The sequence below is a fragment of the Gopherus evgoodei genome, chromosome 12 (assembly GCF_007399415.2).
Source record: "Gopherus evgoodei ecotype Sinaloan lineage chromosome 12, rGopEvg1_v1.p, whole genome shotgun sequence".
Lineage (NCBI taxonomy): Eukaryota > Metazoa > Chordata > Testudines > Testudinidae > Gopherus > Gopherus evgoodei.
In genome coordinates this window covers 2,941,428-3,002,044 of record NC_044333.1, presented here as the reverse complement: position 1 = coordinate 3,002,044, position 60,617 = coordinate 2,941,428, and the positions used below count along the sequence as shown (strand labels likewise).

General features: G+C 47.4%; 1 protein-coding gene across 3 annotated transcripts; it reads left to right on the top strand.

Moving 5' to 3' along the window:
- Positions 1 to 26,832: 26,832 nt before the first annotated feature.
- On the top strand, positions 26,833 to 56,184 carry GOT2 (glutamic-oxaloacetic transaminase 2). Of its 3 annotated transcripts, none has more exons than XM_030581709.1 (10): positions 26,833 to 26,994; positions 43,456 to 43,612; positions 45,776 to 45,904; positions 46,662 to 46,721; positions 46,869 to 47,030; positions 47,800 to 47,904; positions 48,862 to 49,012; positions 49,375 to 49,540; positions 51,895 to 52,045; positions 54,824 to 56,184. In XM_030581709.1, the coding sequence occupies exons 1-10, from the start codon at positions 26,909 to 26,911 to the stop codon at positions 54,944 to 54,946; spliced, it is 1,290 nt and encodes a 429-aa protein (XP_030437569.1). In that variant the 5' UTR covers positions 26,833 to 26,908; the 3' UTR covers positions 54,947 to 56,184. The 3 variants fall into 3 exon arrangements, with proteins under 3 accessions (XP_030437569.1, XP_030437571.1, XP_030437570.1); XM_030581711.1 differs by lacking the exon at positions 26,833 to 26,994 and adding an exon at positions 27,529 to 27,774; XM_030581710.1 differs by lacking the exon at positions 26,833 to 26,994 and adding an exon at positions 30,772 to 30,854.
- Positions 56,185 to 60,617: the final 4,433 nt, after the last annotated feature.

Sequence of the window (60,617 nt, the reverse complement as noted above, 5' to 3'; positions counted from 1 at the left end):
TCTGTGGTACATAACTCCATTGACATCAGTGGAGTTTTACCCATTTACACCAAGGGAGAGTGTGGCCACGAATACTTTGGGACCCTCCTGGATCAAAGACGCTCTAGAAATGAGATCATCATTAGATGGTTTCCTTAGATTGGAATCCCACCTGCTAACACATCTGGTCATTGAACAGGCAACAAACCACTGGATCCCACAGCTCTTTCTACCTTGCCTCTGTGCTAGCGATTTTGCACATGGCCAGGGGCTTTGTGAAATAGTCTGCCTGAGAACTCTCCTCCCACTCCCATTGGCTGCTCCTACAGCCCTATGAGGGACAAAAGATGGATACTGCGATCCACGCTAAACACCCAGTGCTGACAGAATGGCTCTGCATCCTGCATAATGGTGCCAACTGGAGTGACTCATTGGCTCAACGTTGCTTGTTAAGTACCCACAGTGTCCTTGGCACTTCAGAAGGCCACGGGGAGGGTAGCCCTGGCTCCAGAGTGCTTTCAGTCTAGGGGCCAGAAGTAAATGGAAATTGTCCTCCTGCATTAGACCCTGCCCAGCTGGGACTGCAGAGGCAGCAGCTTAGCTTTACTGTTCCATCTCTCCCCATATAGGGTATGTCTACACTGCAGCAGCAAGTCTCAGAGTCCAGGTCTACAGACAGGTTTGCAGAGCTCATGCTACAGTTCTGGAGCCCAGGCTCTGAAAACTACCCCCTCCCCCGCTTCAGACCCTGAGCTCCAGCCTGAGCAGGAACCACTACACGGCTAGTCTTAGGGCCGTAAAGCAAGTCCAGGTCGGTAGACCCAAGTTCAGACTCACTGACATGGGGGGTCTTTTGCTCTGTACATGTACCCACGGAGACTACATCCAATGCAAACTGGCCCTATGTCTGTACTAGTCCCCAGTAACATCCTGGGAATAACTCCTTAGCCTCTTGTCCTGGACTTTGGGCTGACAAAAGAAGAGCCCTTCCCTGAAGGACTGAGTCAGAGAATCATAGAATATCAGGGTTGGAAGGGACCTCAGGAGGTATCTAGTCCAACCCCCTGCTCAAAGCAGGACCAATCCCAACTAAATCATCCCAGCCAGGGCTTTGTCAAGCCAGGCCTTAAAAACCTCTAAGGAAGGAGATTCCACCATCTCCCTAGTTAACCCATTCCAGTGCTTCACCACCCTCCTAGTGAAAAAGTTTTTCCTAATATCCAAGCTAAACCTTCCCCACTGCAACTTGAGACCATTACTCCTTGTTCTGTCATCTGCCACCACTGAGAACAGTCTAGATTCATCCTCTTTGGAACCCCCTTTCAGGTAGTTGAAAGCACCTATCAAATCCCCCTTCATTCTTCTCTTCTGCAGACTAAACAATCCGAGTTCCCTCAGCCTCTCCTCATAAGTCATGTGCTCCAGCCCCCTAATCATTTTTTTTGCCCTCCGCTGGACTCTTTCCAATTTTTCCACATCCTTCTTGTAGTGTGGAGCCCAAAACTGAACATAATACTCCAGATGAGGCCTCACCAATGTCGAATAGAGGAGAATGATCACGTCCCTCAATCTGCTGGCAATGCCCCTACTTATACAGCCCAAAATGCCATTAGCCTTCTTGGCAACAAGGGCACACTGTTGACTCATATCCAGCTTCTCATTCACTGTAACCCCTAGATCCTTTTCTGCAGAACTGCTGCCTAGCCACTCAGTCCCTAGTCTGTAGCAGTGCATGGGATTCTTCTGTCCTAAGTGCAGGACTCTGCACTTGTCCTTGTTGAACCTCAGCAGGTTTATTTTGGCCCAGTCCTCTAATTTGTCTAGGTCCCTCTGTATCCTATCCCTACCCTCCAGTGTATCTACCACTCCTCCAAGTTTAGTGTCATCTGCAAACTTGCTAAGAGTGCAGTCCACACCATCCTCCAGATCATTAATGAAGATATTGAACAAAACCGGCCCCAGAACCGACCCTTGGGGCACTCCGCTTGAAACCGGCTGCCAGCTAGACATGGAGTCCAGGTTTTATACTGAACCAATTTTGTGTGGCCCAAGTGCTGCAGATGCTTAGGCTCATGCTTCAGTGTTTGCAGGGCTAGTGCCTTAGTCAACACCATGTGGCTGGCCCTGCAGTGCCAAAGTGATCGATAAAGCTCAGAATCATGGGTTTCACTGGCTGATTTAACTGACTCTTCAGAAACGAGACATGTAGCATTCCCTAAGACCACTTGCCCGCAATCTGGAAACATGGAGCACTACAAAGAGAGAGGGGGCAATTTAGGCCCACTCTTTGCAGATAGATAGGTGCAGGGACACGTGCAGGAGCTGAAATGTCACTGTGTTTGGAGGGGCACCTGCTGTGCCCCCACCACCCTGTGCCCCCCTTTGTGCATGCTCCTGGCTAGGTTAGTCCTTTGAATCTGAAGATTGGTGACTGGGATTTCTTCCATGTAGATTTAGCCACTGGAAGAAGTTACCTGCAGTAGGCTGAGAGAAGGCGCCTGTCACCCCTTCAGATTCCCTGGGGAGGGTGCAATGCAAGCTTCAACTGCTGGAAGTTGACACGAGACAAATTCAGACTGAAAATAAAGGTGTAAATCAGGGGTCTCAAACTCCTGGCCCGGGGCCACCTGCGGCCCCAAGAACAGCCCCACTGTGGCCCGGGGAGGAGAGACTCAGGCAGACAAGCTGCCGGCAATGTCTGCTGCAGGCACCGCCTCCCATAGCTCCCATTGGCTGAGGGAGAGGGACAGAGATACCATTACTAGTTGCCGGGCAGAGTCAGCCATGGAGGCAGCATCACTTATTTCCCACAACAACTGGAAACAAGTCAAAATACCAAACACAACTATCCGGTGCACACCTTGCTGCAGTCCTGAAGGTTCAACTGCTCAGTCACGGAGGCCAAACATCAGCAAACTGACAGAATGGAAGCATTGCCAGGTGTCTGGCAAACACTAACAACTCTCTGGCAGGTGAAGAACCATATAAAGTTGTATGACAGTTTTATTATTTCTAAGAAATTTGAAATAATACAATATAAACATTTTCTTTTCTGAACAACATCTTCAGTGACATTGTGGGCCCACTGAGAGGAGTTGAGGACTGGCACTGGCCCTAAGGCAAATTGAGTTTGAGATCCCTGGTGTAAATTTTAACAGTGAGGGCACTTAAGCACTGGAACAATTTACCGGGTTGGATTCTCCATCACCAACAATGTTTAAAATCAAGATTGGGTGTTTTCTAAAAGATCTGCTGTAGTTCAAACCAGAATTAATACAGGGGTAGTGTCTGGTCTGTGTTATACAGGAGGCCACAGTGGTCCCTTCTGGACCTGGAATCTCTGAATGGCCTGAGATGTAAAGATGAAAAGCAGCAGAAGGTGACAATGCTGCAATGGGAGCAGAGAGAGCAGCTGTCTGGCACGGTGAGAAGCTGAAATGTTCCCCTATGTTTGGGGTCTTGACAAACCAAATGGCAAAACATGTCGATTCCATGCCATGGACTGGGAGCAACGTGGTCCTTGTTGTGTACATATGGCCACCTGCAGCAGGTAGAAACTACCTCCTGCATTCCACTGCTTTAAACAGTATGTAGAAGAGTGACTCACCAGCCAGCACGCCCCTCTCATGGCCATGTATGTCACATTCATATCCAGATGTCCCTTGACTAGAGGCCCCAATTCTGGTTTCAGAGGGCAAAGGGCAATCAGGAGGCCTTCATTGACCTTCCAGGCTTTTAGAAGGTTCACATGATGTGTTTTGCTGCCTGGGCAACCAGATTACATAATCCACGGGCCCTGCCTGCCATGCCACTTCAAAGGGACCCTACCACTTAGCTAGTAGTTCAGACTCCATGGAGGGTAACCAGAGTAAGACCTGGTCTTCATGCTCAAAGTTACATATCTCATCCCCTCTGTTGTACTGACACTCTTGTGTACATTGCATCTGAAGTTGGTTCTCCTGAGTGACGGTCTCACATGTTCGGAGCCGTTCGTGCGGTTGTAATACGTAAGTGGTCTGACCCCCATAACCTGGGTTTCTTGTTGCTCCTAGTTCTCCCTTAGGAGGTCAAGGCTGCCCCTGGGCTACCTCCCGTTGAGGAACTTGAAGGGGAAGAAGCCTGTGGATGCTTGGGGGACTTCCCACACTGCTAACAACACGGCTGGTAACAGTGTGCCCTAGTGTCACGGGTCGTCCCCCATGACTTTGCATAACATTGCCTTCAGGGTCCTGTTGAACTCTCAACCAGCCCATCCATCTGGGCATGGTACACCGAGGTTCTGAGGGCCAGAATATTCAATAGGCAACATAACTCAGCCATTAGCCACAATGACACATTGGTGCACTAGTCTGTCACTATTTCCCATGGTATTCCAACCCTGGCAAAGATCTTCATGACCAATGAGGCGATGTGGCTGGATGTAAGGAGACGACTTCAGGATACTGAACCACAGAGTTGACAACCATGAGGATGTCCTGCCCTGCTTTTCTCCAGTGGTCCCACGAGGTCTGTGCCATTGCATTCAAAGGGCACTCTGACCATGGGGAACAGGATTAGGGGTGTCTTTGGTATTCCGTTTGGGCCGGCTCATTGGCACTCAGGGTAGGAGGCACAGTACTCCTTTACTTTGTGGTGTATACTCAGCCAAAAGAACCTTCATGCCAGCTGCTGAAGGGTCTTCAAGTGGGCTAGATGCAAGTGTTCCTGCAACCACCTCTGTGGGACTAGCAACTGTCTGAACTCTTCCTAGGTCTGTGGGTCTTTAATTACTTGGTAGATGTGGTCATTCCGGATCTCCCAGCTTGGCGGGGGTCCCATTTGGTCTGTCTGCCTTAGTTGTCTGGGCCTTCTGGCTACAGAGTTGCAGCTCCGACCCTTTGTCAGCCAACTAATCCTCTATCAGCATGACGGCCTTGGCAAGAGTCACTGGCTAGTGTCGCTGCATCTATTTCTTCCCTCTACTGGGGAGGATCTGGATAAACTGTTCTTGGGTCTCCATCTCAGCCACTTGGACTCTGGTCTGCTTCTCCGGTTCCAGCCATCACCAACAGTAGTCCCAGAGACTCTGGGCTACTGCCCTCGATCTGGACCGGAGTGGGTATCAGTCTCAGCAGAAGCATCAGCACTATGTCTCTGGACTGATGCCAGTCTGGTCTAAGATGGCTGTCTTCACTTTCCCATAATCCAAGGCCTCCTGGTGGTCTAGGTTCCAGTAAGAAGACCAGACAAGCTCCACCAGAAGTGTAGCCCAGTGCTCCAACAACCACCAGGTGGTGGTGATGGGCGACCCACTCGAATGTCACAGACTGTCATCAATGGGCCCCATCTTCATAAGCCCCACTGGGCGGCCAGTCAAGGTGTTCCTGGCCTCTAACCCCGCTGGAGTGGGAAAGGGTGATCCTCCCAGCCGCTGTAGTGCCACCATCTGCTGGATCAAGTACTCCTGCTGTGTCTGGTGTTGGGCGCCCAGCTCTCGCATCACCTGCTGCTGCTGTGACATCACCTGCTGTGGCAGCTGGTCTGGTGCTGGTGTGTTCTTGCATCATTTGCTGTTGCTGACTCTCCAAGAGCCACTTTAGAACCTTGTCCATCTCCATCCTAGCCCAGCTCGACGGACCAATGCAAGAAAAAGAGGTGTCCTGCTGTCGGTCTTCCCTCCTTCGGGCATTTTAGCAGGTCCCAGTCATTGTCCACATTCTCCATCAGTTGTCATGGGACAGGTACACCCCATCACCCCAGGGTGGGGGGAGTTGTGGCCTTGAGGCCAAGTCCAACAGATCACACCTCCTCTCAGGGCAATATAGCCTAATAGTCAGAGTCAGGGGCACTGTCCTTAGATTCAGGACAGCCCACACAAAAGGGAAGAGAAAAGAACAGCAATGAGAGAAAATGCAGCTTCTATCTCAGGTGCTGACTCTCACTTGTAATTTAACTGCTGGAAAAAAACAGGTCCAGCCAGCGCAAGGTCTGATTAGCCACTCTGAGACCTGGCAAACTCGTACCAGTATCAGGCTGTTTGAAGCAGTTCTTTGAGCTGCCTTCTGGTCACAGGCTTATAGTAGTGTTGCCAAAGATAGAGTTTTGGCCAGCCAAGCCAGACTCTTACTAAACTCTTCTGCAAAAGGAGAGGGACGGGGGAAAAATAAAATAAATGAAGCGGGGAAGCAACAAGGTACACTGAGGCGAGGTACATCAGGTGGGGTGAAGGGGTGTGTGGACAGCATAGTCTCATATCCCAGCTGCTGGTAGGGATTTCACCAGAGCCGGTGGAGATGGCGATGTTTCCTGGGTCCCTCTCTCTGGCCCGGTCTGCTCAGGACATCTCTTGATGTCACGGTGGATCTGGGGGACTAGCCTACAGAGGCAGCCAGGATGGTGAAATTCCCTCTTTTGCTGTTCTTTCCCTCAATCAGCCAGCACCTGCCTTTGCCAATTTTCCTCCTCAAGTCTCTTTCCTTAAGGATCCCAAAGGGAAGTGGAAGGTGGAATAGTCCATCCCATCATTGTTTTGTCCACCAAGAGGCCTAATTTCCAACACCTCAATTTTGGTTCATCAGTTCCTGGACCCGTACTGCTCTTGTTTACAAGGCACGAGTGTAACACCGGCCTTGAGTTATATCAGGAGGCCTTTTCGTTTGGACTAATTCAGTCGGGCCCCCTCTTGCATCTTTTCCCCCCAACATTCTTTCTGTAGGTTATTGTGACATTTCATGACCTTGTCTCCACTTCCCCCTGGTTGAACTCACAACGATGGTACATTTGTAGGCCCAGTTACCATTACAGCAGCCAGGGCTGAACATGTTGGCTTCAGAATTCATCCCTCACCTTTTATGCTTTAGGTTTTCTCTGACTTGCTTCCAGCTGCAGTGGGCCCCCAAGTGGCTGTGCCAACAGTCCTTCAGCCACAGTCCCTTCCCTCCCACAATACACCCCCTTCCTCAGGAAAAAGGTGTGGGGCACTTGATATCTCAACTCTGCCACCAATGGATTCCTTTGCACTGGGGGATCCTTGGGTATCCATTAAAGCAACTGACAAAATAATGCAGTTGGGCTTGTGAGCAAATCTAAAAGGGAAAAACCTGTTTCTGTTTCCACAGAGGGTCATTTCTCCAGCGCCAGGTCTGTGGTCAGTCGAGCATCTCCTGGATGATTCATAAATTATAAAGCCAGAACAGACTGTTACAAGCATCTTGTCTGACCTCCGGCATAACACAAGCCATAGGACTTCCCTGAATTAATTTCTGATTGAACTAAAGTATCCCTGTTAGAAAAACATCCTATCTTGATTTAAAAATGTCCCGTGGTGGAGAGTCCACCACAAGCTTTGGTAAGCGTTTACAGACAGTCACATCAATCCTACACCTGCTTTGCTGCTGTTGCTCCTGGACCATAACAGTACCAGTCCTGGCAATGCTTGTAAATACTTGGTGGTTTTTCTCAAGACTCATTTTTTATTTGTAAAGTAAATTTCTGTCCCTCATCATTGTACAGAATAGCTTGACATTGTAATCCCTATAAACGCAAATAAAAAGAACCCAAATGTAATAATTTTTAAAATCAAATTATTTTGATGGAGTCTGACTTTGAATGCTTAGATTGTAACACCTCTATCCCCAAACATCCCGTCAGGCTGCCCATTCAGTTCAGGACCCAGGGCAAAATACCCATAGTCTAACCTACTCTAGCTATTAGTCCTACAGCTGAGGCCATCATTTCAGAAAAATTGGGCGGCGGGGGGGGGGGAATTATGTCACTGGATAGAACATTGTGTGTGATTCTGTTGTAACAGGCAAATTCATGGGGGCGTGGAGCATGTAGAGCTATGAAAAGTTGGGGGGCAAACCAAGGTCAGGAGTGGGGACTGTCCCCTTGCTCCATGCAAATGATGCCCCTGCCTATAGGCTGGGAAGAAAGAGAGCGAGATTGTCATTGCTATTTCTGTTTTTAAATAGCTTTGAGAGATGCTTAGACGCTACATTGGTTATGGGGAGGCACAGAGTTATTTAGGTAGACAGATCAGATTAGAAGTCATATCTCCTCTCCCTTGCCCCGGCTCATTTCGCTCTCCTGTTACAATTATTGATGACTGTAACTCTACTCTACAAAGCCTTCTGTCTTACAATTTGTAGGAAACACTCTACAAATACTACTGCCCCGAACGGCAAACCCTCCCTCTCACAAGTACTTCCACTGGAATCAATGACACTAACTCGCCTGAGAAAGGGCTCATATGAATAAGGGATTGTAGGACTGAGCCATAAGAGTCAGGTAAAAAATAATGAGATTATCTTAAAATAATATTTTTTAAAATGTGTATGTAATAAGGCAACACGTTAATGGCGAACACTTGGAACAGCTTATCACGGGATGTGGTGGAGTCTCCATCTTTAGTCTTTAAATCAAGACTGGGTCCCTGTCTAAAGCATCTGCTATAGCTCCGTCAGGAATTACTGGGTGAGGTTGTACAGCCGGTGCCATGCAGGAGGTCAGACTAGAATGATCACAGTGGTCCCTTGTAGCCTTAAACCCAGGACCCGTGAATCTAAGTAAAGCTTTGTTGTTTGCTAATTCTGTCACATGGCAGAGGAGACTCCAGGGACTTTTCTTATGCTTCATAAAGCTAATTTTCTCTCTCTCTTTTTAATCCTTTTGTTTGAGTTTCCCCCTATTTACAATAAAAGCAATACAGACAAAAGTACTAGGTAGTTGTTTTAGTTGCAGGATCAGTTACATATAATCCTACTGACTCATATGTCTGCAAAGTCTGTGGTGCCAAGGAATGGGGCATAGCGCTTGCCAGTCCATACACAGGCACATAGGCACTGACTGCGTGGGTGCTTTGGGGCTGGAGCACCCACAGGGAAAAATTACCAGGTGCTCTGCACCCACTGGCAGCCAAGTTCCCCCCGCCTCTTCCCCACCTCCTCCCTTGAGCGTGCCATGTTCCTGCTCCTGCCCCTCCCTCCCAGCACTTCTGCCAGCCACCAAACAGCTGTGTGGCAGCACTCCAGAAGGGAAAAGGAGGAGCAGGGACACAGCACGCTCAAAGGAGGAGGCAGGGAAGAGGTGGGGTGGGGGGAGAGACTTGGGGAAGGGGGTGAAATGGGGGCGGGGTGGAGGCGGAGCAGGGGTGAGAAGAGGCAGGGCAGGGTGCAGACTTGGGGGAAGAGGTGGAGTGGGGGTGGGGACAGAGGGGAATCAAGCACCCACCGGCGGGAGCAGAAGTCGGTGCCTATGCGCAGGCATGATAACACAACAGCCTGCAATGTAATTATAGCCAAGCATCTTACTCTACCTTTAAAAAGGGAGACTGCCCGGTTCAGTACAATTGGCTGAATTCTGCTCTCAGATACACTGGTATAAAGCTGGAGCAGTTCCAGTAAAGGCAGGTTTCTTCTAGTCTTGAGCAGAACAACTACAGCTACAATGGTTGTAACACAAAAAGAATGTTAACAAAGTGGTTTACTTTATTATTAATTTGTAATACAGTAGCATTAGGATCAGGACCCCACTGTGTGCTGTACCAGCTTGCCAGGATTATCTGGGGATATCTCACTTAACCACTTCCCTGCCACTGGGGGGGCCTTTGCCATTGGTGCACTTTGGTTCATGCTGTTCTCCGCCCACGGCACAGAACTGTGAGCTGTAATACTCTGGTCTCATTCTGGTTGTTGGGTTTTGTGTGCAGGTACTGGTGGCCTGTGATACACTCCATCACTATGATATTAAGACACAGACCCCATCCCAATGAGCTTACAGTCATAATATCCAAAGGCTGGGCAGGGAAACAAAAGTGAAGTGACTTGCTCAAGGTCACACAGCAATGCAGTGCCATGACTCAGGGCCAGGACTCTAACTGCTAGACCAGGGGTGGCCAATCTGAGCCTGAGAAGGAGCCAGAATTTACCAATTTACATTGCCAAAGAGCCACAGTAAATATGTCAGCAGCCCTCCATCAGCTCCCCCTGCTCCCAGCACCTTCCGCCCACCGGCAGCCCAGCCAATCAACGTCTCCCCTTCCCTCCCCTTCCATCCCAATCAGCTGTTTTGTGGTGTGCAGAAGGCTTGGGGCGGGGGGAGGAGCGAGGGCACTGCAGGCTCAGGGGAGTTGGCGGGAAGGGGTGCAGTTGGGGCAAGGCCTGTGACAGAGCCTGGGGCTGAGCACCCCCCAGCATATTGGAAAGTTGGTGCCTGTAGCTCCAGCCCTGGAGTCGGTGCCTGTACAAGGAGCCACATATTAACTTCTGAAGAGCCACGTGTGGCTCCGGAGCCCCAGGTTGGCCACTCCTGTTCTAGACCATCATGTCTTTGTTTACACAGAACTGTCACTCAAGGCTGGTCAGTTTCACTTTCTGAGTCTCATCCACCAATTTAATGTGACTGGGCGTGAACACTACAGGAGAATGGTTATAGCGCATGCAGCTGTTGTGATTCTCTTTCTCATAGACTCATAGAAGACTAGGGTTGGAAGAGACTTCAGAAGGTCACCTAGTCCCTGCTCAAAACAGGACCAACACCAACTAAATCATGCCAGCCAGGACTTGTCAAGTGGGCCTTAAAAACCTCTGTGGATTGAGATTCCACCACCTCCCTAGGTAACCCATTCCAGTGCTTCACCACCCTCCTAGTGAAATAGTAAAAGCAGCAAAGAGTCCTGTGGCACCTTATAGACTAACAGACGTTTTGGAGCATGAGCTTTCATGGGTGAATACCCACTTTGTCAGATGCCTGTAGTGGAAATTTCCAGGGGCAGGTATATATATATATGCAGGCAAGCTAGAGATAATGAGGTAGTTCAATCAGGGAGGATGAGGCCCTGTTCTAGCAGTTGAGATGTGAAAACCAAGGGAGAAGAAACTGGTTCTGTAGTTGGCAAGCCATTCACAGTCTTTGTTTAATCCTGAGCTGATGGTGTCAAATTTGCAGATGAACTGAAGCTCAGCAGTTTCTCTTTGAAGTCTGGTCCTGAAGTTTTTTTGCTGCAGGATGGCCACCTTATGGTCTGCTATAGTGTGGCCAGGGAGGCTGAAGTGTTCTTCAACAGGTTTTTGTATATTGCCATTCCTAATGTCTGATTTGTGTCCGTTTATCCTTTTCCGTAGTGACTGTCCAGTTTGGCCGATGTACATAGCAGAGGGGCATTGCTGGCATAGGATGGCGTATATTTCATTGGTGGACGTGCAGGTGAATGAACCGGTGATGGTGTGGCTGATCTGGTTAGGTCCTGTGATGGTATCGCTGGTGTAGATATGTGGGCAGAGTTGGCATCAAGGTTTGTTGCATGGATTGGTTCCTGAGCTAGAGTTCCTATGGTGCGGTGTGCAGTTACTGGTGAGAATATGTTTCAGGTTGGCAGGTTGCCTGTGGGTGAGGACTGGCCTGCCACCCAAGGCCTGTGAAAGTGGAGGATCATTGTCCAGGATGGGTTGTAGGTCCCTGATGATGCGTTGGAGAGGTTTTAGCTGGGGACTGTATGTGATGGTCAGTGGAGTCCTGTTGGTTTCTTTCTTGGGTTTGTCTTGCAGACTGGGAATGGCTTGCCAATTACAAAACCAGTTTCTCCTCCATTGGTTTTCACACCTCAACTGCTAGAACAGGGCCTCATCCTCCCTGATTGAACTACCTCATTATCTCTAGCTTGCCTGCATATATATACCTGCCCCTGGAAATTTCCACTACATGCATCTGATGAAGTGGGTATTCACCCACGAAAGCTCATGCTCCAAAACGTCTGTTAGTCTATAAGGTGCCACAGGACTCTTTGCTGCTTTTACAGATCCAGACTAACATGGCTACCCCTCTGATAATGAAATAGTGTTTCCGAATATCCAACCTAGACCTCCCCCACTACAACTTGAGATCATTGCTCCTTGTTCTGTCATCTGCCATCACTGAGAACAGTCTAGATCCATCCTCTTTGGAGTCCCCCTTCAGGTAGTTGAAAGCAGCTATCAAATCCTCCCTCATTCTTCTCTTCTGCAGACTAAACAAGCCCAGTTCCCTCAGCCTCTCCTTGTAAATCATGTGCCCCAGCCCCCTAATCATTTTTGTTGCCCTCTGCTGGACTCTCCAATTTGTCCATATCCTTTCTGTAGTGAGGGGACCAAAACTGGAGGCAATATTCCAGGTGTGGCCTCACCAGTGCCGAATAGAGGGGAATAATCACTTCCCTCGATCTGCTGGCAATGCTCCTACTAATGCAGCTCAATATGCCTTTAGCCTTCTTGGCAACAAGGGCACACTGCTGACTGTTATCCAGCTTCTTGTCCACTGAAATCCCCAGGTCCTTTTTGCTGCAGAACTGCCACTTAGCCAGTTGGTCCCCAGCCTGTAGCAGTTCATGGGACTCTTCCATTCTAAGTGCAGGACTCTGCACTTATCCTTGTTGAACCTCATCCGATTTCTTTTGGCCCAATCCTCTAATTTGTCTAGGTCACTCTGGACTCTATCCCTACTCTCCAGTGTACCACTCCCCCCCAGTTTAGTGTCATCCATGAACTTGCTGAGGGTACAATCTAGCCCATCATCATGCTGAAGACGTCTTTCTGTTATATTGCACCCTTCCATTTCTTGGAGTGCACTCTCTGCAGAGGCAGCTGCCATTCTGAGGCAGTCAATGCTTCTTGTCACAGAGGAGACACAGCCCAGTGTGTGTGTCAAGAACATGGGGGGAGGGATAGCTCAGTGGTTTGAGCATTGGCCTGCTAAACCCAGGGTTGTGAGCTCAATCTTTGAGGGGGCTATTTGGGGACTGCTCCTGCTCTGAGCAATGTGTTGGACTAGATGATCTTCTGAGGTCCCTTCCAACCATTACAATTCTATGACATTCTACTTGTGTTCATTCTAGCCTCCCTTAATCTAAAATAAAAGCCATTCTGTGTGAAATGATGCAATTTTTTTTTTTGCACATGGAAAGCATAGAGCCCCACAAAACAGTTTGCATTGAAATCTGACCATAAAAATATTTCTCTTGATAATAGATTTTATACCATCCTTTTTTTTCAAACCCCCAAACCTCCATTCTGGGTCTAACATTCATTGACACTGACCCTTTAAAGCACTGGAGAAATAGGTATGATACTGCTTTAAGGCAAAGAGTTTCCTATTTTCCCTCTTAATTATAAGTAATAACATCTAATTATTTTTTGTTAGAGCAGCTGTCCTTTTTCATCTCACCAAGGCCTTTTGAATACAGGACACAGAATAGACTCCCCAGGTAGCTGGAGGTATGGCTGCTGTTGCAGATTCTTTTGCTCATAGGAGTTCTCTGATGTCAAATATGAGACAAGTGATTAGGACTGAATCTGACAGAGAACATCTGGTGAGTTTCTCTTAATGGTAGGATGTTAGCAATCTATGCTGTGACTAACTGAATCATTAGGAACTGTGGGAACAAATGCACCAACAATGTGTCAAAATCCCAAAAAGTAGAGTGCGGGGCAGATTCATCCTTGATGTAACTCTTTTGGCTTTAGTAGCATTACATGAGGGTAGAATTTTGCCCCAAATGCCTCTGTGATAGAGCCACTTAACTCTGGATATAGCTGGGAATTTTATGTTCTTAGCAGGATCACCCACGTGTGCAGGAATGGAACAGATGGATGATTAATCACTAGCCTGTTGAAATAGAATGGCTTCCAAAAGGATTCTTCCAAAAAACTTCAGCCCCAGGGCAAGTCATTTGCTTTCTCATTCCCAGTCTGAGATTCTTTTGAGAGGTTTTCAAATGAATCTTCAAAGTCAGACGTTGTTTGATATCTTGTAAGTTCTGACTGATCGCAGTGCAGATGACTCTTGTATTATTTGAAAGAAATGGAATGTATGTGGCAGCAGGGAGAGCTGTAAAGAGCTTCTCAAACTGTTCACAGTTCCTGGTACATTTTACTTTCTGGAACACTTCCTAAGGAGCTGTCATGGTATAACTCCCCACTCTGAACCTTAGCATCCAAAAGATGCGGTACCAGCATGAATTCCTCTAAGCTCAATTACCAGCTTAGTACTTGTAGCGCTGCCACCAACCAGGAATTCCAGTGCCCTCAAAACTGGTCCCCTCAAAACCTTGCCCAGGGACCCCCAAGACCCAGACCCTCTGGATCTTAACACAAGGAAAGTAAACCCTTTCCCTCATCGTTGCCTCTCCCAGGCTTCCCTTCCCTGGGTTACCCTGGAAGATCACTGTGATTCAAACTCCTTGAATCTTACAACAGAGAGGAAAATTCACCTTCCCCCCTCCTTCTCTCTCCCCCTCCCAGACTCTCCCTGAGAGAGAAAGTAATCCTAACACAGAGAGAAATTAACCCTTCTCTCCCCCTTCCCTCCTTTCTCTCCACCAATTCCCTGGTGGATCCAGACCCAGTCCCCTGGGGTCTCACCAGAATAAAAAAAACCAAACAATCAGGTTCTTAAACAAGAAAAGCTTTTAATTAAAGAAAGAAAAAACAGTAAAAATTATCTTTGTAAATTTAAGATGGAATATGTTACAGGGTCTTTCAGCTATAGACACTGGGAATACCCTCCCATCCTAAGTATACAAGTACGAATTAAAATCCTTTCAGCAAAATACAAAATTGAACTCCTCCCAGCCAAATACACATTTGCAAATAAAGAAAACAAACATCAGCCTAACTCACCTTATCCCCTAGTACTTACTATTTTGAATCTATAAGAACCTGTATCACGGAGATTGGAGAGAAACCTGGTTGCACGTCTGGTCACTCTCAGAACCCAGAGAGAACAACAACCAAACACTAACAGCACACACACAAACTTCCCTCCCTCAAGATTTGAAAGTATCCTGTCCCCTGATTGGTCCTCTGGTCGGGTGACAGCCAGATTCACTGAACTTGTTAACCCTTTACAGGCAAAAGAGACATGAAGTACTTCTGTTCTATTAACTCTTACTTATCTGTTTATGACACGAGCAAATTAGAGTGAGTTTAACCCATTGAATAAGAGCTCTGAATTCATGGAGGAGATACTGTATTGTGATGGAGCATACAAACCGCATACGGGCAGAAAAGGGTTAATGAATGGCAGAAAGCACAATGAAGCCTGCCCGGAAGACAAGTACTGGTGTCAGACCTTGTCAAGGCTGAATCCCCACTCTCACTCCAAGTGCAGAAGGTGGGGGCCCTCAAGGATTTTCAAAATTAATACTGGCCACTCCCAAGGTTACAGCTTCTCTCTGACCTTGGTTTGGTAAATGCTGCCACCACCCAAATGCCAAAAAAAACCCTTTGAACCCAGGAAGGAGCATTTGGGAATTCCTCCCTGTGGGGTACCCTCAACCCTTTCACCCCTCCCTCTGGGGAAGAGCTGAGAAAGAAAACAAAGGAAATTAGCTATGGCTAGCAGCTAATCAAACAACATGCACAAACCTCGTAGGACACAAAAATCCAAATCCTGTTCTTTAAAAAGGTAAATTTTATTAAAAACAAAAAGGGAAAAAATACATTTGGAACTTAGGGTTTTGCTTGATCTTAGAAGAAACAATTACAAAATTTAAGCACCAAAACAGCTTTCTTGGGGGTTCAACTTAAAGGTTACAAGCAAACACAAGCATCAGGGGCTAGCACAGAGGAGATCCACGAGCCTTAAAAAATAAACAGAAATAAACCTGGGTCTGGGAGGCAGGAGCTGTGGGTGGCACTTCTGGGGTTCAGAAAGACTCTAGCATTTGAAAATGGCTCAAATCCACAGGCTCTGTTCATTCCTGCACGCTTGAAATGCTGCAGGCTGAGCAGGAGCAGAACTTTTCTGCCCTGACTCTGGCCATGCCCAGATTCACAATGGGGCCATTCCTCAGTCCTTCTGCAACTGTGTAGAGAGGCTCTGTGGTAAGGCCTAGGGGTCAGGAACATGGTCCACAAATTCATGGCAACTATGCAGATTAATCCTGGTCCTGGCAGGGCCAATCTACAGTGGGGCAGGGCCTTACCTGACATACAGGTGAGCAGTGATGCTGCATTTGCCACCAGTGTGTACCTGTTTGGGGGTACTCAAACAGTGGTCCAGCACTTAGCTCTGGGTTACCAGAAAAATTCCACCGGTAAGAAGTGTTCTTAACATGTAAACTTAGAGCACACTGCTGTGACCCTAAGCCAGGGAAGGTTAAGCAACCATCATGCTGTCTGACCTGAAAACAACCCTTAAGAACATATTAGAAGAGTGTTGAAATGGTAAACAGGGCCATTCCTTATAGATAATTAGCAAAGCCATGTTAAATAGACCAGAGTCCTTGAAATGCAGGCCTATATTGTTAGAGAATTAAGGAGCAGATACTAATTGTATTTATCTGTGTTTACTTGTATCTTTTGTTAGAAGTTTAACAATGTGATCCAACTAGCTTGTGGATGCTAAACTTCTGTTCCTGTCTACAATGTTTCACTACTTTATTCTATTGATTCAGAGATCAAAGGGGGATATTAACATTTAGATGGAATTTGTGGTGTAATAATATTACTGACTTCATTTCTCTTTTCAATTTGTAGTAGACTACCTGTGAACTGTTTGAATAGTTAATTGCCTTATGCTAACAAATGCAACTAGTTACCAGTGTATACCTAGGAAACAGATTAGCTTCAAAGCAACAGTGTGCTTTGCTATTTCTCATCCAAAGAGCGCCTGCTGTGTTCGTTTGCTGACAAGAGGCTGACAACTTTCAGCTATAAAGAAAGTTGTGGGCCTGATTCTTGCTATCCCAGAGCTGCTTAAACTTTGACAGGAAAAGTCTAAACCCATAAGAATGAGGTCTCCAGATCTACTCTGGATTATCCCTTCAATTTTCAGGGTGAATTTGAACAAACTCTTCACTTGGACTGCCTATTGCATGATAACCTTTTAAATTAATTCTAGAAGGATTTTTACAAATCAGCAACCTCACCATTTTCTCTGTTAAACTGTCCTAAGAACTCTATTCATATCTGTATTATAATGATTTTTGACCACAGCAACTCTCTTTCCTTTTGTATTAATAAATCTTAGATGTAGTTAATAAGGATTGGCTGTAAGCGTGTATTTGGGTAAGATCTGAAATATTCGTTGACCTTGTGAGCAATATGTCTGATCTCTTGGGACTGATAGAACTTTATGTATAGTGAATAAGGTTTTCAGTAACGCTCACTAAATCAGACTTGGCTGTCAGGGTGGGAGCCAAAGGATGGTGGTATTACAGGAGCTGTTTGGTTACTGGCTTGGTGAGTCTAATTATTAGACTAAACTTCCTGTAGTGGGGCAGCACTGCCCCACTCCCTGTGAGAATGGGCTGTGGCAGGCCAAGGAGCCGGTGCAGCCCTGGAGCCAATCAGAAAAGGGCTTATGGGGAGCCATTCAGGGCCCAGATTGGAGGGAACCAATCAGGGCCAGGCTCACCCATATATAAAGGCTGCTCAGGAAGCGAGCAGTCAGTCTGTCCCAGGCCTTTGACAGGGGGAGGTCAGTTGCCAAGGGGGAGACTAGCACTGCAGACAGTGTTGGGCAGGCTCAGGGAGGCTAGAAGGCTCTAGCCCATAGCTGCCAGGCTGCAGGCCCTGAAGGGAAGGGCCTAGTGGGTGCAAGGGACTGTAGGGGAAGCAGCCCAGGGGAACAGAGAGAGGAGAGGAAAGAAAGAGGACAGCGAGGCTCATGCCAGAGGGTCCCTGGGCTGGGACCCAGAGTAGAGGGTGGGCCTGGGTTCCCTCCTTGCAGTACATCCAGCCATTGGCTGTAGGAAGCAGCCATTATAGACTACACCTGATCCCTGACAAGAGGGATTAGACTTTGGGGTGTGTAGTTGCATATGGTGGCTGGAATGTCAGACTGCTGATCATTGACCCCTGGAAGGGGGTCCAGATGGACTAAGAGACACTGCCGAAGGGCAGCAGCCTTGAAGAGGATGCTGCTGAGCAGGAAGCAACACTGGTCCAGCGACAGCAGCGGAGAGCAGACGGCAGAACAATGGATGGGACACCACCAGGAGGGGGTGCTCCACTGGAATTGAGCTAATTCCCAGAGTCACCAGCAGGAGATGCCATGGGTGGTGAGTCCCAACTGGTTTATGCTACCCGTTTGGGAGATCGTTTGCCCTGGATGTGTATTCTCAGTGTAGTCCCTGCAGTGACTACCCTGCCCGCTCACTATAGCCACTCCAGGTAAGAGAGGCTGCAAACCTGAGAGCTCCTCCAGAACTCAGGCCCAATCCAGGATGAGGCCATATCTGATCTTTAGGATGATGGTCCTCATGTTTTCTTGAGAAAAGGCAGGAACACTGGTCTGCCACATTGTATAGCTATGGCCACCATTTCAGGAGGCATCTGACTTGCCCGGCAAACCAGAGCTGTGTCTCTCTACCTGGTTCAGATGCAACCCCACAGCCATGTTTCTATCCTCCTAGCTTTCTGTGCAGTAGGCCGTCCCTCCCAAGTATGTTGCCTCGTGCTGCTGGGGCTGCTTCCTGTGCATGTTTACTGAACACTATATCCCCTACTGAGGCACTATGAGATAGTTGTCTGGATTCTCCCAAAATGCACTGACACAAACCGCTATTTGGGGATGCACAAGCACAGCTCAATCATGGTTGTAAGGAAGACAGGCTGCTGAGTGGATACAATTCCCCCAGGATTGCTAAAACCAGGTCAGATAGTGTCATAGACATGTGGGTAGACTTGCAGCGTGGATAGAGGCTAGAAGTTTGTAAGTTTTCAATCTTCTAATCCACCCTCCCTTTTGCAAAGGGCCTATCTACACTGGAAACCAGTCCTGTTGGGGCCATGGTGCAAGAGTTTAAATAATAGCTCCATCTTGTGGAGTCAAACCATGCTACAGTTGTGGACAGGACCAGTCTCCTAAATGGTGTTTCAAACATGAATCATGTTCCAAAATGATAGCTGTGTTGTAATGGGTGTACTGGTTGATGGTTGTATTGGAGTGGAGATAGACCCTAGGAATCCATAGTCCATTGGGATATAGCATGCTCAGAGGTGATGTACCATATATATATGGGATGGTGTGAATGTCCCATTGTTATATTGTTTTTGCTTGATGTTTCAGGTAAGACAGACAGGAGCCATGAGGTTGTCTCATAACTAAGACTAAAATTTTGTCAGGGGTAATTTTGTCACGTCATGGGCAGAAAAGAAAAATGAACGGAAGCTGTGACCTGTCCATGACTTTTACTAAAAAATATCCCTGACAAAATGGGGATCTGTGGGTTCCCCCCCCCCCGAAGCCTGCAGCTGTGCAGCAGCTAGGAGCTGTCTGCAGCTGGGGGCTGCAGGGCTCCCTACTGCCCAGGGCTCCTGGGAGTTCAGAGGTTCCCTCACCACCCCTGGTGGCCAGGATATATGGGGTTACCTGCTGCCCAGGGCAGCCAGGAGCTCAGGGTTTCCCCCATCACCAGCAGCTCCAGGGGTCCCAGCTCCCGGTCACCGCAGGCTGAAGTCAGAGGTAGCTGGAAGTCACAGATTCCGTGAATTCCGCGATCTCCCTTACTCATAACTTCTCAGTGTTGCTTTCTTCATCACTCCTCATGAATTCGGATAGTGAATTATGTAGGGGAAGATTTTCAGTTTTCTGCTCACAGGGACTTCATTGCTGTTTGTGATTTCACAGGCACCCCAGACCTGCTCTGACTTCTCCAGAATAATTATTTCTACTTCCCATCTCCTGTGAGTTCTGGTTGCTGTGGCTGAAATACTGGTAGAAATGTAGCCCCACCTAGTGGCTGAAGAGTAAAACACCAGAATCTAGCAGGGCTGCTGCATGGAAACTTCTGATTCAGCTGAACCATCATCCTAATAAATCACTTCCATAGCCTCTTTCATGTGAGGGTCTGTGAGACTCTGCACCTCAAAGTAGCACCCTGGTACCCCCATATTCACTACTGGGATGTGATGCAGCAAGGAGGTGTGGCCTCCTTCTGAGATTGACAGACAGGGGCCATAACCCAGTGCCTGTTGGGTGGAGCCAGGAAGGCCATGCTCTGCTGTCTGGAACAGGGGTTCTCAAACTGGGGGTCAGGACCTCTCAGGGGGTCATGAACCATCAGCCTTCACCCCAAATCCTGCTTTGCCTCCAGAATTTATAATGGTGTTAAATATGAGTGTTTTTAATTTATAAGGGGCGGGTCACACTCAGAGGCTGCTGTGTGAAAGGGGTCACCAGTACAAAAGTTTGAGCCACTGGCCTGGAAGCAGAGGGGTCGGACAGGAAGAGGAAGTATAAAAGGCTGGCCTTGCAGCTCAGATGCCCTGGAGTCATCAGGGGAGATAGTCATCCCATTTGCTGCTGGAGCCCAAAGAGGACCAAGTCATACCAAGGGGTAGACCATTACCTAACCCTGGCTGAGGGCCAGGAATCGCTGGCTTCTCTACTGCTGTGCCCAGCCTGAGGGCCTGAACACGAGGAGCAGCTAATTTCCCCCTTTTAGATCACCCTCACTGGTGCATGCCAGTAGGAGGCGTGGCCTCCCTCAGAGATTGACAGGGAGTGATGGCCACACACGTACATATGATTATGGTATGTATTGTACAAAGTATACCTTGTGAGGTATCATGTAAAATGTCTGGATCTGTGGAACGTTACTACCCTGTAGAATTGTGGGTACTCATAGACTCAAGGACTGGAAGGGACCTCGAGAGGTCATCGAGTCCAGTCCCCTGCCCTCATGGCAGGACCAAATACTGTCTAGACCATCCCTAATAGACATTTATCTAACCTACTCTTAAATATCTCCAGAGATGGAGATTCCACAACCTCCCTAGGCAATCTATTCCAGTGTTTAACCACCCTGACAGTTAGGAACTTTTTCCTAAAGTTCAACCTAAATCTCCCTTGCTGCAGCTTAAGCCCATTGCTTCTTGTATCATTGGAGGCTAAGGTGAACAAGTTTTCTCCCTCCTCCTGATGACACTCTTTTAGATACCTGAAAACTGCTATCATGTCCCCTCTCAGTCTTTTCTTCTCCAAATTAAACAAACCCAATTCCTTCAGCCTTCCTTCATAGGTCATGTTCTCAAGACCTTTAATCATTCTTGTTGCTCTTCTCTGCACCCTCTCCAATATCTCCACATCTTTCTTGAAATGCGGTGCCCAGAACTGGACACAATACTCCGGTTGAGGCCTGACCAGCGCAGAGTAAAGCGGAAGAATGACTTCTCGTGTCTTGTTTACAACACACCTGTTAATGCATCCCAGAATCACTGTTGCTTTTTTTGCAACAGTATCACACTGTTGACTCATATTAAGCTTGTGGTCTACTATGACCCCTAGATCTTTCTGCCATACTCCTTCCTAGACAGTCTCTTCCCATTCTGTATGTGTGAAACTGATTGTTCCTTCCTAAGTGGAGCACTTTGCATTTATCTTTATTGAACTTCATCCTGTTTACCTCGGACCATTTCTCCAATTTGTCCAGATCATTTTGAATTTTGACCCTGTCCTCCAAAGCAGTTGCAATCCCTCCCAGTTTGGTATCGTCCGCAAACTTAATAAGCGTACTTTCTATGCCAACATCTAAATCGTTGATGAAGATGTTGAACAGTACCGGTCCCAAAACAGACCCCTGTGGAACCCCACTTGTTATACCTTTCCAGCAGGATTGGGAGCCATTAACAACTACTCTCTGAGTACGGTTATCCAGCCAGTTATGCACCCACCTTATAGTAGCCCCATCTAAATTGTACTTTCCTAGCTTATCTATAAGAATATCATGCGAGACCATATCAAATGCCTTACTAAAGTCTAGGTATATCAGAGCCACCGCTTCTCCCTTATCCACAAGGCTCGTTATCCTATCAAAGAACGCTATCAGATTAGTTTGACACGATTTGTTCTTTACAAATCCATGCTGGCTATTCCCTATCACCTTACCACCTTCCAAGTGTTTGCAGATTTCTTTAATTACCTGCTCCATTATCTTCCCTGGCACAGAAGTTAAACTAACTGGTCTGTAGTTTCCTGGGTTGTTTTTATTTCCCTTTTTATAGATGGGCACTATATTTGCCCCCTTCCAATCTTCTGGAATCTCCTGTCTCCCATGATTTCCCAAAGATAATAGCTAGAGGCTCAGATACCTCTTCTATTAACTCCTTGAGTATTCTAGGATGCATTTCATCAGGCCCTGGTGACTGGCAGGCATCTAACTTTTCTAAGGGATTTTTTACTTGCTCTTTTTTTATTTCATCTTCTAAACCTACCCTCTTCCCATAAGCATTCACTATATTAGACATTCCTTCAGACTTCTCAGTGAAGACCGAAAAAAAGAAGTCATTAAGCATCTCTGCCATTTCCAAGTCTCCCGTTACTGTTTCCCCCTCCTCACTGAGCAGTGGGGCTACCCTGTCCTTGGTCTTCCTCTTGCTTCTAATGTATTGATAAAAAGTCGTCTTGTTTCCCTTTATTCCCATAGCTAGTTTGAGCTCATTTTGTGCCTTTGACTTTCTAAACTTGCCTCTGCATTCCTGTGTTATTTGCCTATATTCATCCTTTGTAATCTGACCTAGTTTCCATTTTTTATATGACGCCTTTTTATTTTGTAGGTTACGCAAGATCTCGTGGTTAAGCCAAGGTGGTCTTTTGCCACATTTTCTATCTTTCCTAACCATCGGAATAGCTTGCTTTTGGGCCCTTAATAGCATCCCTTTGAAAAACTGCCAACTCTCCTCAGTTGTTTTTCCCCTCAGTCTTGATTCCCATTGGACCTTACCTATCAGCTCTCTGAGCTTACCAAAATCCGCCTTCCTGAAATCCATTGTTTCTATTCTGCTGTACTCCCTTCTACCCTTCCTTAGAATTGCAAACTCTGATTTCATGATCACTTTCACCCAAGCTTCCTTCTACTTTTAAATTCTCAACGAGTTCCTCCCTATTTGTTAAAATCAAGTCTAGAACAGCTTCCCCCCTATTAGCTTTTTCAACTTTCTGAAATAAAAAGTTGTCTGCAATGCAGTCCAGGAACTTATTGGATAGTCTGTGCCACGTGGTGTTATTTTTCCCAACATATATCTGGATAGTTGAAGTCCCCCATCACCACCAAATCTTGGGCTTTGGATGATTTTGTTTGAAAAAAGCCTCATCTACCTCTTCCACCTGATTAGGTGGCCTGTAGTAGACTCCAAGCATGACATCACCTGTGTTTTTTACCCCTTTTAGCCTAACCCAGAGACTCTCAACACTTCCGTCTCTTATGTCCATCTCCACCTCAGTCCAAGTGTGTAGATTTTTAATATATAAGGCAACACCTCCTCCCTTTTTCCCCTGTCTATCCTTCCTGAGCAAACTATACCCATCCACACCAACATTCCAGTCATATGTATTATTATCCCACCAAGTTTCAGTAATGCCAACAATGTCAGTTGTATTTATTTATTAGCACTTCCAGTTCTTCCTGCTTATTACCCATACTTCTTGCATTTGTATATAGGCATCTAAGATACTGGTTTGATCTTGCCTCCCAGCTTTGCCCTGACCCTCCTTTCTCTCTGCCATTATAGCCCGTGCTCCCTCTTGTTTCCAACCCATCTCCCAGGTCTTGTTCCCCACTTACCTGTGGGGTTTGCTCACCTGTCCCCGTCGAACCTAGTTTAAAGCCCTCCTTACTAGGTTAGCCAGTCTGTGCGCAAATAAGGCCTTTCCCCTCTTTGAAAGGTGAACGCCATCTGTGCCTAGCAGTCCTTCCTCGGCACAGATGGCATTCACCTTTCACTATTTGTGTGTGTGAAGTTAGGAAGTATTGCTTTAAGTTTTGTTACTGAAATACGTGGTAAGTGGGAAACACCCACAACTAGCCCTTCACTGGCACCAAAGGAGCAACTAACATTGACATGACAGATTGACATTCAGACCTGTCAGACATCTTGATGGGCCATCAAGATGAATCCGCTCTCCCAGAGACTCTTCAGAGTGAGCACATACACAATGGGACTACAGTACACAATGGGACTCCCTAACCCCCATGTCACACCCTAACCCCCATGTCTCAGCAAGGATTTTTCTAACACCTGGAGAAAAAGTATAAATGAGGGTCAATGACCTCACCACTTGTCCTCTCCCCTCCCACATCTCAGCACCTAAAAGATGGTTTGGAGGACAAACTTTGAACTGGGGAAATTGAATTCCCTTCTCAGCCTGGGCCAGCCTGTGTATTAAGAACTGTAAACTGCCTGGAACATCGAGTGGGGGGAGAAAAGCTGCTTGATTCAAATCTTGCTCAGTCTGTTCAAGTTAAAATTTAGACTGAGTCTATTTTTATTTCTTATGTAGCCAGTTTTGATCTCTATGCCCAACACTTCTAATCATTTAAAATCTGTGTCATTAATAAACTTATTTTAACATTTTATCCTTGCCAGTGAGTTTGTCTTAAGTACATGGGGAATCTGCTGTTGTTCCAAAGGATGGTGCATGTCCACTTTCCTTTGAAGTGGTGAACTAATTAATGAGCTTGCACTGTTCAAGAGAACAGGTCTAAAGTAGTGTAAGATGATACATTTCTGTGGTGCAAGGCTGGGGCCTGGGGGCCTTGCTGGTGTCTCTGTATAATTCATGAGTGCCTTATAGACCATTCATGCAACTTTGCTGGGTGTGTCCCTGCCTGTTGCTGGCTGAGTGATCACAGCACCTGGAGGGGTTTTGCTGTTTGTCACTAGCACAGCTTTGTAAGAGACAGCCCAGGGAGGAGAATTAAGGGGGCACAGCAGCCCCAGAGTTCTAGATAGTACCCAGGGATCCCATCACAGGATCTCAAAGCATTTTACAAAGGTGGGTCTGATTATCTTTATTTTACAGATGGGGTCAGAGAGGTTACTAAATACCCAAACCACACAGCACATTTGGGAAGGAAAGATGAGTTCTACAAAAACACAGGCCTGGTCACCCATCCTTCTCCCCTTTCTCTCCTCCACCCCAGCGGCTGGAAGCAACTCCCATCCCTTCCTTACTGCACAGTGCTGAAAGGCTGCTGCCTGCCACATTCTGGTGCGAACCATGGCAGAAATCTGATGGTGGGGAGCATGTGACCCTGCCTGACCCCCCCCATGTGTTGCCTCAGTAAGAGGCGGTACCAGGAGAGGTGGGTCCAGTCTGGCATGGAGGGCAGAGAGCACTGGGAGGTCAGGTAGGTCAGTCACCTCCCCTGTGTGAGAGATGTGTATGGGAGCGTGGGTTGGGGTGTGTGCAGGGGGAAGTGTTTTCTCATGTGAACCCTAAAGCCTTAAAGATAGTAAATAAAAAGAATCCAGCTACACAGTATTTATTTTTAACAGAGGATCAGTCAACTTGGTGTTAATTTGAATGTGTGTACTGCACAGTTCTGATTGATTGCCGTTGAACTCGCTTGAATACGAGTAATTTTACCAGATGTCCTGTATTCATCATAAGGAAATATGGTCACACTATTCAAAGCAATTGAAGTGCAAAATATCTATTAATGAAACAAAATGAAATTCAGCAGGAGACACAGATATATTCCACCACTGTCACCCTAACAGCTGCCTGAACCAAGGGAACACTCCACAGCCACCTCTGTGTGTGTGGTGGCTCCCAGGCAGTAGAACAGAGGCAGATCTGCAGTACAAGCAATGGAGACTGGCTGCTGGGGCCACACACAGGGACTGTGTAACTGTTCCACATAGAGCTGTCTGTGCTAAAGCATGCAGGAGATGTTGGGAGATGGAATGTGACTTGGACTGAGTGTGGTCTGGGGTATTGCTGCTCCATTGATCCTCTTATTTACTATGTAAAGGTCACTTGAGGCACTGCAAGCTACAGCAAAGGTCCATATTTATGTGAGAGGTCTTGTGCATTCAAGTAGTTCCATCATTTACATGAATTACTTGCATGAGTAAAGATTTCTCACAAGTAAGGATTTACAGGCCCAAAGATAAATCACATTACTCTGCCTAACAGACTACAACCTACACTTAAACAAGACAAACAAACAAGGGATTGGCTTGCTAAACCCAGGGTTGTCCGTTCAATCCTTGAGGGGGCCATTTAGGGATCTAGAGCAAAAATCTGTCTGGGGATTGGTCCTGCTTTGAGCAGGGGGTTGGATTAGATGACCTCCTGAGGTTCCTTCCGACCCTGATGTTCTATGATGCACTGCAGCCAACACACTTCACATTCCAATGCACAAAGGGACAACAATCCAAGAGAAGGGTGTATGGATTCAAACATCACCAGGCTGAGTTTTACAACCCAGGCATGCGTTTTGCTAGCATGGGAGAAGCAGGCAGTGAAGTAATTAGATGCTCACCGTACAAACATGAAACTGGCTAGTCTCATTTTGTTGTTGGAAGGCCATGGAAGTGCAAAAAGTGAACAATTTACACAAACAGTGAACAGTAACACAGAGCAGTGGAAATGCTATTGGTTTTACTAATCTATAGTGGTTTTGTTAGGAAATTGTGTTGCTACTGAATGGTTAGGCAGCCTGGCCTTGGAAACGTCACTCTTGCTTGTTTTCACTTTACTCACCTGTTGTAATAATACCTAGTCGTGTGTAGCACTTTTCATCAGCAGACAGAAAAGTGCTTTACAGAGGGAGGTAAATATTATCCTCATTTTACACATGGGGAAACTGAGGCACAGTGGGGGGGACAGATCTGCAATAATATTCAGACACCATTTCCACCTGCTGTAAATTATGGGCGAGACACCGACGTGCCCGCAGCGCCACTCCGCCCGCCGTAAGCCGAGGGAGCTAGGACCCAGCCGCAGCCGGGCGGGACAGCCTGCAGACAGCCCGCCTGGCCCCCCGAGGGCGCTCGCGTGCGCAGGGGCTCGCCCTGCACCTCTCCGCGGGCCGCGCGAGGCCTCTCCTCAGCGCGGCGTGGGGCGGCGCCGGCAGATGTACTGAGCATGCTCAGTACAGCCCAGGTAGCACATTGCCGCGGAGGGCGCTGGAAGACGCTACTGCGGCAGCAGCGCTCAGTCCCCGTCAGCTCCCGCCGCAGCCATGGCCCTGCTGCAGCCCGCCCGGCTCCTGCTCTCCGCCGCGGCCCAGCGCCACCTCTGCCTGGCCCCCGGCGCGGCCAGAGCCAGGTAACGGGGGCCCGGAGCGGACAGGCCCGCCTCGCACCCTGCAGCCTGGGAGCGCGAACCCGCCGAGGCGGGCAGGGCCGCGCGCCTGGTTTGGGAGGCGCTGGGGGGTGTCTGCGCTCGGCGGGGTGCTGGGGTGCAGCCCGGCCGGTCACACTGAAGTGCTTCCCCTCCCCCATGACTGCTTCGCCTTACGAGGGAGCGTGTCCCTCGGCGCGGCCCGTAGCGGACCGAGCTGGCAGTGCCGGTGATGGCCGAGTCGGAAGAGGCATCTGGGGTTGGCTGGGGTGACGCGCGCGTGGTGCTCGTCCGCCGCGGTGATTGGCTGCCGCGAGCTGCCGGTGCTTGCGCGCGTGCCCTTGAGGGGCGGCTTTAGAGGGCGGAGGGGCCGCGTCCCCCCATTCCCGGGCCGGGTGCCCGGGCGGCCCCGCCCCCCCGGCACAGACACCCCCGCGCGCAGGGCCGGGAGCCCGGGCACGGGCCAGAGCCGCTGCCGGGGGCGGCTCGCAGCGCTGCAGCCTCCGCCACTGAGCCCAGGGCTTTGATCGCCGCCTCCCCTTCCGTGGGGTCACCCTGGCGGCGGCGGCGCTTAGAGCGAGTTAGAACCGGGCCCTGAGCCTGCCTGGGGCTGCGCCCGCATCTGCCTGGGACGTGTGAAAATAGCCGCTCAGATGGGCGGGGAGATCGTGAAACCTGCCTGGGGCAAGTGGCGTGAGCTGTGCAGAGTCCAGGCACCGGGGGTGAACGGGGTCATTTTGTGTCTCATCTCAGTTACAGTGACTGGTAGGTGTTGCATGTAGCAAGAACAGAGGGAAGTTCAGACAGAAGTAGGGTGACCATATTTTCCTGTGCTGAATACTGGGCGCCTGGTAAAATTACTTATTCAAGCAAGTTCAGTGACAGTCAGTCTGAGCTGTGCAGTACACACGTTCAAATTAACACCAAGTTGACTGAGCCCCAGTTAAAAAGAAATCATGCATAGTTGTGTTTTTATTTACCTTCTTATCTTTAAGGCTTTAGGGTTCATACGGGCACACATCCCCCCCCCCACCCCGCATGCACACACTGGGAGAGGTGACACACACATTCCCCTCTCACACAGGGGGTCACTGACTTACCCAGCGCTCTCCGCCTTCCATGCCTGGCTGGGCCTTGGGATGGACACAGTGTCACATGCCCCCCTCCTCAGATTTCTGCCAAGGTTCACAACAGAATGTGGCCAGCAGCATCTTTTTAGCACTGTGCAGGAGGGAAGGGATGGGAGCTGCTTCCAGCTGCATGGGGGTGGGGGGGGAGGGATGACCTGGCCTGTGTCTTTACAGAGCTCATCTCTTTCCTTTGTGTGGCTGGAAGTAGCTTGTCCCTTCCTTCCCACACAGTGTAGAAAGGCAGCTAATGTCTCCAGGCTGGTGCTGGCCACCAACATAACCCAGCCGCCTCTGGCTACAGCACGGGCAGGAAGGGGTTAAGCCCTAAGGCTGCACTGTGCAGGGTCCGGGAAACCTGACTGCAGGGGCTTCAGTGAACCTGGCCAGAGAGGTGGCTCAGCAGGGGAGGGTGCCTAGGGAACAGTGCAGCCCATGCTCCTTGAGGGCAGGATCCAGAAGCAGGTTGTGTGTGAAGAGAATGATAAGCTCCTTCCTGGAGGGCTGCTGTGGAGCCTGTGGGTTCAGGGCATGAACAGGCTGGAAATCGCTTCTTTCTCCTTCCCCCTCTCTCCCCCACCCACTAACTCCAGAACTTAGCTGAGGGTCAGAGGCTTTCCCGTGCAAGCACTCTGCGGGGCTTTGTCACATGCAGGGCTTGGCTCCTCCTGGCCAGTGGCCAGGTGGAGTGTTTGGGGCTTTCCCAGGGCCCCAGCCCTCCAGAGGCAATGGGGGAAGGAAGGAGCCTGCCGGCCGGCTGTTAATGAGCTCAGAGCTCCGACCAGGGGCTGGTTCACCACACAGCAATGGGAGTGAAATGTGCCCCACTGGGGTGGGATATCGAGAAGCAGTGGGAATGTGGGTAGAGGGGGCAAAGCAGGGAGAGGACAGCAAGAGGGAGAGCTCATATAGGGTCAGTGGATGGGCAGCAGAGGCGACACGTAACCAGCCACCGTCTGGCACTTGCCAGCACTCACCAGCCGCCCCAGTTCACAGCGCGCAGCCAATGTCGGCCAGAAATGGGTCAGGGGATGGGGCCCTGCTGGCCAAGAGCCAGCACACAATGGGGCTGTTCTGAAGGACCAGCCAGGGGAGCGTCTGTCTCTATGCTGCATCTTCGTCCACCTGCCACCAGCTTTGCACTCCCACCCCCAGCAGCAGGACCCACCAGTACTGTTTGGGGGTGGGGGGACATGACAGAATTTTCCCATTTATAAGAAGAAGTCTGGACACCTGTAGGAGGGCTTAAATACAGGACTGTCCCTTTAAAAACAGGATGTCTGGTCACCATAGACAGAAGTGACTTAAAAAAGGTTGAGTCCCATTAACAATACATGTAAATGGTAAGGAAACTGAGGCAGACAGGGTAAATGAATTGCCCAATAGACGGTGAGTCAGGCTAAGAAACTGAGCGGTCCCTGTTCTGTGATTTCACTAGACAACAACACCTCTTAGGAAACAGACACATAGTAAGGATATGAGATGTAACCAGATCTCTTTCCATAGTATGAAATTTTTCAGATTGTCACTTAAAATAAAAGCATATGCTGATCTAATGATGAAAATAACAGGGAGTCCGGTGGCACCTTAAAGACTAACAGATTTATTTGGGCATAAGCTTTTGTTGTTTTTTGTGGATATAGACTAACACATCTACCCCCTAATACTTGATCTAATGATGGCATTTTATGCTGCCAAGTGGGGGTCACTGAGCTGGATACCTGATCATCCTGGGGCACCAGAAGCTTGGACTCAAAGCAGTTAAGAGGCAGCACACTCAGACCTTGAGAGGGGAGTCACTGCTCTCAAGGAATCTTCATTTTCTGGTCACTGCTTGGTGTTCTGGGGCTCTTGTCAGTGTGGCAAAGCAAAGCTTCCTCACCGGGCTCTTTGAGGACACAAAAGAAACACTAGTGTTGTACTGCTTACTACTATTTGTATAGTGTCATCCTTGATAGGGCTTGAGGAAGAGTGTCAAAAACAGCATTTCCTGGTACCCTGAAGAGAGAAATTGGCATTTTATGCTGCTCTTGTGTGCAGGTATTACATGCAGTGGAGCAGGCCTCTAATTAACTAGACTCCAAACTAAGCAGAAGGGACATGGGGAGGGTGGTTATACTGAGCTCTGCTTTTTAATATTCTCTTTGTTATCCATGTGGCTAGCTATTAAAAAGTCTTTTCCTCTTGGAATGAGCTGGATGTGCCAGATGCCATTTGAAAAATTTATGATCTGCAGATATCAGATATGCACCTTTCTCCCTGTTAATTTATTAACTAGTTACAAGCTGTCATGACCAGAAGGCCATTGAGGTTTCGTACTGCAAACATTGTTTTATGCAACTCTCCTTATCAAAGCTATTAGTGATGTCAGGTAGGGATTAGCAGTCTTTGGTTTCCCTCCTTTCACTACTTTTTCAAATGGCATTTGATTATGTTACAGTTATTATTAGCAAGGAATAGCATCTCTAAAACTGGTGTATAGATTGAGAGGTGCAAAACAAATGGGCCTGAAATATAAAATCAACTTAATATGCAGAATAATTGCATCAGACATTCCATTTATTTATTACATCTTGTCGTATGACTGGACTTTAGCTAGTTATTAAAATATCCCTGACAGGAGAAGCACTCGCTGCAGCTGATTGAAGGAATGAATTCTTCAGGTTCAGTGGCTGAAAGGCTTGTCGTAGCCACTGGGGAACAGTGGCAGCTGAGCAGGTGAACGTTCTAATCACAGTTGGTTGCTGAAGTAGGGTGACCTTTGTTCCGCCTATCCTCTTTGGGGTTCTTGTTGACAAGGATTATGCAACTGAGTGTAGTCTAGATGTTTGTATTGCTCAATGTAGCTGTATATTCACAGGACTCTCTTCAGAGATGGGGAATGGCCCTCTTAGAGACTTCTGTGAGTTTCTGTATATTTAATTACTGAAATCTAAATGTACTTTCTGAACCCAGGCTTTGCTGACTCTGTCAGCAAACTCCACTCCTGAGGCTGCTGTGGCCCAGAGAAGATGCTTATGTTAGAGACAGTTTGGTGACTGAAGACAACTCTTCACTTTACAGTTTGCATCTCTGGTGGTATTCACAATTTCTTAAGAACTTGTAACATCTGACATCTGCTTTCATCTTGAAGGATTCCAAGGCATTTCAGGGTCAATAGAAATGCAGCTAGTGCTGGAATGGAGGTTGAAGTGTTGAGCAATTTAAAATTTCTACCTTAATGCATGTCTAACATTGTCTTTTCTTAATTTTCGGAAACTTGACATGGTGCAGTGCATAGATAACATATTAAAATATTAGATGTGAGTTACCGCCAAAGTAGAGGAGCTTGCTGATATCTTGAGCCTTGGACCCCTCTTGAGGCTGATGAGTTCAAAAACTCCCTGTAAGTGGGTTTGCTTTTAAATATGGGGCTATCCAGAGTTGGTTAGATAACAGCACATGATGTGCACTGAAACTGACAAAGAAGATTACATATTTCACTTCTGTTTTCAGCCACCTCTAGAAAGCAAAGCAGACATTTCTCCTTGAAAAAAGCAAAATCTGGACTCTGAAAGGAAACTGCCAGTTAGTTGGGTTTGTTTTTGGGTTTTTGGGAGGATTCTTTTTTGCATTTAAATAACTCATTTCTCTTTTTTAAATAGCTGAATCATATCCCTCTTTCCAAATTCAATAAACGATAAACAGTGGAAGAAACTTTCTTCTGCCTTCACCCCAAAACTCATGTCTTGGCTGAGAATGACATGAAAATCATCAGCCCTAAACCTAATCTGGAGCCAGTGAAAACAGGCTTGGAATGAAAGTAATTAACTCACAGGAGTGTTGAGGGTTAGTCTGCAGGATCAGGCACTAAGCAGTTCTTAGTGAACTAAATGGGACTACCTCATGTAGCTGACCTGCTTAAGCGTTTCCAAGTATGGGATCTTAATACATAAAGCACTTTAAGCTGCTTGAATGAAAGACACTGTAAAAATACAAAGGACTTTCACCATCTCACATGTAATTACAAGGGTCCAGCAAAAGTAGCCTTCACTTTTGCAGCTCAATCTAAGTACCTAAAAAATTGGTAGGGAGTGTGTGTGTGTATGTGTGTGTGTGTGTGTTGCAGGAGGTTCACTAGTGTACAGATCATCTTTTTATGGCTCTCTTGTAACATGGAAACACCACAAACCATGTTCAGAGCGGTTACCAGTTATTTGCAGAGACAGTGACTTCTGAAGGAACACAAAACGATATTCTACTTAACTTAAAGTAGCTTTAAAAGCTCTGGCTGCTCGTACACACCTTTTAAAGCAGATGAACTGAGGATGAATATCCAAAACATGATTGATTGATTCCTCCTCCTCCCTCAGCTGATACTGCACTTCAAATATAAACAGCTTCTATAATCAACTGTCCATAAATTCCAAAACAAAATATTGTCCATTTTAAAACCAATTAAGGACCCTAAGGCTTGTGCTGACACACATCTTCACATCCTTTCAAGATGCTCCTCCCAGTAGCAATAGAGAAATGGACTTTATTAGGGAATTACGATGGTGATGAGTGCCACGTAAAAATAGACTGTCTAGGCAACTATTTATATTATAGTAGTGGCCAGAGGGCCCAACTGAGATTGGGTTCCATCGTGTTAGGTGCTATATACACACACAGTAAAAGTCCCTTGCAAAGACCTTGCAATCTAAATAGACAAGACAAATGGTGAGATAGGAAATGGAGGCACAGAGGAGATGTGACTGGCCCAATGTATCATAGGTCAGTGGCAGAGCAAGAAAAGAACCCAGATCTCTTGAGTCCCCATGCAGCACCCTATCCATGACCTCACTGCCTGTCAGTGGTAATCTCCTGTCACTTGTCACATTCTGTCAGAAACTTCCCAAACGGCTTGATTCTACAGTAGGGGGTGAAGATACATGTGGCTCAGAGCTGCATGAGGTATTCTCCTTAATAATCCTGCTGTTCACAATGGGAACCCTCATTAAAACTGTACCTGCTCAGCAAATTGAGGGTGCTGGTTAAAAATTCCAGGCCTCATTCTCTGTCTCACCTCTACCGCCTGCAGACGTTGAGTGCAGCTGTGCATTAGCTGTGGCCCAACAGAAATAACAAGGTTTCTTTTTATAGCCTGTCTGTGTCCTTGACATTAAGAGGGCTTTCCCTCTTCCTTGGAGTGACAGTAGGACAGATAAAAGCAGGTCACTAGAAAAAATAGCCCTGGGGGCTCTCTGAGGCACTCGTTCTGCACTCTTCAGGGAGCAAAGCTCCCACTGAAAGAAAACAGAACTCCGTGCTTTGGTGTAGAGGGCAGGATTGGACCATCAAACCCTGAAATCATAATTCACCGGACAAAAGGGATTGTGCCAGCAAACTGACTTCTTATCTTGCACCTGATCAAGGAGAAGTGAGTGTGGGTCAGTGTCTTTTATGTCATTCAGGACGGTGAAGGTGGTGTAACACATTTGAACTCAATGCTGTAGAAAGCTTTAGTTCTCCACAGTGGAATGTGAATTTTTGCATACCACACCCAGTCAAAGCAGTTCTGTGGGCAAAATGTAATTGTACTGAGTTGAGAAGTGTTTCTAAATTCACATGGTCTGTGCTTATTCTGAGAGTCTGCACTCTTTATTCAAACACTGAGGGAATGGCTGCACATGCAGATGTAGAGCACTGTGAGTTAAACCCACCTTCGCAGAGCGCAGCAGGGAAAGCGCTGCAGTCTGTCCACACTGTGTGGCCACATTTGCTGCACTTGCAGTGGTGTGGGAAGTGGTGCATTATGGGCAGCTATCCCAGCATGCAAGTGACTGCAATGTGCTTTTCAAATGGGGGTGGTGGTGGAGTGTGACAGGGAGTGTGTTGTGTGTATGTGTGGGGGGTGAGAGTGGGATTTTGGGGGGCTGAGAGCATGTCAGCATGCTGTCTTGTAATTTCAGACAGCAGCAGACCTTCCCCCTTCCCCCCCCCCCAGCATTCCACAGTAACGGCTTGCATGCCGGCTGTCAGAAACAGAGCTTTGAAAGGGCATTTCTGCATTCCTACAGGAGTGCAAAACAATGACAAAAGTGGCCACTTGACTTAAGGGATTATGGGATGTTTCCGGAGGCCAATCAGAGCGCAGTAACGCAACACCTCATTCACACTGACACCCAGGCATTGTAGCCAAGGCACAGCAAACGTTATTCCTCTCACCGAGGTGGAGAACCAGCAGCACTGCAGCCACGGAGTCAGAGCGCCCAATGTGCCTTGCCAGTGTGGACAGGGAGTGAGTTAGTGCACCCGGGGCTCCTTTATTGCACTGTAACTCGCAAGTGTAGCCAAACCTTTACATTACAGTAATGTCCAGCAGCCGTGATCAGGTTTCAGTGGTAGCCATGGTAGTCTGTATCAGCAAAAAGAATGAGAGGTCCTTGTGGCACCTTAGAGAGGAACAAATTTATTTGAGCATAAGCCTTCGTGGGCAACAGCCCACTTCTTTCAGCTGTGATTAGGATTTTGACTCTGTGCTAGGAGCGGCGGTTACAGGGCTCGTTGCACCCCTGTCTCATCTGAGGGATCAGGCCTTCTCCAGTTTGCCCTCTCTCAAATCAGGACTTGGGTTCCAGCCCCTATATATGAACCATGACTAATTCAGCTGGTCTAACTGGAGTGCTCAGATCCTGCCAGGGTTTCCTTTCGGGAGCCTGTGGCAGCATATGTTTGCAGTCAAGTATCAGAGGGGTAGCCGTGTTAGTCTGGATCTGTAAAAGCAGCAAAGAATCCTGTGGCACCTTATAGACTAACAGGCGCTTTGGAGCATGAGCTTTCGTTGGTGAATACCCAATTCCTCAGATGCATCTGGCGAAGTGGGTATTCACCCACGAAAGCTCGTGCTCCAAAACGTCTGTTAGTCTATAAGGTGCCACAGGATTCTTTGCTATGTTTGCAGTGGTACAGGAACAGTGTCTTCAAAATGAAGCATGACCCTTTTTTTCCCAAAAAGGTACACAGTGCTTTGAGAAGTTCATTTAAAATAACAGGCCTGCACACATACTCCCTTCCCTAATCTTAGTGTGTTTATTGTTAGCCCAGGTGGGTTAGGCTTAGTCCCCATCTCTTAGTTGGGGGAAACAGCCTGATCCCTCTGTCTTTGACACTGTCAGGCTGGCCAGGATGTGTCACTGAAAAAGACTATCTCAACTCGCACCCTCCTCTCCCCCCTCACTTCTAGGACCTTTAAGGGATTAAGTCTCCCCTTGATCTCAGGCTTAGCTGGAATGGAGCCAGCTAGATGAATTCTCCCCCCAGCTGAGGGCTGTCTTAATGCCTTTGGAGCTGTGACTTATCTCTATTGTTGTTTTACTTTACACAATATTCCTAAGACCTATTAGGACTTTTCCCAGTTTGTATGCTAGGCACTGTGTAAGAAGAAGTAGGAATGTTCCCTGCCTGAATCACAGAACAATGCTAAAGATGTATCTAGGGGAGCGTAAACAATGCATCTGTGTTTTTTGTCTGTTCTAGCCTCTGCCACCATAAAAGTTCTTGGTCTGGAGGGGAGAGGCTGAGGATAGTCTTTCGATTAAGCTACATGCACAACTAGAGAGACACAGCTTCTAGACTGAAATTGTCGCTTGTTTCAGGTCACCCAATAATCTTGCACCAGCTGGCTGGCTTGGAAATGCCCTGGTGAAGTGCAGTGCTGCAGTCATACAGAATCCTTTCAGTTACAACAGAGAAGCTGGCTTTTCCCTCAGAGGACGCTTGACATTGGTGCAGCGGCTCTAATGCCATATCTGCCTGCGCTGTGCCGGAGCAGAGGGTCATTGCAGCTTACCTTGAGATGGTGTCACAATTTGCATTTGAACAACACCAGCGATTTAGACTGGGACTCTCAAAGAGACCCACGGGAGTTAGGCACCCAACTCTTGCTAAAGTTTCAAACTCCGTTACATAAGAATGGCCATACTGGGTCAAACCATCTAGCCCAGTATCCTATCCTCTGACATTGCCCAATGCCAGGTGCTTCAGATGGAATGGACAGAGTAGGTAATCAAGTGATCCATCCCCTGGCGCCCATTTCCAGCTTCTGGCAAACAGAGGCTAGAGACATTTCAGAGCATGGTTTTGCATTGCTGCCCATCCTGGCTAATAGCCGTTGATGAACTTATCTATTTATAGTCTTGGTCTTCACAACATCCTCTGGCACATTGTTCCACGGGTTGACTGTGCAGTGTGTGAAGAAATACTTACTTTTGTTTGTCTTTAATCCTACCCTCTATTAATTTCATTTGGTGACTCCTAATTCTTGTGTTATGAGAAGGAGTAAATAATATTTCCTTATTTACTTTCTCCAAACTTGTCATGATTTTATAGACCTTAATCATATCCTGGTGCGAAGGTTGCGGATCTCCTGAGGCATCTAGACAGACTTATGTGTAGTGCTGGGGAGGAGGTGGTGGTCGTGGTACATGTAGGTACCAGTGACGTAGGGAAGGGTAGGAGAGATGTCCTGGAGGCCAAATTTAGGCTGCTAGGGAAGAGACTGAAATCCAGGACCTCTATGGTGGCATTCTCAGAAATGCTCCCAGTTCCACACACAGGGCCAGGTAGGCAGGCAGAGCTTCAGAGTCTCAATGTGTGGATGAGATGATGGTGTAGAGAGGAGGGGTTTACATTCATTAGGAATTGGGGAAACTTTTTGGATGGGGGGAGCCTATACAGGAGAGATGGGCTCCACCTAAACCAAAGTGGAACCAGACTGCTGGCAGTAAACATTAAAAAGGCTGTAGAGCAGTTTTTAAACTCCGAGATGGGGGAAAGCCGATTTGCTGCAGCGGACCATGTGGATTGGACACAGACTTCTCTTAGGGGAGAGTCTGATGATAGAGAATCTCCAGGTTATAGTCGGGAACAAAGGACGAACGAGGATAATGTAAGGGCCGGATCAGATGATAAACAGTCACGTAAAAAAGAATCTGGCACATCAGAAAAGGGCAGACAAATAAACAGGGACAAGTTTTTAAAGTGCTTGTACGCAAATGCTAGAAGTCTAAATAATAAGATGGGTGAACTAGAGTGCCTCATGATAAAGGAGGATATTGATATAACAGGCATCACAGAAACCTGGTGGACTGAGGACAATCAATGGGACACAATCATTCCGGGGTACAAAATATATCAGAAGGAAAGAACAGGTTGTGCCGGGGGTTGGGGGCGAGAGTGGCACTCTATGTGAAAGAAAATGTAGACTCAAATGAAGTAAAAATCTTAAGTGAATCCACATGTTCCGTAGAGTCGCTGTGGATAGAAATTTCATGCTCTAATAAGAATATAACATTAGGGATCTATTATCGACCACCTGACCAGGACAGTGATAGTGATGATGAAATGCTATCAGAATTAAGAACCCAATAATAGCGGTGGTTTTCAATTATCCCCATATTTACTGGGAGCATTTCACTTCAGGACAAAATGCAGAGATAAAATTTCTTGATACTTTAAATGACTGCTTCATGGAGCAGCTGGTACGGGAACCCACAAGGGGAGAGGCAACTCTAGATTTAATCCTGAGTGGAGCGCAGGAGCTGCTGGTCCAAGAGATAACTATAACAGGACTGCTTGGAAATAGTGACCATAATACAATAGCATTCAACATCCCTGTGGTGGGATGAACATCTCAACAGCCCATCACTGTGGCATTTAATTTCAAAAGGGGGAAATATGCAAAAATGAGGGGGTTAGTTAAACAGAAGTTAAAAAGTACAGTGACTCAAGTGAAATCACTGCAAGCTGCCTGGGCGCTTTTTAAAGACACCATAATAGAGGCCCAACTTCAGTGTATACCCCTAATTAAGACACAAAGTAAAAGAACTAAAAGAAGAGCCACCGTGACTTGACTTAACCAGGTAAAAGAAGCAGTGACAGATAAAGACTTCCTTTAAAAAGTGGAAGTCAAATCCTAGGGAGGCAAATTAAGTGCAAGAATGTAATAAAAAACGCCAAAGAGGAGTTTGAAGAAAGGCTAGCCAAAAACTCCAAAAGTAATAAAATGTTTTTTAAGTACATCAGAAGCAGGAAGCCTGCTAAACAACCAGTGGGGCCCCTTGATGATCAAGATGCAAAAGGAGCACTTAAAGATGATAAAGTCATTGTGGAGAAACTAAATGAATTCTTTGCTTCAGTCTTCACAGCTGAGGATGTTAGGGAGATTCCCAAACCTGAGCTGGCTTTTGTAGATGAGAAATCTGAGGAATTGTCACATATTGAAGTGTCACTAGAGGAGGTTTTGGAATTAATTGATAAACTCAATATTAACAAGTCGCCGGGACCAGATGGCATTCACCCAAGAGTTCTGAAAGAACTCAAATGTGAAGTTGCGGAACTATTAACTAAGGTTTGTAACCTGTCCTTTAAATCAGCTTTGGTACCCAATGACTGGAAGATAGCTAATGCAATGCCAATATTTTAAAAGGGCTCTAGAGGTGATCCCGGCAATTACAGACCGGTAAATCTAACGTCGGTACTGGGCAAATTAGTGGAAACAATAGTGAAGAATAAAATTGTCAGACACACAGAAAAACAAACTGTTGAGCAACAGTCAACATGGTTTCTGTAAAGGGAAATTATGTCTTACTAATCTATTAGAGTTCTTTGAAGGGGTCAACAAACGTGGACATAGAGGATCTAGTGGACATAGTGTACTTGGATTTCCAGAAAGCTTTTGACAAGGTTCCTCACCAAAGGCTCTTATGTAAATTAAACTGTCATGGGATAAAAGGGAAGGTCCTTTGATGGACTGAGAACTGGTTAAAAGACCGGGAACAAAGGGTAGGAATAAAAGGTAAATTCTCAGAATGCAGAGGGGTAACTACTGGTGTTCCCCAAGGATCAGTCCTAGGACCAATCCTATTCAACTTATTCATAAATGATCTGGAGAAACGGGTAAACAGTGAGGTGGCAAAGTTTGCAGATGATACTAAGCTGCTCAAGATAGTTAAGGCCAAAGCAGACTGTGACGAACTTCAAAAAGATCTGACAAAACTAAGTGATTGGGCAACAAAATGGCAAATGAAATTTACTGTGGATAAATGTAGAATAATGCACATTGGAAAAAATAACCCCAACTCTACATACAATATGATGGGGGGGGGGGTTAATTTAGCCACAACTAATCAGGAAAAAGACCTTGGAGTCATCGTGGATAGTTTTCTGAAGATGTCCACGCAGTATGCAGAGGTGGTCAAAAAAGCAAGCAGTATGTTAGGAATCATTAAAAAGGGGATGGAGAATAAGACTGAGAATATATTATTGGCCTTATATAAATCGATGGTACGCCCACATCTCAAATACTGCATACAGATATGGTCTCCTCATCTCAAAAAAGATATACTGGCACTAGAAAAGGTTCAGAGAAGGGCAACTAAGGTGATTAGGGGTTTGGAGAGGGTCCCATATGAGGAGAGATTAAAGAGGCTAGAACTCTTCAGCTTGGAAAAGAGGAGACTAAGGGGGGATATGATAGAGGTATATAAAATCATGAGCTGGGAGGCAAGATCAAACCAGTATCTTAGATGCCTTTATACAAATGCAAGAAGTATGGGTAATAAGCAGGAAGAACTGGAAGTGCTAATAAATAAATATAACTATGACATTATTGGCATTACTGAAACTTGGTGGGATAATACACACGACTGGAATGTTGGTGTGGATGGGTATAGTTTGCTCAGGAAGGATAGACAGGGGAAAAAGGGAGGAGGTGTTGCCTTATATATTAAAAATGTACACACTTGGACTGAGGTGGAGATGGACATAGGAGACGGAAGGGTGGAGAGTCTCTGGGTTAGGCTAAAAGGGGTAAAAAACACGGGTGATGTCGTGCTGGGAGTCTACTACAGGCCACCTAATCAGGCGGAAGAGGTGGATGAGGCTTTTTTCAAACAACTAACAAAATAATCCAAAGCCCAAGATTTGGTGGTGATGGGGAACTTCAACTACCCAGATATATGTTGGGAAAATAACACCGCGGGGCACAGACTATCCAGTAAGTTCCTGGACTGCATTGCAGACAACTTTTTATTTCAGAAAGTTGAAAAAGCTACTAGGGGGGAAGCTGTTCTAGACTTGATTTTAACAAATAGGGAGGAACTTGTTGAGAATTTGAAAGTAGAAGGAAGCTTGGGTGAAAGTGATCATGAAATCATAGAATTTGCAATTCTAAGGAAAGGTAGAAGGGAGTACAGCAGAATAGAGACAATGGATTTCAGGAAGGTGGATTTTGGTAAGCTCAGAGAGCTGATAGGTAAGGTCCCATGGGAATTAAGACTGAGGGGAAAAACAGCTGAGGAAAGTTGGCAGTTTTTCAAAGGGACGCTATTAAGGGCCCAAAAGCAAGTTATTCCGATGGTTAGGAAAGATAGAAAATGTGGCAAAAGACCACCTTGGCTTACCCTTGAGATCTTGCGTGACCTACAAAATAAAAAGGCGTCATATAAAAAATGGAAACTAGGTCAGATCATGAAGGATGAATATAGGCAAATAACACAGGAATGCAGAGGCAAGATTAGACAAGCAAAGGCACAAAATGAACTCAAACTAGCTATGGGAATAAAGGGAAACAAGAAGACTTTTTATCAATACATTAGAAGCAAGAGGAAGACTAAGGACAGGGTAGGCCCACTGCTCAATGAGGAGGGGGTAACAGTAACGGGAGACTTGGAAATGGCAGAGATGCTTAATGACTTCTTTGTTTCGGTCTTCACTGAGAAGTCTGAAGGAATGTCTAGTATAGTGAATGCTTACGGGAAGAGGGTAGGTTTAGAAGAGAAAATAAGGAAAGAGCAAGTAAAAAATCACTTAGAAAAGTTAGATGCCTGCAAGTCACCAGGGCCTGAGGAAATGCATCCTAGAATACTCAAGGAGTTAATGGAAGAGGTATCTGAGCCTCTAGCTATTATCTTTGGGAAATCATGGGAGACGGGGGAGATTCCAGAAGACTGGAAGGGGGCAAATATAGTGCCCATCTATAAAAAGGGAAATAAAAACAACCCAGGAAACTACAGACCAGTTAGTTTAACTTCTGTGCCAGGGAAGATAATGGAGCAGGTAATCAAAGAAATCATCTGCAAACACTTGAAAGGTGGTAAGGTAATAGGGAATAGCCAGCATGGATTTGTAAAGAACAAATCGTGTCAAACTAATCTGATAGCATTCTTTGATAGGATAACGAGCCTTGTGGATAAGGGAGAAGCGGTGGATGTGATATACCTAGACTTTAGTAAGGCATTTGATACGGTCTCGCATGATATTCTTATAGATAAGCTAGGAAAGTACAATTTAGATGGGGCTACTATAAGGTGGGTGCATAACTGCCTGGATAACCGTACTCAGAGAGTAGTTGTTAATGGCTCCCAATCCTGCTGGAAAGGTATAACAAGTGGGGTTCCGCAGGGGTCTGTTTTGGGACCGGTTCTGTTCAATATCTTCATCAACGATTTAGATGTTGGCATAGAAAGTACGCTTATTAAGTTTGCGGACGATACCAAACTGGGAGGGATTGCAACTGCTTTGGAGGACAGGGTCAAAATTCAAAATGATCTGGACAAGTTGGAGAAATGGTCTGAGGTAAACAGGATGAAGTTCAATAAAGATAAATGCAAAGTGCTCCACTTAGGAAGGAACAATCAGTTTCACACATACAGAATGGGAAGAGACTGTCTAGGAAGGAGTTATGGCAGAAAGAGATCTAGGGGTCATAGTGGACCACAAGCTTAATATGAGTCAACAGTGTGATACTGTTGCAAAAAAAGCAAACGTGATTCTGGGATGCATTAACAGGTGTGTTGTAAACAAGACACGAGAAGTCATTCTTCCGCTTTACTCTGCGCTGGTTAGGCCTCAACTGGAGTATTGTGTCCAGTTCTGGGCACCGCATTTCAAGAAAGATGTGGAGAAATTGGAGAGGGTCTAGAGAAGAGCAACAAGAATGATTAAAGGTCTTGAGAACATGACCTATGAAGGAAGGCTGAAGGAATTGGGTTTGTTTAGTTTGGAAAAGAGAAGACTGAGAGGGGACATGATAGCAGTTTTCAGGTATCTAAAAGGGTGTCATCAGGAGGAGGGAGAAAACTTGTTCACCTTAGCCTCCAATGATAGAACAAGAAGCAATGGGCTTAAACTGCAGCAAGGGAGATTTAGGTTGGACATTAGGAAAAAGTTCCTAACTGTCAGGGTAGTTAAACACTGGAATAGATTGCCTAGGGAAGTTGTGGAATCTCCATCGCTGGAGATATTTAAGAGTAGGTTAGATAAATGTCTATCAGGGATGGTCTAGACAGTATTTGGTCCTGCCATGAGGGCAGGGGACTGGACTCGATGACCTCTCGAGGTCCCTTCCAGTCCTAGAGTCTATGAGTGATGTGGAGAAAGTGGATAAGGAAAAGTTATTTACTTATTCCTATAATACAAGAACTAGGAGCCACCACATGAAATTAACTGGCAGCAGGTTTAAAACACATACAAGGAAGTTCTTCACGCAGTGCACAGTCAACTTGTGGAACTACTTGCCTGAGGAGGTTGTGAAGGCTGGACTATAACAGCGTTTAAAAGAGAAGCTCCACAAATGTATCCAGTTAAGTCCATTAATGGCTATTAGCAAGGATGGGTAAGGAATGGTGTCCCTAGCCTGTGTTTGTCAGAGGATGGAGATGGATGGCAGGAGAGAGATCACTTGGTCATTGCCTGTTAGGTGCCCCAGAGGGAGTGAACCTGGTATTGGCCACTGTCGGTAGACAAGATACTGGGCTAGATGGACCTTTGGTCTGACCCGGTACGGCCGTTATGTTCTTATCCTCCCTTAGTTCTCTATTCCAAGCTGAAAAGTCCCAGTCTTATTAACCTCTCCTCACACAAGCCATTCCATACCCTTAATCATTTTTATTGCCCTTTTGTTGAACTTTTCCAATGCCAATATATCCTTTTTTGAGATGGAGCGATCATATCGGCATGCGGTATTCAAGATGTGGGCGTACCATGGATTTATATAGAAGCAATATGATATTTTCTGTCCTATTATCTCTCTCTCTCTCTCTCTCTCTCTCTCATTGGCTTAACTGAGAAGCTAGCGTGGTTAGTCTTCCTTATAAACATGCCACAGTGGGAATAGGGTTAGTCTGTGGAGAGAGAGGGAAGCTGTGGCTTATTGGTTCTGTAGATACAGTACTTCAGTTAGAGCTGTTGGATACCAGTGCCAAAGAGATCCTGTTGAGCCCATAGGCCAGGATATAACAAACAGGATTAGGCCATGAACCATTTCCTAATCCTCCCACTTATATTCCTTGTGCAGCTCCTGGTGGTCTCATGTGGAGATGGGACCCCCTGATCCTATTTTGGGGGTGACTGAAGCCTTTAAACGAGACACCAACGCTAAGAAGATGAACCTGGGTGTTGGGGCATACCGGGACGATAACGGGAAGCCGTATGTCCTGAACAGCGTCCGCAAAGTAAGCCTAGCACCAGCTGCGATGGGGATAAAATCCAAGTATTGTGTGATATGAAGTACTATTGCGAGGAGCCTATGGGGTAAAGATGGTCTCAGTGATTGATCCATAGGAAAGACATGGCGGATGGGGTTAGCATGAGTTCCTCTTGCTAGCACTAGGGTGGTCTGGAAGACGACTCTATTGGATCAAGTTGACTGACATCTGAAGGAAGAACTAAAATACTTCTCTAGGACCAAATCCTGCTCCCGTTGAAGTAAATAACAAATCTTGTCTGTGACTCCCATGACCGCTTGGGCTCCGTGCTCCCCCTTGGGGATCATGCTGCGTGGAGCTCTTAAACTTTTAAGAGATCTTTTTTAATAAACAAGACCAATGCAAAGAGCACTTCCCTAACCCACACTGTGTCAGTGAGGAAGAGCTGACACTAATCTAATAAGGGGCAGTCTCAGAAATTCTGCTGAGCGTTGCTGCCTTCTCTCTAATCCAGTCTGAAATTCTGGACAGGGAAATTGGACACAGGTCTGTATTGTCAAACTTATTGAAATCAGCCTCTCTGAGGGAAACTTTCTCTGGGCATCTGAGCCTTGGCAATGAGTGACCCTCTGTTCTGGGTCTGCTGGTGTGTTCCCCTCCCAAATACTCCTCCTCATTCCTACTGTTAATAGGCTCTGGACGAATGTGCTGAGGAGACTGTGGTTAAAATCCATGGTTCTTGCTGCTACCATCTGACCTGTGTAGCATGTGAACATTCAGATTTGTAGCTGAACTCCTGAGGCCTTGCCTGTGCTGGGGAGCCACTCTCATATCTAAACCACTTTAACTAAACCAATTTTAAAACCAGTTGGAGCCTCAGTGCTGACAAGGCTGAGACAACCAGAACCATTTTTATAACTTGTTTAGTTAAACTACTTAAAAGCAGATTGAACAACATCATTTGTCAGAGCCTTGTCTATGCTGCAGCTCCAGCTGGTTTGAAAAGTGTCTTGAACATTTCGGTAACTTTGCCAGTGCAGATAAGGTCTATATCTGAGCCAGCACAAATTGCTTGGCCCTGGGCACTGGTCTAGCTTGGGGTATATTTCCAGGCCCAGACATTTCTCTCCTATAAATGGTAGCTCTCACCTTCTGCAGAATGTTTTCAGGTTAAGTGGAGGATTGTCTCTAGTGCAGCTCTTACTGCTAATGAGCCTGGAAGGGACTGTTTCCTCTAGTTTCTGGCTACCTGGCTCAGTACTCACTGGGCCACCAGTTGCTCACAAGCAGCAATGCTGGGTTGAGACTCAATGATTTGTGTCAGCCTGTGAACTATGCTTTTAAAGCAACATCAATAAATATTTCTGCTGACAGGTTGCCATAGATGGCTTTGACTTTGAATGGAGCCCTCCTCTCTGGGAAATAACTCTGCTGAGCTGGAGTTCATAGACTTTAAGCTCAGAAGGCACCATCGTGGTCATCTAGTCTGATCTCCTGCACATTGCAGGCCACAATACCTCACCCACCCACTCCTGAAATAGACCCCTCATCTCTGGCTGAGTTACTAACATCCTCAAATCATGGTTTAAAGATTTCAAGTTACAGACTCTGCCATTTACAGTAGTTTAAACCTGCAAGTGGCCCATGCCCCAGATTGCAGAGGAAGGTGAAAACCTCCAGGGTCTCTGTCAATCTGACCTGAGGGAAAATTCCTTCCTGACGCTAAATGTGGTTATCAGTTAGACCCTGAACATGTGGGCAAGACCCACTAGGCAGACATTTGAGAGAGAATTCTCTGTTCCAACACTGAGCTCTCCACATCTAGTGTCCCATCACTGGCTGTTGGAGATACTGGCTGCTAGCAGTCACAGATGGGCTACCTGCCATTGTAGCCAGTCTCATCATACCATCCCCTCCATAAACTTGCAGAGCTCAGTCTTGAAGACAGTTAGGTTTTTGGCCCCATTGCTCCTCTTGGGAGGCTGTTCCAGAACTTCACTGCTCTGATGGTTAGAAACCTTAACCTAATTTCAAGCCTAAACTTGTTGATGGCCAGTTTATCTTCTTGGATGGTATCTTACCATCATAATGGGTGCTAAGCAAAGGAAACATTAATATATATTACCTCTGGCGGAGGCTTGGGGAACCTGTAGAATGTTTGCAGCAACTGAACGTGTGTTCCTTTCTTAGGCGGAGGCCCAGATAGCTGCTAAGAAGATGGACAAGGAGTACTTACCCATTGCAGGGCTGGCGGAGTTCAATAAGGCATCAGCTGAGCTGGCACTGGGTGACACCAATGAGGTTATCAAGAGTGGCCGGGTAAAGAGCTAGGTGGAAGTCTAAACTAAAACACTGTACAAGTAGGGCTGTTCTACCCTGTAAGCTTTGTACCTGTCAGCAAAAGAATTCCATAACCACATCCAGAGTGTTTAAAGGGCAACAGATAATACCTCTGGCTCTTGTAATGCTTTGCCTGAGTACATCTCAAAGTGCTTTACAAAGGAGCTCAATAACATTGTCCTTGTTTTAGAGGAGGGAACTGAGACGACAAAGTCTTTATGACTTGCCCATGGTCATCCAGCTGGAATAGAACCAGAGTTCCGGGCTAGCATGGCATTGGCCTAACTGCTGCCATTGAAGGCAACTCTGAGCACTTCTGAAAAACTCACTTAAGAGGGGAGGTGACCTTGTCCTCGGGCACACAGAAGCCAGTGTTCGAACTGGAGGTGGAGCTCAGCAATTCCTGGCTCCCAGTCCTATGATGAGACAGTATTTCAACTCATGTACAGCCATGTCTTGCTGTTTAGCTAACTTTTAATCTCAGGTTGTATTGTGAGTTACCATTTGAAATAGAGTAAAAGATCCATGAGACATTGTTTTAACTTCTCAGTCCTGCGGAATTAGCTTGCCGTTTTATACGGGATTTAGGTATTGATGAGTTGAGAACAGATCTGTAACATCAGTGTTTCTTCTGTGTGGCTCATGCACACTAAAAAGATGTTAGTGCACTTTAACATGGTCCATATTTTGTGTGATAGGTTGGCATCTTACGCATTTGCATCCCTTTTCCTTATAGTATGTCACTGTGCAGACCATTTCCGGGACTGGTTCTCTAAGAGTTGGAGCCAATTTCTTGGTAAGTCCCTGGTAAATGGTGATGGGAGGAGAGGGGACATCTGTGGCTGAAGCTCATGCATTGATTAACTCCTTACTGCTGGGAGACTGACTTTCTCTTTGGCAGCAATGGAATACACCAGTTGAACTTGCTCTCTGTCTGCCGTAGCAACGATTTTTCAAGTACAGCCGTGACGTGTACCTGCCCAAACCATCCTGGGGCAACCACACCCCCATTTTCAGGGATGCTGGCATGCAGCTGCATGCCTATCGCTACTATGATCCCAAGACCTGCGGCTTTGACTTTGCTGGAGCCTTGGATGACATTTCTGTGAGTTGACTGTTGGGATGGGAGCAGAGGGGAAAGGTAGTGTTTGTAGTCTCATGACCCTACTTACTTAGCTTCTAGGCTGAGCCTGAATCTCAGACCACTAAGCAGCTCCCTCATCCCGTAGCTGCAATTTCTATTAGTCATTGGAACTTCTAAAGCAGCAGTTCTTAACCTTCCTAGGCTACTGTACTCCTTCCAGGAGTCTGCTTTGTCTTGTGTACCCAAGTTTCACTTCAGTTAAAAACTGCTTGTTTATACAGTCACACAAAAATACAAGTGTCACAGTACACTATTAGTGTGAAAAATTGCTGACTTTCTCACTTTTGCCATATAATTATAAAATCAATTGGAATATAAATATTGTACTTACATGTGTATAGTATACAGAGCAGAAAAAAATTTACTATGAAATTTTAGTATAAAATATGAAATTTTTAGTTTGTGCTGACTTAATTAGTGCTTTTTCTGTAGCCTGCTGTAACACAAGATAACTATCTAGATGAGTTGATGTACCCCCCGGAAGACTCTGCATACTCGCAGGGGTGTGCATACCCCTGAGTGAGAACCATTTCTCTAAAGACGCTACAAAACTCATCCCGCTCTTGAGCACAAACTGATTTACTGCTGCTCGCCTCTTACTCCTCATTTCTGATATTGCTGTGCCTTCTAACTCATTGCTTGCCCTGTGGCTTAGTTATAGGCAACTGAAGAAGAAACATTGCTTTAAACATCGCTTGTCTCATGTCACTCTCTGTAACATCTTCTTTAGAAAATTCCCGAGCAGAGCGTCATTCTCTTCCATGCCTGTGCTCACAACCCCACTGGTGTGGACCCCCGACCAGAGCAATGGAAGGAGCTGGCTGCTGTGGTGAAGGTGAGGTATGGGGTGGGCTGGGGTATGTCATATCTGTGTTGATACTACTGATGAAATGGTGCCATGTTCCTAGACTTTGGTCTCTCTTGAGCACTGGCCCATTTGTCCCTTGTCAATCTGGATGGCAACCTTACCTGTCTAAAGTAATGGGGAGCCCAAGTGTATTGGACTGGTGCCGAAGCAGAATTCATAGCACAAACTCAAAGGTCAAACACTCAGCATTCTATGGAAATCTCCATTATCTAAGGCCCTGATAATTATTCTGCTGAAACTCATTTGAATTCTTGAACCTGGAACATTGTAGGAGCTCCAGCGTTGTTATTCTAAAACTACCTTCCTTCTCAACCCAGCAATGGATGGAAATAAGGAATACCTGGGAGTACTGCAGATATTTGATTATATTCCCTGTGGGAAGGAAAAGTGCAGCTAGAGCTGGTAGGAGTGAGGGCTGGTCAGTGTCTGGCTAGAGCAGTGGTTCTCCAATGGGCATTAATATGTTTGTTGTGGAAGGGGACAAAAGACTAAAAAAACTGAACCCAGCTAAATGTTTGTGCGATCTTAGCCATTGGATAGGGGAAGTTATAGGGGACAGGAGGATGCCAGCCAACCTGACTAGCTGTCACATACTCTGGGGTTAGCATGATGAATCTTCCCTTCAGACATACCGTTCTCAAAGTATTTAGTTCAAAGATTAGCTTATACACACCTGGAATACAAATGAAATGCACTGGTATGTGCTACATAGTATGTGACTATGCGTGCCGCTTCATGCTGCCTTTTAGTAGCCAGGAGTCCTGGTGGTTGTGGAAATGGCCCACTGCTGGTGCAATAACACATGGGGGAGGCCCTGCATAAATCTCTAGTAACACTACTGACCTAATTCCTGCGGTTCACAGGTGACCCTGGACATTCAGCCATTAGAAGGGTGAGTGATTGAATCTTTGTTTTTCCTTGCAGAAGAGGAATCTCTTCGCATTCTTTGACATGGCGTACCAGGGCTTTGCCAGCGGGGACATAAACCGGGACTCCTGGGCTGTGCGTCATTTTATTGAGCAAGGCATTAATGTTGTTCTGTCTCAGTCCTATGCCAAGAACATGGGCCTCTACGGTAAGCAGTGGGAAAGGAAGATGGCTCAGAGGGTTAATGGTGAGATATGGCACCTCTGACTTCCAGGTTGCCAATGTGAAAGCCACCTGCACCATTATTGACCAGAAATCCCTACCTTCTGGTGAATGCCCACCAGATTCATGTCCTTTCACCTCCTAGAGGCACTCCCCTTTGGCACAGAAAGGAGATCTGGTCAGATCTGGGTACTGGGGAAGTTCATGCTACTCTACCTGTGCTGTCTCCTCTGCAACCGGGGACTGCTGTGGTGTCCCAGGGCAGGTTTAATCCAAATGCTGGAGGCCTACAACATACATTGTCTGTTGTAGTAGGACAGGTATGGTCAGACTTGGATTGTGTTTCAGGGGAGCGTGTGGGTGCCTTCTCAGTGATCTGCAAGGATGTGGATGAGGCCAAGAGGGTGGAATCCCAGCTGAAGATCCTGATCCGCCCCATGTATTCAAATCCACCCATCAATGGAGCTCGTATTGCCTCCATCATCCTGACGAGTCCTGACCTGCGGAAGGAATGGTAAGGCAACTTGCCTTCAGGAGCCTGTTTCCCATCATGAGCAGACTAGAAGCAAAGGTGCTGCATAGGAATGATGCAGGACAAAAGCCTGAACAAGTCGGGCTAAACAAGCTTCTCCACTGTAGCTAGAGAGCACAAAGGAGTGAAAGCTCAGTGGCAGGTACCTCAAGGTGACCCATCCCGTCAGCCCCAATGGGGCGTCGTCAGCCAAAGGAGGGGGAAATTCAAGAGGCTTACCCTTTAGGGAAGCCTCTAAACAGGGCGCAGTCTCCCCACCATGCCTGCTCAGTGACTGTCATCCAAGAGAAATGTAACTCTGGCTGAACACTGCCCCTCAGGACTCCTAGGCAAATACTCTGCTCAAGGTGCTTCCCTGCACGGGGCTCCTCTGTTGCAGTAACAGTGCCATGGAGCTCTGGCACCAAGCTGATAGTGAGCAAGAGACAGAAAAGCTACTTACACCTCTTTACCTAGAGCTGCAGGGAAGAGGTCAGTGTATAGTCCAGCTCTTCCAGGAGGGGAGTCCCTTTAAATCCAGCATACTCCCCTTCCTCTGACTATGCTGACTTCCTCCTGCTCCAAATGTAGAACCTAGCAGGGCTGTTTGAACAGGTGGCCAGATCAGATCTTTATGTTCCTCTTGGGTAACCACACACCAGCCTGCATGGCATCATCTGGTGGAAATTCAGACTGGAATGCCAAGTTTTCCCTCACTGTCATTTTAACTGGACAGAATTCAGCTGTAAATGGAACTGTTCAGGTTTCCCAGGCTGAAGGCTCCGGTCTTGCCTAGCAGCTCAATGCTGGGGCACTGAAGGGTCTCACTAATGCTTTGCAGGACTTCTTAATACATTTTCCATGGGGAAATTAAATGATAATGTTTGTTTTAAGCGCTGCCCCCCTCTGAGTACAGCTGAGAACGGTAACCTGATCCCATGTTCTGATGTACCCATGCACTGCTTTCCTAGTCCTATCGATCTGTTGCTAGAGTTCAGGGTCCCTGCAGGCAGCTGACTTGGCAGAACAAAAGGGGAAGGCTGTGTCCTCTAGCCCTCATCCCATTGGGAACTCTGATAGCTGCCTCCTTTTGGCAGACACGTCTTTAGCGTGGTGCTTATGCGTGGAACAGACGTGCACAGATCAGAGCCCCAGCAGAGCCATATCCTGGATGGGTTGTTTTTGGGGAGTAGTGGGTGTCGCCCTCCAAATACAGTAGAATTGCGTTTATCTGAATTGCCTGGGTGAGACCCAGAATGTTGAGATAAATGGTATTGTGAGGTATGACTGTGAGTACTAGGGAGCAGTGATGGTGGTCCCCGGGGGTAGAGGGGAGAGAAGGGGAAGAAAAGAAGGAAGGAGAGGGAGAGCAGCTGCAGGAGACTGGAGCCTCCTTGGTGTTGCTCCAGCACTAACCTCCCCAGGCTCCACAAATGCAGTACAAATAGCGAGGGGTACAGCTGGTGACCTACCCTAAGGCTGTCATAGCCAGGAAGCGCTAGAGTACACCAAGAAGGTTCCAGACCCCTGTAGCTATGCCCCTCCCTCTCTGCTTTCCTTCCCTTTTTTCTCTTCTCCACCCTTGGAGGCCAGCATCACTGCTTCCCGGCACAACAGCATCAGGGGAGGTAATTGACCATACCCACGCTTCTGTTTATCTGGAAATCCTTCCAAATCACGGTGCCTGCAGCCTTAACGTTTGTTAATCGGCTGGTGATTAATTGGCATGGGGCTGCATGGAGAAGACACCGTTGATTTGGATATTTAGGATTCTCGTATAAATGGTGTTTGGATAACTGGAATGCACGCAGTAAGGTCTATAGAACTGAACATTGTTCTGGATGGCATCAGAAATATTTCTGTCCATGATGAGCCCCTTGATGGTTAAAGTCCATGGCTTGAGTGTGCTTAAAAATCAACCCTCTGCAATGGGGAATCCTGTGAGTATGGTGATCTCACCCTGGTTCCCTCTGAACTGGAGTCCATATTGCACCCACTGGGTTAGTAAAGAGCCCTCTCTTCTGATCACAGGAGAGAGAGGCAGCTCCTAAAGCAGTGTGGACGCAACTTCTCACACAACTAAAACACTAGGCTTGCTCTGCCTCTTTAACGGAAGCCACCAGAGTGATCTTTTGCCTGTAGCACTCTCAGCTGACTGTGTGTGCGAGCAGTTGAAAGCAGCAGTGCTTAACTTCACTTTGGCATTGCAGGTGGGTGCCCAGTGTGAATTGTGAAGAGGAAAGCTTTAGAGGTGTTTCCTTCGGGTAGTCGACTGGGTGCTAGTCTCTATTGTTGTCCTGCCTCACCGTTGTCTGAATCTGATGTCCAGGCATCTCCTTTTGTTGCCGCTCCTGCAGGCTGGAAGAAGTGAAGGGGATGGCTGACCGGATCATTGACATGCGCAACCAGCTGGTGGCCAACCTCAAGAAAGAAGGCTCCTCCCACAACTGGCAACACATCACAGACCAGATTGGCATGTTCTGTTACACGGGGCTGAAACCTGAACAGGTGAGTGCGATTCTCCCCAGTCTGCCGGAAAAACCATTCCCCTGGACTGGGGGGAACAGGAAGCACAGGGATATCCACGGCAGCGTCCATCAGGCTGGGCTCATGGAACACATGCTATTCTTGGGAAGGTGGGGAGCTGATAACAAAATCTCCCACTTTAGCATTGGCTTTTTCTTTCTAAATACGCCTGAGGTCAGTGTTATATTAAACTGATTAGATGTACCTGACTTTTATGTAGCCTCCTTGGGGGAATCCCAGTGGGACCTAAGCCGGTTTTCCTAAGGCAGTTCACAGGAGAAATTCCAGTCCTGTTGGGTTGCTTTGTGTGTGTGAGACTCCTGCTGACGCCATGCTGGTCTGCTCAGTGCATTGCCTTGAAGGAGCAACTTGTTCTTTCATTGAAAAAGAAGATGGTCCCTTCTGGGTTGCTAGTGGCTGCACTAGGGCAAACATAGAATTGGAAGGGACCTTGAGAGGTCATCTAGTCCAGTCCACTGCACTCAAGGAAGAACTGAGTTTTATCTGGACCATCTCTGACAGGTGTTTGTCTAACCTGTTCTTAAAAAATCTCCAATGATGGAGATTCCACAATCTCCCTGGGCAATTTATTCCAGTGCTTAACCACCCTGACAGGAAGTCTTTCCTAATGTCCAACCGAAACCACCCTTGCTGCAGTTTAAGCCCATGTCACTCATGGCTGTATTTCCAAATAGGAAGTCACAAATATGAAGCCAATTAAGACACTGGTGGAGCTCAGGAACTTCATTCTTTACAAAAAAGCTTCCTCCTCTCTGTGCAGACATAGAGAATCTTGTATGCACTCAACATCAGTCTTAGGATACCCCATTTTTGCAACTATAGTGTGTCCCTTCAGACTAGCCTACTATTGTAAAGGTACCACAATGAGCCACCTGTTCCAGTAACACGAGATTTCACATGAGATGCAGAGGTCTGAGGCAAAACCATAGAATCCTAGAAATGTCTGGCTGGAAATGACCTCAAAGTCATCCAGTCCAACCCCACTGTGCTGTGGCAGGGCCTAGTAAGCAGAGGCCATCCCTAAGCTCAGTAAGCTCCCTCTTGCCATGTTCTCAGAACAGGGCTCTGTTGTCAAATGTGACTATCTAAAAACTAGCTACAGCAGGGGTTTTCAAACTGGGGGTTATTACATCGGGGGGTCACAAGCTGTCAGCCTCCACCCCAAACCTCACTTTGTATCCAGCATTTATAATGGTATTAAATATACTTTAAAAGTGTTTTTAATTTGTAAGGGGGGTTGCACTCAGAGGCTTGCTATGTGAAAGGGGTCACCAGTACAAAAGTTTGAGAACCACTGAACTACAGTGATTAAAAAGAAAGTGAAACTAAGTCACTGCTGGAATATAAACATGTAGATGTAAAGGTGCGCACAGAGTAGGTGAGGACATCTATCTATTCATGCCCATGGTCCGGGATGCTAGACTATTGATAACTTAAATAGTTTACAAACAAGGTTTTCAGTTGAGCTGCCTGCCAGATCCTGGGTTCAGCTTCCTATTAGAAATTTGGAAAACACTCTCAATCCTGCTAATGAGGGGCAAAGGATGTGTGAGCGAGTATCTTGGACTTGGGTCTGGTCTGCACTACAGACCTATATTGGTATAACTCACACTTGGGGTGTGAAAAATCCATGCTGCTGAGTGACGTCATTATACCCAAAGCCCTGGAACTCTGGGTATCTGCAGACCATGGTTGCAGATCAGATGCAGCTACAAATTTTGTACCTGCTCAGGGCTCTAGTTTTACTAGCCTGACCCCCCTGTGCAAACAGCTTCTCCCTCAGCGTCTCGAGGAGGTGGATTAACTACGCTGACAGGAGAGCATCTCCCATCAGCGCAGAGTGTCGTCTTTAAAGCGCTACAGCGGCACAGCTGCACCAGTGCAGCATTTTAAGGGTAGACGTGCCCTTAGACTGGCAGATCAGTCAGGAGACGCTAACTTTTCAGGCACTGTTAGCCCATTAACATCTCTCAAACTCCTTGCTGTCTCTTGATATTCAATGTTCGTTTTTAAGAATCTTTGCCATTTTCTTTGGAAGCCTTGGATGGGCTAAAACATCTTACTGACATGAGAGGTCCTTATGAAAAGAGACTGGGGAAGAACAGGGAAGAGGGACAAAGTCTCTCTTCTCCTGTCCAAATGTTTTCGTGCTCGTGCGACACCCTTCAGTGGTAGTGATTAAAAGCTAAACTAGCTCTCTCACCAGGGCTTTGGAGCGGAGCCTAGAGCTGGAGCGCGGAGCAGCTCCGGAGCAATGGAGCTGCAGGTTTTTAGCTGGTGTGGAGCCAGAGCACAGCTTCAAAGCCCTGCTCTCAGCTGTAAAATGGAACAATCGTGTTGCTCTTTAAAAGATGATATTAAAGTGCAGCTGAAGTCATGTGACTCTTGGCTGAGGATTTTAGTGCTTTTATGTGCCACAGGGCTAGTGAGTGGGCTTCAGGGCTGGCCAAAGAGCAGTCTGCAGGCTGAGTGCAGCTCAGAGGTCTGTGCAGTGACCTGGGGAAGCCACCTTCTCTCATAAACTACAATTCCCAGCATGCAGTGCTGAGTCTCTACCATCTACTGCTAGAATCAGGATAGAGCACTGCATGCTGGAATTCAGTCTCCCTTAGGCTACACCTTCATTTTAGGCAAACTGGTTGTGACTTGAGGCCCTGGCAAGCTGCCAGAGCAGCCCTTCAGTCCGGTGACATTTGGACCCCCTGGAACTAAGTACTTTGTTTTGTGTGTTCCCCTCAGGTGGAGCGACTAACCAAAGAGTTCTCCATATACATGACAAAAGATGGCCGGATCTCCGTGGCAGGGGTCACATCTGGTAACGTGGGTTACCTTGCTCGTGCAATACACCAAGTCAGCAAGTAAACACAGTGGAGCAGACGGCCTACCCTTCAACGGTCTTTGGACTTTCTGAATCGAGGAAGGGGAAGTGCATTTGGGGGGGTTGGGGCAAGCAGAATATTTACTTTCAACCACAGCGCTTGATTCTGTCATTTAATGTAGTTCGTGTACAAGGCCGCAGCTAGTGCCATCAACACATCGTAGCCGTAGCCAAAGCCACCTGCCCTTTCCGACAGGGATGTCGCTGCTTCCTGCTCCTCTCTTCAGAAGTAGCTTTTTGCATTATGCACCCTCTCACCCACACCGGCACCCGTCAGGCTTTAAATGTCTTGGCAGAACTTGTGCATGTAGAATGACAGAACTCTGCCGAAGAGGACTGGGCGCTGACTGGCGTCTCTGTGCCCATCCCTTACTTGGGAGGGGAAAAGGCTTCCTAACATAGTTCGGAAACTGTTTTTAAGTGAGCTGGAACAGGATCAAGACGCTGTCCTCCCACTCTTATAAGCAACAAACTGGGGTTCCATCATTCTCTTCCTTCTCTTTCCCCTCAGTTCACTGATTTAAAAACTAACTGGAACAGTTTGAATGGAAATTGGTTGTAAGAGATCTGCAGGCCTTAAAGCAAACACAAGAATGAAGTGTGTCCGTAGTGTCTGGCAGCGTGGAGTTCTCCGTTGCTGAAGGTAGAGGCCTGAACACGAACATACGTGAGGCAGCAGTATCGTGCATTGTCTACCACCTCTGAGCCCCATGTGTGTTCTTTTCTTCCCACTCACTCCCAGACTAAGTGGCCCCATCTCTATAACTGTCCATGGGCATCTTTCCTATTTTAGTCCCTAAAGGGCTTTTTGCTGATCGATAGGCAGCTGTCATTCCTGTAGTTCCTACCACTGTTCCATCCCCAGGAGCTGAGAATAACCTAGTCTACCCTAAGCTGCCACCGCTATAGCCAGGAGTAAAGGAGGATTCTAGCGTGTCTCAAGTAAAGAGAAGTCAATTGCACTTTAATGGCAGTGGTGATGTACACATCCTCCTGCATGGGAGTTACTGAAGCCACTTGCCCAAAGCCTTCACGTCTCTCTGATTCTCAGTGTGCATCTGGGTAGGGAATGACTTTTTTGTGCTGTGGTTCTAAGCTTCTGTGTGCTTCCACCTCTAATCTTTACCTTTCTAGGCAAGCCGTCTGCCACTGTCTAATCACTTAGGCCTTTATGCAGCCTGTTCTCTCTGTTACAATAAAACTGCAGATAGCGTGTATCCATGTTTTTCTGGATAAGTGTAGCACCTTCATTGTAATTTGCTAACAGAAATTCCAAACAGTCTGTCTAGGCTCACAAGTCAAGCTGTTCTGAGGAAGCGTTGTTATAAAGTTAACACTAAACAAAACTTCCTACAGCACTTTATACAAATAGTAAAAATTGAGATTTTTGGATTTAAAAAAAACCAAATGGTTTGGCACTAGAGCGGCTGAGATTTGAATGCCTCCATTTGGTGTATGTCCAACTTGAGCTACCATAGGCCTGACTCTTCAAAGGTGCTGAGCACCTTCCTCTCCCATTGCCATTAATTGGAGTTGGAGGCCACTCAGCACTTCTGAAAAACCCAGCCCCCACAGTGCCTCGAGAGAGGGACAGAGACACAGCCAGAGTCCATGACCAATTTGGAAACTGTTGATGAAAGGTCTGAAAAAGCAGCCGAGAAGGTCCAAAAATGAAGGAATCTTTAAACGGAAGACTGCTCTTAACAGCAACAGTGTGGATGGAGGTGGGGAACAGGGCCTGAACATGGGTATTATATCTTGGGGCTTGGCTGGGTCAGGCGGGGCACAACTTATTACTAGGCACCCCTGAAATGTGCCCCTTCTGGAATGGGGCAAGTTCACTCCTCTCTCTGCCCCCCTGGCCAGTTGGGCTTACTGAAAAAGTGGCCCAGTTGGTCTCCACTGTCACCCAGCCCAAGCAGTACCTCTTGATTCAACAGGAGAAACAGATGAACTGAGATCAATCCAACTCCTCAGTCAGGGGAATGAGGGGAGTAGGGGCTACTCTGATCTCACTTCCTCTTCCCTGAGGCAGTGAGGTGGCTATTGGATGAAAGTGGGGTGATGGGGGGTCAGTACTCGCTCTTACTCCAGTGTGCGTATGTGATGCTGACTTGGCAGCAGGCATACCACTGACAGATGCATCTGACAGAGCATCCTCCATATATCTGACTAACTTGTGTCTGACAGGGGGCACGTGCCAGAAGTCAGAGCCTCGGTGTTCTCTCAGAACTCATGCACAGAGGGTCAGTGTTCACTCCTGGGGGCACCTCTAGAAACACAAATATCACCTTGTCATTCAGTATCTGGGACACTAATTTTAAAAACTGCTCCTGTTCCTTGCCATGGATAGGTTGAAAATGGGCAGTATGGCCCATCTCTGGAAGAAAAACCAAGACTGTCTGTGTTGCCTGCCCACCACTATTGTGTTACCTGTGGATTGTGCATGTGAACACAAACTCAGTTGATCAGCAGTTAAAGTTGCCTTACGATGTGCTCCAAGCATAGTAAAAGGAAAGTGTCCAGTATTCCCTGTCACCCTTATGTGGCTGTTGCTAATGCTCCACGAGGCATTCATATCACCATCTACGGCACATACAGCAAAGCCATACCTACCCCATCTTCATCCACCTCACACACAAAACCTGTTAACAGGGTGTCCCTTTGTACAGGCTACACACGACACGAGGAGAGCTGCCTCGGGGGGAGTCCCAGTGCCCCACCCCATGCACGTGGGTGCGATTGGTTGGGGAGGGGGCAGAACTTTGACTCTTTTCCCCTAGTGAGCTGGCTACCATAACTGCTGCACCAGCACGATGAGGGAAGTCCACTGTGCCTTGGAGGGAACTCACAACAAATGACTTTCAAGGGTTCTCTAAGAGCAGCATAACACGCTGCCCATGATCAGGCCTTGTGGTAAAGCCACGAATGAGCCTGTTCGCCATGGAGATTGCCACCAGAGCAGACAGGAGCCAATTGCCCAGAAACCCAAATATCCTGAAACAATGGCCAAAAGAGCGGCTCTTATAATGGCGAAAGCTTCAATTAGTCTGTGATTCAGCAACACCCCCAGCCGAGTCCTCACCACAATGCTCTGCTCGCACCCTTGACAGCCTGTGGGATTCTGAGTGGTGTCAGGTGCGTGTATTCTCTATGTAGGCTGTCCCAGCCCCGTGCAGGTAGGTGATCAGCCGACCTTGATAACACTACTTAGAAAGGCCACAGACAGTGTGGTGACAAAGGCACTTGGCCAGGTTTATTGCCCTCTAGGCACAGAACTAGCACCTTGGCTCCAGGATTGCGGGCACACTAGCACGAGCGCCAGTCAGCAGCAGGAATTTCTGCTGTCCCTTGGGCCGCACAAAGGGTGAGGTGAGGTACACCCACTTTTACAGACTGAGACAAATGACTTACGTTCCATCTTACATGTTTCCTGACATCAGCTTGTTACGTCCCCTTGTATCATGCTCCGGGTATCGCAGGCAAAACATTCCCTTACCTGGTGTTAGGTCAGGATGTCACTGGGCTAATCTTTCGGCATGTGTTCTCACATGTAGCCAGATTCTGTTGCTTTTAGAGGTGTGTTTTAGCAATGCTAGCAATACCTTTGCCACAGTCATATATTGCAAAGGTTCTCAAAACTGGGTCCGTGCCCCCAAGGGAGGCACAGAATGTATTCGGAGAGGGAGGGCGTGAGAGCCAAGGAAGGGGCTTTAAAGGACTACAGACAAAGAAGGGGGCACGATCAAATAAGTTTGAGAACCTCTGACCTATTGACAGTGGACGTGTAAACATCCATTTCAATACATGGCTTAACTTTAATTCACAGCCTCTGGTTCAGGCCTAGGTCTTGCTCCCGGCTCTCTCTCTCCCCACCCTACAACAGGGATCCCTCAACTGGCACGGAGCTGTAGCTGCCTCTGGGGTGAGCTGTTTATCCCTTGCCCAGCACTGAGGTGCAGCCGCCCCGGGTGTATTTATAGAGGGATCTCTCACCCAATGCTGAGATGCGGCTGCGTCTGAGGTGGGACAGTGGGGGCTATTTATAGATGCCATGATTGGCAAAGAGGTGCAGCCATCTCTAGGTTGGGGCATGGGTAGGGTTACCAGGTGTCTGGCTTTGGACCAAAATGCCCACTCGAAAAGGGACCCTGGTGGCTCTGGTCAGCACTACTAACCGGGCTGTTAAATGTCCAGTTAGCAGGGCTGCCAGGCTCCCTACCTGGCTCCACGTGGCTCCCTGGAAGCTGCAACATGTCCTTCAGCTGCTAGGCAGAGGTGCGACCAGTGGGAGCTGCCGGTGGAGGCAGCACACAGCCACTTGGGCGTGCCTCTGCCTAGAGCTGAGGGACATGCCACAGCTTCCAGGGAGCCCCCTGAGGTAAGAGCTGCCCAGAGCCTGAACCCCTCACCGCCTCCCACACCCCAACCCCCTGCCCCAGTCCTGAGCTCCCTCCTGCATCCAAACGTGACTCCACACCCCAACCACCAGCCCCTGACACACCCTGAACCCCTCACTTCTGGTCCCACCCCAGAGCCTGCACCCCCAGCTGGAGCCCTCACCCTCCCTCCTGCACCCCAAGCCCCTGCCCCAGCCTGGTGACAATGAGCAAGGGAGTGAGGGTGGGGGAGAGCAAGCGACGGGGGTGTGTGTGTGGAAGGAGCATGGCCTTGGAGAAGGGGCAGCGGTGGAGCTTGGGGAGGGGCAGGGCAAGAGTGTTCAGTTTTGTGCAATTAGAAAGCTGGCAACCCCAGCATGGGGGCTGTTTACATGCTGGTGGGGTCAGGCCCACACTGTTCCTAGCAGTAACAGGCTGTCCAGTATTCTGGGAACACAGGAGTGGCACCTTTGTCTCCCATCTCACTCCCCCCTCCAGGCAATTCCCTGGCTCTCCTCCCCCATCTTCCCATCTAGCCCAACCCCCCACTACAAGCACCACAGAGCTTGTGGTGGGGCAGGAGGAATCCCTGGCCAGGCCACATGTTCAGTAACCCGGTTTTGAGGCTGCCCGGGCAATGGAAAGCTTGGGGGAGGTGGGGAGAGAAGTACATTGTGGGAGATATAGCACAATGCTGCCTCCATCTCCTGTCACAGCTCCAGTTTGCCATGCCGGAGCAGGGAACACCAGGTCCAGAGCCTCCTCCCCAAATCCCTGCCAGGCGCCCCATTCTCAATGCCCCAATCCCCACCATCCTCCCCTAGTCTCCACCAGCCCCTCTCTGCTGTAGAACCGAACAAGCACTGTGGAAATTTTCCAGGCAACGCTCAAGCGTGTTTCCAGACAACGCTCAAGGACCAAGGTAGCGTCCAGTCACAGTTCCCGGATACTATTAAAGTGAGAACGAATTCAACTAAACTTCCCGTTGCCGTTTCTGGTTGGACGCTATTACTATTAGAGTGTCTCACTGGGGCGATTCACCTTCCGGGCACGGTTCCCTGACAGACGCAATTAGAGCACGTACCGAACGACCTTAACTTCTGGACCAGGCGGACATTATTAAACTGAGACCAAGCTCGGGTGACCATATTTCCCTATGGTACATATGGGACTCCTGGTAAAATTACTCGTATTCAAGCAAGTTCAATGGCAATCAGAACTGTGCAGTACACACATTCAAATTAACACCAAGTTGATTGAGCCCCAGTTAAAAAGA

Coding starts and splice junctions, on each gene's coding strand:
- GOT2 (XM_030581709.1), top strand. CDS start 26,909: ATGGCCCTGCTGCAGCCCGCCCGGCTCCTGCTCTCCGCCGCGGCCCAG. Junction 49,541..51,894: donor CCTGACCTGCGGAAGGAATG/GTAAGGCAACTT, acceptor CCGCTCCTGCAG/GCTGGAAGAAGTGAAGGGGA. Junction 52,046..54,823: donor CGGGGCTGAAACCTGAACAG/GTGAGTGCGATT, acceptor TGTTCCCCTCAG/GTGGAGCGACTAACCAAAGA.